This window comes from Mya arenaria, chromosome 4 (assembly GCF_026914265.1).
Source record: "Mya arenaria isolate MELC-2E11 chromosome 4, ASM2691426v1".
In the NCBI taxonomy this organism is placed as follows: Eukaryota; Metazoa; Mollusca; class Bivalvia; order Myida; family Myidae; genus Mya; species Mya arenaria.
Genome location: NC_069125.1, coordinates 54,474,445 through 54,535,392, shown reverse-complemented (window position 1 = coordinate 54,535,392; position 60,948 = coordinate 54,474,445). Strand labels below are relative to the sequence as shown.

Below are 60,948 nucleotides of genomic sequence, written 5' to 3'. Positions count from 1 at the left end.
GATTGGCATTTTATTCATTTATAGACAATGATGTTGCCATTTAACTTTCAAGTGTAGGTGGCATTTGAACCCTCAATCAGATATACCTACGGAATAAGTTTCAGGTTGAAACCTCCTATAGTTTACGAGATATGCCCCGGACAAAACCTAAGCAAGAAAATTAACAAATGGCAATAACTCTAAAAATATGGCAGCAAGAGTAACGGTTATTGTGCACTGCACTTGCCCTCAATGAGATCTATCTAGCTATGAAGTTTCAAGTTGATACCTCTTATATTCTTCAAGATATGCCCCTGACAAAACTTTAAGCATGAAAATTAACAAAGGGCAATAACTTTAAAACTAAGAAAGCAAGAGTTACTGTTATTGTGCACTGCACTTGCCCTCAATGAGATATATCTAGCTATGAAGTTTCAAGTTGATACCTCTTATATTCTTCAAGATATGCCCCGGACAAAACTTTAAGCATGAAAATTAACAAAGGGCAATAACTTTAAAACTAAGAAAGCAAGAGTTACTGTTATTGTGCACTGCACTTGCCCTCAATGAGATCTGTCTAGCTATGAAGTTTCAAGTTGATACCTCTTATATTCTTCAAGATATGCCCCGGACAAAACTTTAAGCATGAAAATTAACAAAGGGCAATAATTTTAAAACTAAGAAAGCAAGAGTTACTGTTATTGTGCACTGCACTTGCCCTCCATGAGATCTATCTACATATGAAGTTGATTACTCTTATATTCTACAAGATATGCCCCGGACAAAACTTTAAGCATGAAAAATAACAAAGGGCCAAACTCTAAAAATATGGAAGCAAGAGTAACAGTTCTTGTGCACTGCACTTGCCCTCAATTAGATCTATGTACATATGAAGTTTCAAGTTGATACCACTAATAGTTTAGGAGATATACCCCGGACAAGCGAAAATGGGACGCGGACGCTGCCGCCGCCGCCGACAAAAGTAACCCCTACATGTCGTCTTTTCAGGCGACACAAAAAGTGAACTGTATATTTGTTGCCTATTACTCATTTGTACATGCTCTGGATTGAAAATGATCACAAGAGCCATGCCAGTAGAGCATAGGCCCTCTTGGGCCTCTTGTTTGTAAATGCTGTCATGTGTTTTCAAGAATGAATTTGATTGGCAATTGTATACAATGTGATATCACGATAAAATTCTGATCTGATTTTAGTCTAGAATATATCGGTTTTCTGTCAATGTAACAGTTACAGAACTGATGGCAGTTGGTAATCATTATCTTTAATTGATGCTTTGAAATAGTCGCCCCCTTCATGCTTACCACATTTTCATCAGATACAGCACTGCTGAACAAAACCGCTGTCCTTTTTTACCACTGGTTGTAGCGAGTTCTAAGCAAACTACCCAATCATTACTTCCTAAGAATGGATATGAATCGAACAGCGAACAGAGCAAACTTGATTGAAATGTTGAATGTTTGGCTTGGAAAAACTGATTTAAGTAAGAAACCCGCCATGGGTATAGTATAGAAATTAAAATGACATAAAATGAGTAGTAGTTTTTTGTTTATTTTATATTTATATTTCTGTACATAAATAATTCAGAATAAATCTGACCTGGGATCACATCAAATTCTCTATCACTGCTTGACATGATAAAATTATACAATATGCAAGTAGAATTTTAACAACTAACAGCTCTTTGTACAATGCAAATGAAAACATTGTTGAGTTGATAAATTTAAAGTAAACAATTCAAATACATACATTGCACTTTCCCCTCAGTAAAAGTCAGACAATAAATACAAGATAATATTTATCAGATCAGAGTTCTGCAACACTTCTTTCTATAGGCAACAAAATGTGCACATTACATCGCAATCTACATAATTATATGGAGTTATTATTAGAATATAATTAAATTTTCCAAAAAGTCAACAATTACAGTCTTTTCTTGATGAGTTTTTCTAGTTTGCGTATCCTGCTAGATTCCGGTTCGGGAGTGGTGACCATTGTGCCTGATGACCCTGTCCTCTCCATGGACACCTGCCGACCTATTGCCATGGAGACTGGCAGGTGGGCACGGTAAAGCTCCAGTAGAGTGTTGATCTCACTTCTCTTCAGGCCCTGATGTATCAAAGTCATTGCTTTACATAACAATGAAACAATTATAACATCTCCTTTTAATAACAACTTCTAGGGATTTTAAGTTTTTGAAAATACAACTAGATTTCAGATCAAAATCACGTATTTTGCCTGTCAGGTGGGCCCAAATATTATTTTTTTTAAGGTCACATTGACCTTTTGACCCAAAACCAAAAGGGGTCATCTACTGACCATGGCAAATGTGCATATATATCTCAAGTTTAGATACTACATGAATTCACTCATTATAATTGATCTAAAACAAAAAAGATCAGTTATTCTTTTGGTAAAGGTCTCAATGACCGTTGACCGATTCACCTATTGTGGATGAAATAAATAGGGTCATCTACTGACCTTGACCAATGTACATACCAAATTTGAATTCTCTAAACCAAGTTGTTCAAAAGATATTGATCACAAATGAAGGTGCCCTAAGCTTTCTAGTAAATGTCACTTAATGTTGAGTGGACCTTTGACCCCTAAATCAATAGTGGTCATCTACTGACCATGACCAATGTGCATACAAAGTATGAAGACTTGCATCTTATTAGTGCAAAAAACCTTGATTGGATCGGAAATTTGATAATGATTTGGGGCCCTGCTGGACAAAGTAAAAACAATGTATCTTCCATACTTTGCTACACAAAATAGCAGTTAGATACTTTAATGTCAATTTTTAAGGGTAGCCAACTCAATGATTTACTGGTAATGCATGCAAGGTTTCAGCAAAAAGCATAGATACATGTATCTAACCCTTACTTCAATTAAGAAATACAATGAGGTAATGAAAAGAATCAGAGACAAACCTTCATTTCAAGTATTTTCTGGAACTCGCTGATGTCTGAGTCATTGAGGAGTCGGATGTAGTTATCTATGAAGGCTTTAGCTGGTTCATGATGGGACATCATTACCTGAGGAAGAAGAATTTTAGTGTACATGTACACATGGTTTATTATCACCTGTTTTATTGCCAGGAATGTTCCATAGCCTTCAAGACTTGAAACGAAGATAACTTCACTAATTCTTCACCAATTTAAATGAAACTTAGCGCAGTCTACGCGGCTTATGGAGCCCCGCCCTTGGTATTTTACCAGAGTTTGATTGAGCGTTTAGTTTCTTAAAACACTTGGACAAATCACAATACAGCCATCTGATGGAGCACTGTCAAAACATTTTTTCGAAACAGGGTTGTCAGTGTTTGATGAAATTAATCACCATATCAAACTTTGGTAATAAAATGAAGGCGGGGCTCTTTAAGCGGCATAGACTGCCCTTTGTTTTATTTAAAAGGTGAAGTAAAAGAAAAAATATCTTTGATTTAATTATCCATGTTTAGCAAAATGTTGCGTTCCTACATAGCATATATGAAGCAATTTATCATGTGGTATACACACACTGAACAACTATTGCCATTAAAATAGATAAAAAATATAAAATACATTAAAATGTATTAACCTTCAACAACATTTCTGCCTTTGTCATTCCTTTCTGCACAATTTTAGTGTAGCTGAAAAAGCAAAACAGTAGTTACATGATTAGCTTACCAGAAAACAGACATTTAATCAGCACTTCAAATATCAATATTAAGTTTTACTTTTTCCCAAAAGTCTGATAGGATAATTTAAACTTTAAAATACAGAACAGTATGTTTAGTGATAATTTAATTAAGAGAAGTTCTAGCAAACCTTGCTGGAGCCTTTCTGGATATAGATGAGCCGAGGGAAGGCAGGTCCAGTAGAACTGTCTTCAGGGAATGTGTGTCAAGAAGTAACTGCAGAGGAGGATACACGATCTTAACAACTACAGTATGTACACAAATATGTTGCAGAAAGAATAACAACACAAACACATTTGAATAAAAAGTTGGTCAATTATTCTCAGTAATCCAAGGGGAATTACTTCTCAGGAAACAGCCAATTTGATTTAACTTCCTTCGGATACTTAGAAGTTGCATACTGTATTCTTTTGTGAACAAATGTAGTGTTCAAAGATGATGACAAGGTTATACCCTTTTACATTTAAAAAACAGATAGGTATACACAAATTGCAAGAGGGAATGTAAATCACCATGGTTGGCAATTGATAAATTGGTTACCATTGGTTACATCTTAAAACATTTACAACAGAAACTGTCAAATGCTCTATTTGTGAAAGAAAGTTTATAATGATTACTGCACCCACCTGCTCAGCTGCAACAGCTGTCACCGACTTGCACTTGTACAAGCTACCAATGAACTTGGGAATAAACACACTGAAACAAGGACAGTATATAATACGTTTGGATACTATTTGAATGATGAGGTGCATTATTTGATTGACATGAACGGAAATTCAGAACATGATAATATGTCAATCAAATATTGCGTCTCATTATTTAGGAACTGAATGCATGAAAATGCACATGAATTCAAGTCATGGGTTTACCAGTTATTAAACAAGAGCCGTCGTAAGACAGCGCGTTCGACTACGCCGCTTTGACTTAGAATACAATAACGATGTAATAATACCAAGTTTGGTCTCTTTATATCAAACCTAACTAAAATTATTCGATACATAAGGTGACTTTGATGCTGCCCTCCCACCAGCCTGCCCAAACAATGACACAAGTCATTCAAATAACTTGATTTCCCATTATGAAAATGTGGTTAAGAATATACAAATATGCCTTTCAAAGGAAATAAAAAAAAATAAAAAAATCAAGGGCCATAATTTGTATTTAAGCTTAAAACAGAGTTATGTTTCTTGTTGTAAGATGGTCGTAAATAATTTTGAATTTTATTAAGTGCATTTAATGAACGGTATAGAAGTTTTTTTATTAAAATCCCAACTTGCCCTTAACATTTACTTGCCTAAAACTTTTTTGCCTAGAACAATTGTGTGAAGTATTAAGTCAATTGAATGAAGGGTATAGAAGTTATTAATAAATATCCAAACCAGCCCGAAAACTTTAACCTAAGTTCCATAGTCAATCAGGGGCCATAACTTGTATTTAGGATAATATGGAGTTATCTAACCTCATTATGTGATGGCCCTGAACATCTGTGTGAAGTATTAAGTCAATTGAATGAATGGTATTGGAGTTTTAAGTGAAAATCCCAACTTGCCCTAAAACTTTAACCTGCCCTAAAACTTTAACCTAAGTCAATCAGGGGCCATAACTTGTATTTAGGATAATATGGAGTTATGTAACCTCATTGTGTGATGGTCCTGAACAACTGTGTGAAGTATTAAGTCAATTGAACAAAAGATATAGAAGTTATTAATAAATATTCCAACTTGCCCTAAAACTTTAACCTAAGTTCCATAGTCAATCAGGCGCCATAATCTTTGTAAAGAATACTATGGAGTTATCGAACCTCATCATGTGATTGCCCTGAACAACTGCGTGAAGTATTAAGTCAATTGAATGTAGGGTATTGGACTTATAAGTGAAAATCCCAACTTGCCCTAAAACTTTAACCGGACGCCTACGCTGGGGTGAGTAGTATAGCCCACCTATTCTTCGAATAGTCGAGCTAAAAATTACCCTAAAAAGTAGAATTCTTAGAACACAGCTTCCCTAATACAACAGCTTATATAAGCTCAAGATGACATTTTAAAAATCACAAACATATAATTAATTAAACAAGAAAACCATGTTGAATACCCAGACTATATTTTCAAACTCACTTGGCAAACTTGACACAGAATTGTGTGAAGTATTTGCGCGAGGATGCAAGGTTGTCCCGGATGAGAGGCAGGGCTGCCTTCAAGTGGCCAGAGATGGCCGTCACATAACCACTCTGGTCCCCTACTGCCTCCACTGACGACCAGGACATCTGTAGGGCAAGTAATATGTAGCTTAAAATTTCCTCAGACTTATGATTGAACAGTCTTCATTAAAGGCTTTAAACACTGTACACACATTTACACTACAAGAACTCTGCAAGTGCTTGTCAACAGTCATGTTTTATCTAGATGATAAAGTGACTAAACAAATACTGAGTCACAGTGATGTGACTTGAAATGCATACTGTCATCATTAACAAGTGTACCATGTTTTATGCAAGTTTTTTTTTAATTCGGTAGGTTCCGAGTTATGGATAAAAAGAAGAAATAAGCATAATGCTGCGAGGGTTAGTATAACGGATATGTATCTTTGTTTACCCGGTTATTTTCTTAACACTGACCAGCTTTATAATATAATGCTCTTCAAAGAACAACAAATTTCTAGGATTTGAGTCATCATAAAATAATTTTAATTGGATTGTAATTTGTCCACTTACCTTGCACATGGCTGTAAGAGCCGGCTCACAAGCAGTCTCCAGGTCCTGAACCAGCAGGCCAATACAGTTGGAAATGACACTGAAAAAACATATACAGTATTTGTACACTTGCAACATATTGTCACACAACACTACACAAATGTAAATAGAGAAAACAGTCTAATCACTCTGAAATTCAGCATCACATACTTTAACAAGGCACAAGCTTTTGAATTATAAAATGTGACATTGTTACCAGATGAATCCAGTGTAGGTAACATTGACATTCAAACTAATTGTGAAGTATTGTGTCTCACCTGCATCAACTGACCATTGCAATTATAAAAACTTAAATCGAGGTTGTTTGGTGAGGTTTTTCAGTTAATGCATTGGATAATGTACAATTAGGGCTATTACAGTAAAACATATAACCATTAACCCACGTGAGGAAGGCAGTTATTTAAATAGTATATGGGTTGGTGTCTTTTTTTGACTTTGAATTTGCTTCTGTAGGGGATGGTATATTTGAAATGTGCCTTCCCCCAAGGTTATATGTTTCAATGGAATAGTCCTTTACTTACTAACAAAATATAATCTTATGATTGGTCTAATGATTATTAGATTGACAACTTGCAGCAAACGTCAATTGCTATTTTTTTAATACATTTGATATAATTTTTAATACCTAGTTAAATTCTATAAATTGTGATTAATTGATTTTAATACAGAGCTACAGATAAGGATCGTAATAGGCGTAAATACACTTTAAAAATTGCCCATTACGACATAAAATCAAACAGCTATTCGTACTGTTAGATAAGAAAAAGACAGAGCGTAACGTTCTTTCAAGTATTTTTGACCGTTTTTATGCTAGCCGTATTGACTAAGTATTATTTGACAATTTTTACGCTAGCCGTTTTGACTAAATGTTAAACCGGTTTGTTAATAGCGATTCACCATCAGGCCTGAGACCACAGTTATTTTTATTATATGTTTCATATAGACACTAATCTGGCTTTTCACTTTTAAACAGTCCCTATTGAAAAACAAGTAACTGGCTGCTGTAGAACAATCCAAGACACAAAATTTAATTACAAGAAAACAAAGGGTTGACCAATGCATTGTCTCACAAAATTGAGTAGTAATACATGACCCTGAGGTCAAGAAAGAATAAGGCTACACACAACCAATTAACAGGCAATGATTTTTTTCCAATTTTTACAATGAAAACTATCAGTTTTGGCAATACAGTGTCAAATTATGTTAAGCTCTATGCAAAAAGGCCACCTGTTTCTTCTCTTTCATTCAACTTTAATCAAATATTGATACTTGAACACAAGCACTCTTTTTTCTGTATTCACGTCCGGATCTTGGTCAATGGGGGCAGAGGTAAACGGAGGACAGATAACTGGTATTGAGCCATCCTTTGCAATGTGTGTAAATGTTAGGGGATGTTACCGCTGCTTAGCCTTTTATAATCCGTTCTCACTATTTTTGTTTTTCAATAATTTGTTTGATATTTACTTCTTTATGAGTTTTTATACTTTAGATAGGAGCTATGTTTATAATAATCACAATTAACCATTTTTCATTTATCAGAATTCAATTTTAGTAGGGATGCAAACGAATGGCAAAATTGATATTCAAATATTCGGTCATTCTTTTGATCGAATATTCGAATATTCGCTTACCGAAATACATATTTTGAAAGATGTAGTAAACTACTGTTATTATTCGCTTAAGTAATAGCCGGGGCAATTTGACCCCATTTGTCGTAGTGGTGGACCCCGATTTTCCCCAAATAAGCCTTTGAAATTCGCAATTTTCAGGAAGAAAAAAACAACATTATAAACAGACAAACAACACAATCGAATAATTTCAATTCCACTGGCTTTATATGTGTAAACAATGTGAAATTAGATGGATTCCTAGTCAAATAGCGCCTTGCGACAACGGAGGGTATTTCCGTAGGACAAGCAGCCTCGTTCTGAGATTGATCTTTAAATTGACTAAATATAACTATGGAAAACCCAAATCAACTCGGGAACTAGTAAAATAATAAAAACGAAAACATATCTGGATTTGACTCATCCAGTGTTCAACAATAGAGGAAATATATCCTAAAACGAAATAATATACATTTTCATTTTAAAGCGCGAACATTGTATCGAAACATGGAAAACAATTTAAAGCACATATATGTAACAACATTATTGTAGCAAATGGCATTCATATCATCACGGCGATTTGAGCTAAGTTGCCCAGCTTAATTTGCAGCCAAGACAAAACATTGGTGTTAAAGCCGATTCCTAGTCAGTTATTGTAATAAAAGTAAGGGGACTTTTTACAGTACCTGACGATATGTCCCTTAGTGACATATGACACGTGTTAAGTGTATTGTCATCACATTCACACCTCTGGCATTAGGGGCCAGTCGTTGTAAAAGCAAAACAGGCAAAAGGTTTTTAATTTTCATTATTGAGAATTAGTATCATTACTCTTTTTTCCGAATATTCGAATACCGATTTTGACATTCGAATACCAAACCTTTGATCGAATATTCGTTTGCATCCCTAAATTTTAGTATGTATTTTGGCTGGTTAAAATAAGCTAATTAAGCCTGGTATGCTTAAGAAGTTTCGAGAAATTGGGGCCAGGTCCCGTAATCTGCTGAGCAGCATTTAAATTTTGTGTAAGTTCTTATACATGTGCTATAAAAGTTAATTAAATAAAATAAGTCATTCATATTCGTATTTTAATGTACCAGTAAATCACCATTACACTTTAATGAATGACCCAAGGGTGTACGATACACTTTACCAGATTACAAAAGGGTGTAAAATACACTTTATGTAAAAAAAGTTATCTGTAGCTCCGTAATAGTTTTTAAAATCTCAACACTTGAATAAATCAGGCTTATTTTCTAAAATGTCACTACAGTTCACACTAGAGTGCCTACTTGTGGAAGATGTCTTGCTCAGTGTTGAGGTCTATCTTGGTTATTAGTTCCACATCAACCTTCTCCTTCAGTTTCTCCTCAAGTTGTTGTGCGGTCTCCATGCAGTACTCCGCCGTACACAGGATGCTGCAGATCCTACACTGTTCCTCCTCTGTTAACTTGGTGACCTCACCCTCCTTGAGGATAGACTGGATCAGGCCGGTGGCTGATGTCATGTTGCTACTCTGGGCTGACAACCTGGGATTATAAAACTACATGATAAAGTATACACTCTACCATATCTTTCTTGTATATCTTTTTCATATCATAAAAAAAAGGTTAAGACTATAACTATGTAATAACTATTTATTTTTTCTATACTATAACCAGTTGACAGCTATGTGGACTTCTGTAAATTTTGCATTAAGTTGACAAAGACAACATTCACTCACTTAGGCAAGTTATTGAGAAGGATACGGAGAGCGTACTCCTTCAGATATTTCTGGAATGTTCTACTGAGGTCAATCATCGGCTGCCCTGTACTCAGCTGGGAGCACTGAACCATGCATTTCTTGTAGCACACAAACAGGTCCGCGCTGCTTGGCAACACATTACTACCCTCCTCCGACTCGATCCTCGGAGTTCCATACTGGCGGAAATCCTCTAAGAAGCGTGTCAACAGATCAGCCAGGTTTCTGATGGGGACAAATCATTTTCATTCCGTCTTGTGATCATATCATTTTAATAATATGACAAACATAATGCAATAACCATAATATCTGCCAATTTATCACATTCATTGATTTCATAAATTGTATGTGAACATGCAGAGTAAACACATTATGTTAAACAATATGACTGATAAATCATGTTTTCACAATCAAATCTACTTTAACAAAGAATAATAAACAGCTGACAAGACATATGAAATCTAATACTTGTAACAGCAGAAATACAATAGTGTAAGAGTATAATAAATAACTAACCTATCCTGTGATTCAATATAGATGTCTAGATGAGCCTCAAAACACTTTGATATGATGCCAATGAATGGAGAAGACAATGCCTTGGTTGGTGTCTGAATTAGAGATAAGAAGAACACATATATTGACTTTTGATGGAATAAATTATGGTATCAGTAACTACAGTTTTCTTTACTTTGCAAATTATGGTATATACAAAAGCAATAGTAATTTATTTTGTAGCTTTATTTTACTCAATTATATTGCAAACTTCAAATATAAAAAAGTAGACTTTTAGACTAGAAGTACATTTTTGTAGATAAGATGTTGTGCCTGTTGATCCAAGTCTATCTCAAAGACTGATACATGATTTTACCTTTGAATCATCCGACTCCCCTGCTGACCCCGCGTCCTCTGCAAATGGGTTGTTCCCTTCAGGATACGTCTGCTCTTCAAAGGGGTTTCTTGCTGGAGCTGGCTTACTGGCTGCTGGCTTTGTCTGGAAAGACAGATAAATTGATTAATGTTCATATAATGTAAAAGCATGTCTCTAACTTTCTATAAAAAAGTCTGAAGAATCAGTGTATTTCACTCTCTGTTCATCTTCTTTATGTTATTTGAAATGATTTTTTTTTAATTGTACAAGACAGGTTCTGTCATAGATATTCATTCAATTTAATATAAATGTTAAACCTGGGCAGTTTGAATAGTAACTCCAGTAAATCTTTTTGATATAAGACTTTCAAAGTTTGTAGTCCTCTGAATGGCAAACAACAGAAGTTTAACATCAATCTCTGAACGTCTTTTCCCCATGATTTTGTGCAATTCCTTCCTGAAAAGTAACAAAGAACTGACATTGAATGAGGTTAGATAATGAAGACATGAAGGCCAAATCTTAGTATGAAACAAACAAAATTATCTAATGGCAATCTTTACATTCAAACATCACAATTATATCAGAAATTCAAGAGCCCATTTTTTTCTTCAACAAAGTAATCAATTTCTAAATAACTTTGTTCATTATTAAACCATCTTCACTCACCTGGTGATATCACAGAACTCTACACAAATCCTCTCGCTGACTTCCCAGTCGACAGGGAACAGGTGGCCAAACTTCTCCTCAAAGTCCACCAGCGTCCGCTTGATCCATGCATACCGGCGATCTATCTTGTCCAGCCATGCTACCTGTTGGGCAAGGAATATATATAAACATAACTTTCAAGCAGGAATAGCAGTACAAAACATTTACAGGTATCTGTAGATATAAATGCTTACACTTGCTTCATACTGATTTTTTAATCCTTATTTGTTTGAATGATAGATGCCATGGTTAAACAAATAAAGGGTATACTAATTAGTAATATAATAATAAAACTCTCAGATTTCATAAAAGTATAGTTCTTTATGTCAAATATTTTGTTACTCACATCCTGGTTTTCCCCAAACAGCACCAGGTACTCTGACAACTGGAGCCTGACAAACCAGGTGAGCAGGTCTCGTTTCACCTTCGGGTCGAGAATGTTCACAACAAAACATGCTTCCTTTAACTGCCTCTGGTTCCCGGGACCATACTGGATACATATTTATGAATATTCAATGTATACACTTACTATTGATGGGTATAAATAGAATTACAATGATTGTAAATTTATGATTACCAACAGTTTCAACCCTAATATGTTACTTATCAAATAAACACTATGGTAAATATTTGAAGTCAAATGTTATTCTAGGCAACAGTAGTAATGTACACATTATAAAAGAACAAAAACAAATAAAATTAAAACCATTTATTCATAATCAAGTATTTAAATATCTATTATGAATCACTGACAATGTTTCCAAGTATACATTACCTTAGCACCAGATCCCTGAAATGCCTCTTCAAAGTCGGTGATGATTTGTGTGCCGAGCTCGGCCTGCATCTGTTTGACCCTGTCGGCCAGTTCCCTGATCTGGGGTATGGCCATGTAAGGCTGAAAATGTTCCAACACATTCTGCACCCCCTGTAGCAGGTTGGCTACATCACCATACTGTCTCCGCCGTGATAGTGACCTGGGGAAAATAATATATTAACAATATGAATGACAATTTAAGATTAGCATTTCATCTGGATTTCAATGTCCTGACTGATGAGAATAAAAATGATTGAAATCCCAAATGGTATTCTTTCATTATTTTATGTTGTATTACTCAGTTTATCAATGATAACAACTGTCAATCAAACTTAACTTGAATCTGCTTGTTGTTTTCAAAAGTGACAATTAAAATATAAATTGTGTAAGTATGTTTCTTAGTATTGAGTGTAATTAGGGTATTTACGTGAGTGATTCCACTCCCCCAACAAGCATGTGTAAATGATTTAAGGTTGTGATGGAAGCAGTCAGGTGGCGCTTTGCGTGGTCCAGCTGTTTGATGTCTCTAGTAATCTCTTTTACCTGGATGTACAAAAGCAATTGATTATAAAATATATTTAACCAGTATCATGCATTCAGTTAAGAAAAGAGTTACTTAATTTATATGATATAAAAATTGTGTTCCTTGAAAATGAAATTTAATTCTTGTAAAGATTATGTAATTATAATGATAAAAAAGAAGATGAAAAAGTGATATTTAAAATCCCACCATTTCTTCAGATTTTTCTGCCTTGTCTTTGATGTCCTTGATTTTGGAGAAGAGGTCTTGTATTGCCCTCTGTGCCTCTTCCAGGGCCTCCCTACCATCCTCGCCAACATTGGTCTGGCCCCGCACAACACCTCGAATGTTATCATCCAAACGCCTGAAATGATTAATATCATGAAAGAGTCATATACAGCTACACAAAACTTCTTTTTTGTTGATCCCTTTTCAAATGTTTGAACTGGTACATACTCATTGCCAATATATAAATAATCTTTGATATAAACATCAGGGAGGACATATAGTCTGAAAAAAATATGTAGGTAAATACTGTTTGACATAACATAACATAAGAAAGGTTGTGAAACATGACGTGAATGTATAGCTACATGAACATGTAAAAGTGCAGTGGGGTCCTTGCAAAAATTCACTTTAAACTTGTATTTGTAAGCTCTCTGATATTTGCATGAATACTTTTATCTCCTGCTATCATGCATGTTATTCTAATTCTAAACATATATAATGCATGTCTACCTGGATGATGTAGTGAAAAAAAAATTCACACATACAAATAGTGTTTTGCAATAACTCTATTATCTGGAGCTTGGATTTCTTACCGTATCTTTAGTCGTATTTTTCCAACAACATCATCAATATTAGACAATGACTGTTCTGTAGGGAACAAAGTGTTGATGTAATCTACCGGGTTAAACTCAGGGCTGTCAATTGGATCATCACTTGGTAGAATCTGAAAAAGATGATCCATTTAGTTTTATACACCAACCCTGAAGGTGAAATTCAAGTACCCTTAATTACTGTGAATAGGGAATCAGACACCCTCCCCTACGATTGATTGATGGATGTAGTATATTGACAGTGGAAAATCGGGTAGGGTTAGCCTCAATAAGTGAGTACAAGTAAGCATAGTTAACTATTCTAAAATTTGGAAATTGTAAGATAAATTTGTATGTAGTATGATTCTGTATTAAAATAAAAATAAATGCATATTGTGAAGTGGCACCATTGTCCATTATTACCCGATGCCCTATCACTATTTTTCGACTGATTTACAAATAGTAATAAACATTACAATGTTTTGAACTGTTGACCGGTAAACAATTTAAACAGTAACCCGTGCGTGCGGCTACGTCATAGGTACGTCATGGGTTTTACCGAGATTCTAAAAATAAACTGCATATCATATAAACTCGTGAATTTCCGGTATTGGTTCAATCATCTTTATAATCAAGATCATTTATCGGACGTAAACAACTCAATATCAGACATAAACAAACAATGTCACTTCTGTATATTCACTCTACCAAAGTTTTTGTCTTTACTTGTTTGAACAAAAAAATAAATATAAAATCCTTAAAGCCTCGTGACAAATGCCCATGCAACAACTGTATACTGTCAATGTGTGAAGGTGTGAAAAACTCCCTCTGCCTTACTAAAGTATCATACTAATAGTACAAACTGTTGTGATGACAGTGTTGTTCGTTGCATTATACCACATGTTTGAAATACTTAGTTGAAGGTGTTGACATGTTGGGATGTGATGATGACAAATAATTTGAGGGGTTCGACATCGGGATGACAGAATGAATTTTTTATTATTTATGTCATACATCAAGCTAGCGTTCCAAACACAATTTATGGTAAGACTTAAGTAAATACAGACAGGACTTTTTTTGGTTTAAACTAATAGTGGTATGTAACCATAATCAGCTTGTTTTCCCTCATAACTGTCAAACTATAAAATAATTTCAACAATTTGCACTAAAAACAGAGAAATAAAATGGAGTATAGGCAAAGTAATTTTTTACTTCGTCTAAAACATTTTGAACTTCTTGGGGAAACGACAGCAATGCAGTTTCTTGAAATATCTCTTCGTCAAAATTGTCATCGTCTTCTAAGCCGGCCATTTTGTCGGCTTTAAAGTAATTTAAGGTCGTAAAATGAGCAAAAACATGTAGTGATATACAAATTAAATAATGACGATTTCTCAATATAAATATGTTATATTGTGAGCTGAAAAAACCTTCACATTAATACATGATAACTGCATGGCATTGTTCTTAATTACTATCAAATGCACATTCGATTTTAAGAACTAGTTTATTAAGCGGAAGCTGTCAAAGTGTGTTCTTCGTCCCTGCCATGTGGGTTTGTTTACAAATAAATTTACATTATTAGCACGTTTTGAAACATGGGGAAAAAGAAGTTGGGCTTCAATTGGAAAGCCAGAATTCAAAATGAAACTGTTGTTGATAAGTCATCGCAGGAAGAGGTAAGTTAATTTTGATTTATGTCAGTTGGATTAGTCAAAATTGAAGTGCATGAACACCTTAATTATTGTGGATGGAATAAGTAATTAAATCAACTTCATGCTGTTGCAATCGTTTTGCCAAAATCCTGACAACAAAATGATGGTTTGGATATTGATAGCTGTACCAATGTACAGTTCATCGCCAATGCTGCAGATACTGCAGGACCGTATTAGGCTGTGACTGAATGACTATACATTCCAGATTAAAGATATTACGACTTAGATTGAAAGACAATATGGCCTAAATTTAAAAATTATATGGGCCAGCACCCTGATTCAATAAAGATCGTACAGCTTGAGATCGTAACTTTCTATGCTTTTTTTGGCGTAAGCTTCGTTTCAATAAAAATATCATAAGGACATTAAATTTTATTGCGTAGATTCTGCTTGTTACTTATAAGTTGAACCCAAGCACTTTAAAGTAGTGTAAGGTTTACTACTAAAATATGTTATTGAAATGGGTCCGTGACTGGCAGACCATACGACAACAGAAATAAAAACCATTAAAATTGTCAGAGATACAGCCCAGTTCAGCGTACAATCTGGAATGGGTTGGCCTTATTATAAGTTATTGCAACATCTTATTGCAACATCAGGTATGGTTTAGTCTTGTTGAAGAATGAACATTTCAGATTTGTCATTGAATAAAACCTCAAAGCTTTGTTTTACTTATTACAGTACAAAATATATTGTTTCTTTGCAGATTCATGTTGAGATCGACCTGCAGAAAGAGAAAGGCTATGACGACAGCAATGCTCTTGTGCTACCATCAAAGAAGAGGGACTCCGCACATAAACATGTTCAAGAGAAGAAAATAAAACGCCTGACAAAAAAGGAAAGAAAAAAACTGGAAAAGGTTATTGAGACAAAAGAGAAGAAGGCAAAGGTTTGATATTTATATAATATGTTGAAAACAATAATTTGAAGTTTCTAAATAGAACTTGTTATTGTAACTGGGTATTTAATATTGAAAAGGCTAGCTATCTGTGTATTTTAATTCAGTCAACTTAAAAGACAACAGTATGTGTGTTTGTTTACAATGTCTATCACTGTCAGGTATAACTTTTGCCCCTTTGATCAAGGATCACACTCACAGCTTTCTCAATTATTTTAGTTTGACAATTTAGAGTAAAAGTGTGATTTATACATTGGTATTTTAAGATGTAATATTGATAATCCATTCAAGTATCAGTTTTAATAAATCATAGCTTCATACATGTTTCAAATCACCATATTCTAAACAACTTCGATGCTCTACATGCATACCATAATAGAAACTTGTGAGTAATATATTATTTCAGAGGGCAGATATTTTTGTGTCACTGGCTGCCCACCAGGCAAGTCAGGATGAGATGCGACAACTTATCAGCATATCAGAGGTCCAGTCCGGAAAGGTGAAAAGGCAAGTACTAAGAATTTATTATGTTTATAATAACATCTAAACTAAAATTTGAAGCATGTTAAATTTTGAGTTTAATGCATTATTATTCATGTAAATATTGTTGATTTTCAGAAAGCATGATGACACAGTTGACAAAGACGTCACTGTCAATTCGATAGCAGGCAGTAACAGAAAACGAAGAAGAAAACAACAAGAAATAGAGACTGAGAAAAGTGATGATGAGGAGTCCATTCACACCTCAGACATGTCGACAGATGAGGAAGATTCAGGAGTGGTATCAGAGGAAGAAATTGAGAAACCAGTTTCAGTGGAGGTTCAACAAAAAGAAGCAGAGACTGCAGTGTGTAAGATTGAAGACTGTCGTGAAGAAGTAGTTCCTGTAAATTTACAAGACAATGTAGTTGAGAGTGTAAAGTTGCAAGAGGAGACTGTAAATGAAAATGATAAAAGAGTGAAGCAAAGGACCTGTAGCAACCCATCAAAGACAAGAAAACATGTGAGAAGCACTTCATCTAATTGGGTGGTTAGTGATATTACAAAGAAGGAATATGATTCACAAAAAGTTGACAGTGATGTGAAAACAAATCAAACTGTTAGTAATCTCTCTTCTGAAGATGTGTCTTCTGAAAGTAGTAAAAAATCTTCCAATTCCTCAAAGATAGACCAACAAAAGAAAGAAGTGAAAGAACCAGCGAAGAGAGTTGTTAACATACCAGTTTACAGAGATGAAACTATACAGGTAAGGGTGTGATGACTTCTTTTTGCCTTTGATTCCAAGTAAATTCAAATATGCATGGCTGATTACCTACACATTCCCACACATGATGTAGGCATCTTCTAATGATGTGAGAACCTACAATTATCTTAAACTTTTCTTTCCCTTTTACTTTTTTGACAGTCCGTTTGATGCTTATATTGATACTGACATTGTTGCTTGTTGAGGACCCTTACAGGCTTTTTTATGTAACTTACTACATGTGCATGGTTTTGGCATTTTAATACTGACCAGGTCAGGTAATGGTCGATCTTGTCAACAATGTAGAGAAATATACACATAGATGTTACTTATATAGATGAAACTGTCTTTAACAAATTGTCGGTTCCAATGCTTCCCTTTGTCATCCCCTTGAATTACTTCCTGGACTTGGTTTGAGAAACTCACCATTTACAATTGTTTTAATTGATTCCATTGTTTTTTAAGTGTTTAAAATAAAAGAATGGCTTTGTTGATTGAAATGAATCTAATAATAATTATCAACTCTGGCATGATCATAGACAGGGCGTTTAAAGCTGCCTATCCTGGGAGAGGAGCAAGTGATCATGGAGGCGATCAGTGAGCACCCTGTTGTCATTATTTGTGGAGAGACGGGCAGTGGTAAGACCACCCAGGTTCCGCAGTTCCTGTATGAGGCGGGATACGCTCAGTGAGTAGATATGGAGGCTAACTGAAATATTTCTTTATATTTGGGAATTAGGACAGGCTCTGAAATTCTCATGTCATGATGTGTCTGTTTTCTGTGTTACTCTGTATTTAAGTAATTTTTATCTGTGGTTGACAATTCACTATATTGATTTCAAAGCTTAATCATAAATCATAATAGAATAATGTCTTTATATTCTACATATTTATTTCACAGCGGAGGAGGAATTATAGGAGTTACAGAGCCAAGGAGAGTGGCAGCAGTCAGCATGTCTAATCGAGTTGCCATGGAAATGTCATTGTCAAAGAGGTAGATAATAGTAACCAAACAATTACCATTTCTTTCAAAGGTAGCTATAAATATGCTGGTCACATATTCAATCAATCATATACTTATAAAATGTAACTCCTGCAAGACTTTTGGCTTAAGAAAAAATTGTGTACTTTTTAATTTTAGGCAATTTTAATTGGTCAGTATAAATGATCTTTATCCAACATGCAAAAGCTACAATCACTTGTTGTCTTGTTTTTGTGCAGAGAAGTTTCGTACCAGATTCGGTATGAAGGAAATGTTACGGACAACACTAAAATCAAGTTCATGACTGATGGCGTCTTGCTCAAGGAAGTTCAAAAGGTAAACCATTCTGAAGTAACCCATTGAAACACTGTTTTATCAGCATCTTAGTGTTTTGATTTGTTGAAATGCTGTTTGTGCACACTACATGTCAGTGATTATTTAGCCCAATAGTTATGGAAGGGTGCTGCACTTTTATGCTAGCACTCCTCTGCCCTCACGGAGACCAGCATGGGCACCCTTCTGTTTTCAGAAATTAATGTGTGAAAATTTCTCTTGTTATGACAAAACTTAAAATATAGTGATTATAGATAAATACAAACTTTACATACTGGCAATTAGAACCTAATATTACTTCAAATAAACAACAGGACTAACATTTTTTGTCAAGTTCAAAACAATTACAGCCTGATAAAATGTGCCCTTTTCACCCTGTCGATATTTTTGTCCTTTTTGAAAAAGAAATGGTTATATTGGTATTGTTTTAGTTTATCCAGAAAGGAAGACATACCTGATGTCATAATTATAGGATGGGCGACTACGTAATTGTATTCACACAGCTGGCTACATTTGTGTTGCTTCTATGAGTTTTGGCGCTCAAATTGAAACATAACTTTATGAAAAGTGGCTTTGGACCAAAAATTCTGTGATCAAAAAAACTTTATTGTACACAACTTCATATTGTCAACTATGCATTTATATATATAAATGATCATAGTCTGTAATGTCTTGCTTACACAGGATTTCCTGCTGACCAAATACTCAGCGATCATCATAGACGAGGCCCATGAGCGTAGCGTGTACACGGACATACTTATAGGACTCCTCTCCAGGATTGTGCCTCTTAGGACTAAGGTAAAATTTTGATAAATGTTATATCACTTGGTTTTTACTTATTACAGAGGAAAATAAAATATTTTCTACATATTTTTTTGTGTGAATCTTCCTCTGTCATACATTATCATTATTTGGACTTTTTATTTGTGATGTGAATGATATTTTTGGCTCAGTATAAAGTTTGATGTAAGAAGGCTAGGTTTGAGTGACAGTGTATCTAAAACTTTGAAATGTAGTCTTAAGCCTATTTGTAGATGGTAGTAAATTGTTATATAGATGTAATTATATAGATGTAATCAATAGAATGACAAGATTTATAGTTTTAATTATATTGTTGTGTATTTATTTAGCGAGGTAATCCACTGAAGCTCATTATTATGTCTGCAACATTGCGAGTTGAGGACTTCACTGAAAACAAGCGGCTGTTCAGGGTCACTCCGCCAGTCATAAAGGTAGGCTCTTTGTTATTCTGGTGTTATTTGGGATGTTTGTGGTGGTCACTGTACTTTTCATTAAATTTGTATCATCTGAGAACATTTAAATACAGTTAAACTGCGGTCTTTCGAACAAGCAGTCGTTCGAGAACCGGCGGTCCTTCGAGGCTGGATCTTAGTCCTAAACATTTTTCTTTCTATTTTTTATATAAAATATACCTACGATGCATCGAAACCTAAATATGTCGAGGAGTCGATCAATTTGGTCGGTCCCAAGTACACAAATCATGCACATAACCTTAAGGCTCCTTCGAGGTCATAATTTCACACTTTTTCCCGAACGTGTGTTCCAAATTAAACAATCACTTGGTGTTATAATGTCGCAAGTTGTAAAAATTGCAATGACAGTTGAAAGGCAATTTGATAAGGTGTGAAAAAAGTTTATCACTCTTTATGCATGACCGATAGTGGTTAATGACGAGAAGTTAATTGTGACAAATGTAAATGAGTAATAAAATTATGAATAAACACTACCATATCGATCCAAAATCGGAATCTCGAAAAAGAATTCCTTCACTTTGCTTTGCGATATATAAAACATGTTTGAAATTTGACCCCCTATGTCACACTTTGGCTGCATTTTTTTTGAAAACACCCATATATGGCAATTTTGTAAAAATAAACATTTCTGTTTATTCATTTATTGATATTTCTTTTACATTTTACACTTAGTATACAATTTGCACAACGCAACACATAATCAGTGTCTTTGTAAACAGTCTGTTTGAAGACTTCAAACTTAGAATACACTGAAAGATATTTCATAACAGACTGGAAAATTGAAAATCGGGTTGTTCGAAACATCGGTTCCCTCGAGGTTTTGGCTCGGTCCCCGGCGTTGTACTATATTATCCCAGTGTTGACAAATGTTTAGTTGATCTTGAATACATTTTGCCAGTTTTAAAAAAGACAGAGAAAAAAAGTTCTGGAATATACAATTTCAAATTTAGTAAATGCAGTCAGGACTATTCCATTTGTAAATAGGGCATTATAAAGAAATGTGTCGGGGGAGGTTCCTGTTCATGTTTTTGCTTCTTAAACAGTAAGTTGAATAAAAAAAATTAAGGGGGGTGGTCCAATTTGTAAGTGCCTTTCTTGGGTTAGATGTATACTTAAGTGATTTAGTCCTCCAATTTCTTTTCGTTCTCTGTATTGCCTAATTATTTGATTTCATTTGTAGGTGGATGCCAGGCAGTTTCCTGTCACAGTTCATTACAATAAAAGAACACCATTGGAAGATTACCTGGGGGAAACATTCAGAAAAGTAAGAACTCTTGTTTATTTTGTCAATTTGTTTCAAATATGAGATAAGAGTGCTGTCAGTGTTTTTAGAATAAAAATAAGGACATAATAAGGACATAAACCAATAGTTTGCATCTGATTTAAAAAATGAAGTTAACTACATTACGCAAGTAGTTTACAAAAATAGTTTATCATTCATGTACATGTATCATTCATAGCATACTGGAAATGTTTGCAAGTTGACATCTATTTATGCAAGTACTCTATCTTTCCATACACTGGTATGATATCATGTGTGTTTCAGACATGTAAGATCCACCGTATGTTGCCAGAGGGTGGTATTCTAGTGTTTGTCACGGGACAACAGGAGGTTCACACTCTTTGTCGTAAACTCAAGGCTGCATTCCCCATGTACGACAGCACCGGGCAACCACGTGAGTTAACATGACCATTCTACATGTGAAGATAGAAAGATATACATGTAGATTCAAGAATTATTACCTATATTTGACTATCACATTTCACACTGTCACAATTAACTGTTGAAAAACATGTGTAAGCATTCATATGGTCACAGTGGCAGACCAGATATTTTCTAGATACTTTATATATGCTTTTTTGTAAATGAATCCTGCTTGGACATCAATTGAAATCTATGATTGTATTCAATGATATTGACTGACATGTTTTTGTTACAGTATCTGACAACCAGTCTTCAGGCAGAAGGAAACATACAAAGAAGGAAACACAAGAAGAGGCCAGGAAGCTGCCAAACATAAGTCTTGACAGGTAATATTAACTCAGCATTGTTTTGGTTTGGGTAATACCATAATAAACTTCAGTAGTTCTGAACTTTTGCCTGCTAAGGTCATCCACAAAAAAATGATTGCAGCTGTCAGATTCACCATAAATGACAAGGCTGACTCACATAGAATAGTCTGGATTGGGCCAATGAAAGTAAATAAACTTCTCAAGATGGAAATAAATACTTAATATGATCTAGTGAACTAAATAACATCTTTGTTTCAGCTACTCTGTGTCTGCTATTGATGATGAGGAGCAGCAGGACCAGGTTATGGATGACCTTGATGATACAGATGACCGTGGTATCCATGACAACACAGATGATGTCAGTTACCAGGACAACACAGATGACCTTGACCCTGATGACCCGGGGCACACAGAGGGAAGCAGTCAACCTGTATATGTGCTACCACTGTACTCCCTCCTGCCAACAGACAAACAGGCAAAGGTGTGGTCAAAGCAATTTTTTATAATTTGTTTCTTACAACAAAAGAAACCATGCTGTAAGAATACAAAGAAGATGTAATACAAAGTTTTATTACTATTACTATTATTATTTTCCATCCTGTTTGCAGGTGTTTGGCCCTGTACCGGATGGTTGCAGGCTGTGTGTTGTAGCCACTAATGTAGCAGAGACCTCACTCACCATCCCTGGCATTAAATATGTCGTCGACACTGGAAAGGTGACTACTCACTTGAAAAATTACTGTATTAGCTACATATAAAGTTTGATGTAAAGTGCCAGTAAAAATTCATCAGATAATCTTAGTATAAAATATGTATTGCATTATAATAGCATATTGTACCTTGCACCATGCCTTCACATTCAAATTTTATCCATAGAAAGTTTTTTTTAATGTTTTCAGATGAAGACCAAGTTCTATGACAAGGTGACAGGAGTATCCACATTCAGGGTGACGTGGACGTCTAAGGCATCAGCAGACCAGCGGGCAGGGCGGGCCGGCAGAGTCGGGCCTGGACATTGTTATAGGTAACCTTTTATTTAGTTTACTTGTGTTATTTGTACATACAGCTTTAAATTCAAATGCGAGTTGTGACAGATTGATCAATAATAATGCATAACTTACTACTACATAAACCTTATTGGGCACATGATGATTTTGATTTTCTTTTCAAATTTTGGATTTTAGTGGTTGAAAATAGGTCCAAAACTAAAATCAATGATCAGAAATAATCAGACAAACCATTTCAAATGATGATCAACTATATAACTGTGTTTTTTTATCTAAGCTTTAAATAAGTTGTTCAAATTTATTACAAACTGCAGTTTAGTTTTGAAATAACTTCATTTTAAGCTTTTTTTTAAGTAAATATCATATAAAATACTAAGAATAAAACCAATGTTCTTCTTTACATTTCTATTTTTTAGAGAGTATAGCCACATGGTGATAATCAATTGCATAGAATTGATTATTGGCATCCCCTATTCTAAATTATTGACTTTTGACAATTCCTCAATCATTGGTTTATCCCTAAAGAATATTGTCTGATAACAGAAGTATAGCTAGTATTAATTTAGGTAGATAAGATTTCCTTGGCAGTTCCTTAACCTAATTATCTATCCACATTTCAGATTATACTCATCAGCAGTGTTAAATGATGAGTTTGAGAAATTCTCCCCTGCGGAGATTACACGACGACCAGTGGATGACCTTGTGCTGCAGATGAAGGTGATACATGTAACTTCTACATGTAACAGTTTGTCTTTTTCAAATTGTCTGTCCCAGTGCTACCCTTCATCGTTTGCTTGACTTGGTCAAGGGAACTCACCATTTAAAAATAATTAATTGTTTCATTAATATATATATATATACCATAGTATGTCTTTCCATTATAGTTTAAACTAGAAAAATGGCATGTTTGAAATGAAAACTTATAATTTATACCTAAATGGTATATGTTACAGGATATGAACATTGAGAAGATAGTCAACTTTCCATACCCAACACAGCCTGACATGGAGCAGATAAGGGTATGTTAACAACTTAATCTGCTGTGTTAAATAACATTTGAAGTATTTTAACCACAACAAGCAGAATTGGTTCTTATTGTATTCTTTAATATGATCCGTTTTTATCGTCACATCTAATATGATATTCATACTAAAGAGGAAATGTAAATTACGCTTAAACAAAACATGGACCTTTAAAACATGTCACACAATGGTTGCCGCAGTTCTATATTAAGTCACAGGAACTATGACGTTTGATTTCTCGATTACGTCAAATTTAAGACCTCTTTCTGCATGCCTTGGTCCATGTCAACCAGTTAGAACTGTTATAGTCATAGAAACCAATCCTTCTGTAATGTTACATATACGAACACTAATGTTTATATTTTCAATGTCTCTGCCTTTGATTTCAGGCTGCAGAAAATCTTCTTATCAGTCTGGGAGCCTTGACCCAGCCCCAGCAGCCTAAATCATTTAAAGATTCCAAAAAGGGTAGGTCACATGTGATTACTGTTTGTATTGATCTTATTTTTTGTTGTTCAGATTTTGTTGTCTTTATTTAAAGGCACTTCATAACACAGTTGATGAATGCTGATATGAAATCTTCATATGTAAATGCTTGACTTAACCTTATAAATTTCTTTAGTAATGAAACCATTGGAAAATCCCTTACATATTGCTGTTATTCTTTTCTATGTTTTAATTATTTTGTAATGTAGAGGCCACCACAACAATAACACCATTGGGTCGAGCCATGGCATGTTTCCCCGTTTCTCCCCGCTATGCAAAGATGTTGTCCCTGGGTCACCAACATGGTCTCCTGCCCTACGTTGTTGCCATTGTGGCCGCACTCTCCGTGCAAGAACTCTTTGTAGAGGTCTACAGTAACCCTGATGTGGACAACGAGGTAATAGTTAGTATCACTGAAAATTGCAGCTAGGAATCATTAAAAAAAACAAACACCCTATTTGAGATTGGAAACATTATATGTAAATATAGCTATGGTTGCCTGCCTATGGCCTATGGAACCTTGCAAAAATGAAAACGTCACTTTTTCCTCAACATAAATCTTTTTTGTTGACCGTCACCACATACAGTACAATTTTGCTGCAAATGTCTCTTAAAGCTTGATATTTGTTTCTTCAACTTTTCAGGTGTTCAAGGACAGGCTGCTGCATTTGACAAATGTGAAGCGGAGATGGGCCGCTGTGGTGAGTAACTGATTTCACACCGAATGCTTTTAAAGGTCTTGGACATGAACATTGTAGAATGGTTAATTTGTCAGAGTTTAATATTGTGATTTAACATAAAGCAATCCGGTCGTGATTGTTTTGAACCTAGGTAAATATTCAGTTACTGATGGACAGCTGGAATGAAATTGAGGTGTTGCAATTAATAAGCCTCGTGAAATTTGACAAAACAAGCAATCCAAAAAAACAGATTAAAACAATCTGCAGATTTCCTTTGGCTTTCCTTTGCTGTTGTTTATCAAGCGTTTTTTATTAGAAATCAAACGTACAAAAATCCTAATTGATTTTGCAAAGAACATGGTGTGCTGTTGTTAATGTTAATTGTCAACACATTGCAGGGAGACTCACTATTACTGGGTGACTTGATGGTGCTTCTGAAGGCGGTAGGCTCATGTGAGTTTGAGGGCTGCACCCCAGCATTCTGTGACAAGTACGGGATACGTATCAAGGCCATGAGAGAAGTCCGCAAACTACGGGTGCAGCTTACCAACTCTGGTTAGTTTGCTTGGGGTTATAATTTAGAAATTCATATTAGAATTCATTTTTTAAAAACAGGGATTTAATGGGAAAGTTTCTATCATTTTTTCCTGCCTATCTGGCTCATAGTGATTAAAATACATTGTATGTTTTCATAAAAATACGAAATCAAATGTTGTACCTGAAAAGTACATGACTTTCTATGTAGTGAAGGACATCAATCTGTCAGGTGTTAATAAAAAATGTTATCAAGCAAACCATGTAACATTCTATATACCTACAGCTTGTAACAGTAAAGTTATACCATAGTTCTAGTAATTGTATCTTGACAACTAGCAAATTGCTGTCTGTTGCCTGTGAAGCCTATGTATGTATGTATGTATGTATGTATGTATGTATTTCTTTAGACCTTGCGGTCAAGGATAACCCGTAAAAGTGCAAGCACTTATTTCCAACGGGGTCCTTTGTTTTTGCTGAAGGGACAGCATGCTGAAGAGACAGTGGTGGGATACAAGGAAGTCCGGGTGCGATACCCTAGCTCTTTTTCGAAGACACCCCATGGTTCTTTTACGTGCTCAGTGTAAAGCACCGATACACGGGGTACAACTTTCCTGGGTGTAACCAGTACTGAGTACACCACTTTTCCAAGCACTACCCTTTAAATGCCGAGCGCCAGGCAAGGGAGCTACCTGTACCAACTACTTGTACCAACTTTTAACATCTTTTGGTATGAAGCGGCCAGGGATCGAACCCACGACCTCCCGCTCTGTAGGCGGACGCTTTAACCACTAGGCCACGGAGACGGTTAAATGCATGGCAGACATATAGGGATTACGAATTCTCTTGTCCAGCGTTGCCTTCTCAAAGTTTTGTTTTCTGACCAATAACTTTTGAAACTTGTTGAAGCATCTTCAAACACAATTATGCACAGTGGTCATGGTAGGTGGATAATCGGTCAAGGTCATGGTGTTATTAACTTCACCTTTACTTACTTACTTGTGTGTTCCCGACAGGCTAAAGATCTGATTCTCATAATTCTAGCTACAACAGAGTGATGACTTGTCTGATGGTTATTATAAAACATAACTAACTTATGATTATAATATATAATATCCAATTATAATTAACATGTATTATGCTTCTCTCCTCAGTTAACCTGGCAATCCCAGATGCTGATGTGTGTGTGGACCCAAAGATGTCACCACCAGATGAAATGCAGGCCAGGTTACTGCGCCAGATTGTCCTTGCTGGGATGGGTGACCATGTTGCTAGGTAATACATAATACTGTAATACGTTTCATGCATGCAAAATAGGTAATTGCAGTGGCTACTTCCCTTCCTGTACATTAATCACTCCTGTCATGTGTATCACATGCCGATGATCAAAATCACGTGATCACGTTCAAAATACACATAATTACTCAACTTCTTTTTTTATTAAATTGTGTTTTTTTTACATTTTTTTACTCTTAGCTATTGGATTGCAGGAAAATGATTGCACTGCCCTCGACCAGTCCAGATGCTAAGAAACTAAAGAATGCTTACCAGGTTTGACCTTGTGTTTATAACAATTTACTGCAGTAGTGATCAGATAAAACTTTTCTTTATCGGGTAATGTCTTTAAAGAGATAATGCATATAGCCTACTTGATATCCTTAGTTTGCATCATCTTAAAAAAGACATTGAACACATGAAAAGGTTAACATGAACAAGGAAGAAGTCCTATAAATTACTTCTGTCTACAGTCTCTGATAGTGTAAAGTTGACAGTAACCCTGTAGCTTGATTCATGAGATAATATGTAGTATTGATGAGTTTTTCCTGTTTATTTGCTTGCCCGTTATCCTGTATCTATATTTATCACCAGGTTCCTGACCTGGAGGAGCCTGTGTTTATCCACCCGACGTCGGTGCTGTACAAACAGAGACCAGAGTGGTTGGTCTTTCAACACATGGAGGAAACATCCAAACTATACATGAAAGGTAACACTATGACTATGACTTAAATAATTGTTGAGTTATGACCCTTTTGACTTAAACATATAAGGTTAGCTCGAGCGACAGTTTGTGCTGCTCTTTTTTTTAACAGAATACAACGCCTTATTCTATAATCTTTGAATGAAATAATAGTTTGGAGAGAGTTATTAAATGATTATTTATTGCTTTTATTTACCATGACTATAGCAAAGTTTCTTTATTTTTTCTTATTTCATTTAGGCCTTACTGCAATAGAGCCAGAATGGCTGCCTGTGTTCTGTCCTAGTCATGTGACCCTCTCCAAGCCCCTAGAGGACCCACCCCCCAGATACAACCCCCACAAAGGACAGGTGAGTCGAAGCGTCATTTACATTTTGGTGTTAATAATGAGGGCCCCACAAAAGTTACGGGTTCCCTGTAGTAATCATCCTGTCTGTTCCTCCGTCCGTCCACATTTTTTTATGTTTTTTGGTTATAATATATTGAAATATCAAAATAATACTTTATAAATTTCCTCATAGTAACAAAGCTCTTATTATCATGGCCTTTCTTAATACAATGTATTGGCTAGTGGGATTACTCGAAATTCTCATGCACGGTCCGCTTACAACCGTTAGAAGACACTTTTTCAATATCTCTGCTGGGGGTATAGTTGTATAATGATATTAATGGAGACTCAGTTCATTATATAGTATGTGCTACTTGTTCAAACAATTGGAACAAGATGTGAATGAAAACCTAGAAAGGATTGCTTATTCTTCACATAATGCATATTTCCTGTATATTTGAAACATGAACAGCTTATCATAAGTGTATGGTCTCTTGCAGGTGCTGTGCACCATGACGGGCACGTTTGGTAACCGGGCGTGGTCTCTGCCTGCAGTGGAGATGGAATACCCAATGGGGTTGGAAAAGATGCGCTGGTTTGCCCGGGCTCTGCTGGTTGGGGAGGTTGTCTCAGGCCTTGGGAAATATACTCCCCATCTCCTTTCCCAGCCTGCCACAATGGTCAAATCATGGGCTAAGTATGAATCGTTGAATTGTCCTGTTTGCTATTTTTAGTGATTATTTTTAGACAAAAAGCTTGTCTTCATAATTTCATTTTGATTTTAATTCTAAATATGACATTAGCTGTTATAATCCTGCTTCTAGTTGTATTAATTATGAACAGACAACTGCTTTGTGTGATAGAAAAACATACTACTATAAATGTGTATAAATTACAGGTTACAGCCAAGGACGGAGAGCCTGTTAAAATGCCTGGTGGCAGAAAGGGTGGACTCCAAGGACACGCTGCTGGCAGTATGGAACAAACAACCAACCTGTAAGCACCTGTTGTAGGAATAGTCAATAGTTTGTCTATAAACAAACATGTACTAACACATTAAATTGGCTTATCAGAAACTCTTCAATTTATTTTCTTATCTCAATTATGAAAAATTACCAAATTAAATCATCTTGTTTGTTTTATTTTTGAAGTTGCATATCAGAGATTCATTTTTTTTATAGAATGTAGATATTTCAGAAGTTTTACTGTTTATATTTCAGATCTGTTTTCTGCCATAAAAGAGTGGTTGCCTGAGTCGTTACACACAGAGCTGTCCCTGAAATGGCCTCCTCTCGTGACTTAGTATTACTTACTTGGATGTAATTTGTACAAATAAATTTTTAATTATTTTATCTTTTTGCTTGCCCCCAAAAGATGGGATATAGCAGTAGCATCATCCTAAAATCATTTTTTTTTAGTTCTTGCCATAAATTTGTCATGCATAGAATAAATTTAAAATATCTAGGCAAAAAAGTTTACCACATGAAGACTACATGTATGTGTCAGAGCAAGATCACAGGTTCCTATCTTAAAGGTCAAATTCACACTAAAAGGTTTATAATTGTTATTAATTAATTGAACTAAGCACAAATGTTCACTACTTGAAGTCAGGGCATGATCGAGATTCCTACCTCAAAGGTCAAGAGCACGCCTAACGGTTATTCATTGTTATATGCAATTACATTAGATTTTGTGTCAGAGCTTTAACTTTCTCATCCATGGGACAAATTAAAAATAATAACGCACAACTGTGGTCACATGTAGTGCTCAAGCTCCAGGTTTCTACCTCAAAGGTCAAGGTCACACTGAAAGGTTATTTGGTGAAATTATGCAATCACTGTACCAGGCTGTACTTTCTAATCATATGCCACAAATATGCATCACATGGTTAATGCGTCTGGTGCAAGGCCCAGTGAGGTTACTACCTCAAAGGTCAAGGTCACAGTGAAACTAGAGGTTATTAATAGAAAACCTGCAATTACATTACATATTTATGGACATGTCTGGGCTGTAACTTTCTCATCCGTGGGACATATTTAGAATAATAAGGTACAAATGTTCATCATATGAACATGGGTTTGTCGCGCACAAGACCCATGATTGTGGGGTTGAAAACCATTTGACATTGAATACACCCATTTGACATTGAATATCGTTCACCTACAAAAGTTGAGGTCACTCAAAATGGCTCGCTCGTGTTTTTGACCATATTTGTTCACGGTAATGCATCTGAAAACACTTCTATTAATTTAAGTTTACTCTTTGATACCGAAATTGCAAAAAAACAAACAATTAAAACAAAATAGCTGGTTGAAGTGGAGCGAACCCATGCTGGTTCTGTCAGGAAAACAATATAGAAAACTGACAACAAAACTGCTCACTTATGAGGACTCTTACAAAACTGCTCACTTATGAGGACTCTTACAAAACTGCTCACTTATGAGGACTCTTACAAAACTGCTCACTTATGAGGACTCTTACAAAACTGCTCACTTATAAGGACTCTTACAAAACTGCCCATTTATGAGGACTCTTACAAAATTGCTCACTTATGAGGACTCTTACAAAACTGGGGAATGACTCGTTCAATTAAATAAGCGGTCTTATATCTGAAACTTCGATTTTTGGCCTTACAATATAAATATTTATTCGTAAGGTCATTGATTAGATGGCTCCAATAGCCATCTAGTATGCTTGACATACATGCAGGTTAGGTTACGAAACACGACGTATATGTGGAGCAACTCGTACTCGTACACGTAAAACTGTTGCTGTTTTCTTTTAAGTTAAAACAATGTTGTTTTGGCTGTCCAACTTATGTGCAGTGTTGCTGGTTCCGGACTACAGAAAGTATGCATCTTGCCCAGGCACGTAACTGACTTGACGCTAATACGCAGTTGTGTAATGAAATGTTGACAGGGCAAAGTTTTTGTCATACCAAACCCCGCGAATTTGAAATAAAAACACGGAAGGGGGATAGGGGTTGAATGGGTAAATATGTTGTCAGTCATTGATCTGCGTAAACCCAAATTGGCCCTAGTTACGCGCCTGTTGTCTATGCAATAATACAGCCGCTGTTGAGGAATAGAAATTACGGGGAAAATCTTCATACAGAATATCCTTATCAATTTATTTGTCAAACTCTTATGCTTATATCCAGTTCACCCTTTTTATACTCGTCAGCTAGGTGATTTCCGTTGGGTTGTCCGTGAGGACTAAAGGTACACCAACATGTAAGCTCATATTTTGTAGCATGACGACAACACTTCGTACAACACCCTTAATATTATATTCTGTCTAGAAGCTGCATCAAGAGAGGTCATTTTTACATCATGTACACCACTGTTGTGCCAATAACGTGTAAATAACGTTACGGAAAACATATTTTCTTTAAGGACTACATTGTGACCTTGCTAAGTGAGTGTCTCCTGCACTCATGTAAGTGCTGGACGGCCATCTGTTTGTCAATACGAAACAGCACCCAACAACAATGGAAGTAGCGTTGCAGAGGAATAACCAAATACTAGTAGCCAGACAACCATACAAACATACATGTTCATCTGGAAAGTTAAAGTTTATTTCCATTAATGTTGTTCTAAGGGCATGTCATGCAATTCTTGCGAAATAGCCCCTCCCCGCGCTAATTGCTACTACGAACTTTATGAGTTTTGTTATTCCTATTTCATTAAGTGACCAATCACCTCTTTTTGGATACCATACCTAGAACCGAGAACAAGTAAACAAGGTATTAAATCTGTTTCGATGATAATGATGATGATGATGATGATGATGATGTTGTTGTTGGTGATGGTGATGATGATGATGATGATGATGATGATGATGATGATGTTGATGATGATGATGATGATGATGATGATGATGATGATGATGATGATGATGATGATGATGATGATGATGATGATGATGATGATGATGGATGATGATGATGATGATGATGATGTTGTTGTTGGTGATGGTGATGATGATGATGATGATGATGATGATGATGATGATGATGATGATGATGATGATGATGATGATGATGGATGATGATGATGTTGTTGATGGTGATTATGATGATAATGATGATGATGATGGTGCGCGCTCCTACCTCGGGTCGATCGGACGTTGACGAACGTTCGCAAAAGTACAGGTCAATTCGATAAATAAATTCAGAGCCTTTGTAAAAAAAAATAAAAATGGCAGGAATTTAAAAACAGATATTACATTAACGAGACTATTAACAAGGTAAATATTTTAATTGGAAAGAATGTTATGTTTAATTGCTCCCATGTTGTTGAACAAGATTCCAAATTCATGTTATTAACCTATGTCGCCTTAAAACTGTTAAAACTTAAAACGAAGGCCACGTGCATTTGTCATTTGTATGAAAATCTGTCGACAATCTCACAAAATCAGGGCATTTTCATTAAAAAAAATCTGTGTACTACTTAACCTTTCTATTAGTGGAAAATTTGAGAGTAAAAGTAAACTGGAAGGAAAAGGCTGCTTGGTTAAGAGCTTGAACCCAAGACTGCCGGAACATTAATTTGATTAAAATGGCACTTTACTGACTGAGCTAACCATGAGGCCTGTTTTACTCCCACAAAATACACTTTTCCTCTATGAACATATATGGTGCATCCAGGCACTCCTGCCTTTATTTATTACCCAGACAAGCACAGTAAACATGGGAGGAAATGTGTGCCCTGTGTGGGCTTCAAATCCATGACAACCTGAACATTAGCTCGACACTCAACTGACTAAGCTTCATGGGCAGCTGGCTTTACCCACAGGTATTAAAGTGACTTATATCTTAAAATTAAAAAATACGGTTTTAGTGTTGGGGTTTTGTTCTTGGTCAAGCCAGTGTGCGTCTAGTTGCTTGTAGATTAAATCACTTCAGAAAATTACTTAAAATCTATTTGGCTAAGAATCTAGTCTAATGGGGCAAGTTTTCAAGTTGGTCAATAAGATGGGGCTAGACAAATTAGCCGTCCCTAGTGGGGCATGTCCATCGCATTTTAATATTGTTTTGCCTTTCAGAAGTACTTGCAGAACTGTTCCATAAGAACACAAATGTTAACATTAAGTTAATAACATAAACAAAAGATAACAAGATACAAGAACCTATTTTTCTAAAGTCGGTTAATTATGATGACAAGAAACAAACATTTCCCTGCTGTACAGCCGATCCACATGCGCTTCATTCAGCTAGTTGACATATACCACTGTAAAATGGTTAGGTCTTTCAAGAGTATAAAGTAAGGATTATAATAGTATACATTCTAAACAGCAAAGTAGTCTAGCTGAGTAGCATTATGAACAAGGGAATTACATCATGGTATAGTACTGTGTAGTTAAATTAAAACAACACCTCAATATGAATACATAACATGATCAGGTCAACATGAACGAGAGAACACGACTGGTCAACATGAGCCAAAGAAAACAACACTTCAACATGAACACTTAACATGATCAGGTCAACATGAACGAGAGATTACGACTGGTCAACATGAGCCAAAGAAAACAACACTTAAACATGAACACTTAACATGTGCAGGTCAACATGAACCAGAACACAACTGCATGAACTCCGTATTCAAATGAAGTACCGTAAGTAAATAACTATGGTTTAAAGGTTCGTGATTTAATGCAGCTTATTTCAATGATTTTTTTTATAGTAAAGTCTTAGTAGAAAGCATAAGACAGAATAGGGTATATATTTTAATTCTATGTAAAGAATTACACACAAAGTTGCACTTTAAAAACACCAAGAGCTTTAGGCCAAAGAAAAATGATGGCGCAGTTCTAGTTACCCAACTGATAGTTACCCTTTATTTAAGTCTTGATCCTAATTGTTTTTAGCTCGACTATTTGAAGAATAGGTGGGCTATACTACTCGCCCCAGCGTCGGCGTCCGGTTAAAGTTTTAGGGCAAGTTGGGATTTTCACTTATAAGTCCAATGCCCTACATTCAATTGCCTTAATACTTCACGCAGTTGTTCAGGGCCATCACATGATGAGGTTAGATAACTCCATATTATTCTTTACACAGATTATGGCCCCTGATTGACTATGGAACTTAGGTTAACGTTTAAGGGCAAGTTAGAATATATATTAATAACTTCTATATCCTTTGTTCAATTGACTTAATACTTCACACAGTTGTTCAGGACCATCACACAATGAGGTTACATAACTCCATAATATCCTAAACAGGGCTTCTAAAAACCGGCAATTTGCCGGTCTGGACTGATTTTGATCAAGCCAGACCGATTTCAGTTTCAAAAAGTGTAAAAAAAATCGGTCCGAAATGTTCTCATTTTTTTTATAATTTCAGTCCAAAACAACTGGGCTAGTAAAAGTTGCAGAAATTATAATACACAAATATTCATGGTCATTTACACATTTAAAACTACCCCCAATAGGTCACAAAAGTGTCTTAGTTACCACGTGACTAATGCGACCAGCTGCTTTTTCCGCTACACTGATCACTCTATAGCCTATCTGTTAATTAGCAGACGCTTGCAATCGGTCCAATCACGTGTATTGGTAGGTCGCAGAAGACTCAATTAAACAAACTATGTGTTAATTGTGTGCTTGCAGCTATCCTGGTTAAGTGTTAAAATTGGTCCATATTTTCACATGGCAACATGAATATGCAATGTCGTCGTCGATCATTACATATGATATATCCGTTTGTTGATTACCAAACTGTTAAATTTAAATTGATCTTTTAAATTGCATATGTCAATGTTAATCCGAACCTAGTCATATATAGGATATCGACAGCGACACGCTTGATTAACAACATAGTCTGATAGCTGAGTGCGCCGCTTATGTCATTTTAATTCGCAGTAATGAAAAAATCGTTGTCGATATCACACTTTAAATATAGCTTGATGCCCCGATTATAAATCTAGATATATATATTATTATTCAAGAGTATCAGTTGAATGTTGACCCACTGTAGATGCATAAAGCAAATAAATCATAATACTTTTTCACTTTTTCATGTTTTTGTCGTCTGACCGCTTCCCGACAGCCACAATTATTTATCATCGCAGTTGTTCTTATTAGAAACGCCGCAGAACTCGATGAGAATCTCATTTGAATTAAGCTTGTATCAATGACTATCTGATTCGGCTATGGGGTTCTAGAACCCTCTTAGGAATTGTGACATCACGAAAAAATATTGACAGAAAAGATGTTGAGAAAATGTGTGACATTTCCACGTAATCAGACTTTTGAACAGGTCTTCCTTTTTTTCGGGGGGGGGGGGGGGGGGGGGGGGGGGTTGTCGCCGGGTCCGGACCGATTGAGGTTCCAAAATTTTAGAAGCCCTGATCCTAAATACAAGTTATGGCCCCTGATTGACTTAGGTTAAAGTTTAAGGGCAGGTTAAAGTTTTAGGGCAAGTTGGGATTTTCACTTAGAACTCCAATACCGTTCATTCAATTGACTTTATACTTCACACTGATGTTCATAGCCATCACATAATGAGGTTAGATAACTCCATATTATCTTTTATACAAATTATGGCCCCTGATTGACTATAGAACTTAGGTTAAAGTTTTAGGGCAGGTTGGGATATTGTTTAATAACTTCTATACCCTTCATTCAATTGACTTCACACAATTGTTCATGACCATCACCCAATGAGGTTACATAACTCCATATCCTTAATACAAGTTATGGCCCCTGATTAACTAAGGTTAAGGCTTTAGGCAAGTAAAAGTTAAGGGCAAGTTGGGATTTTAATAAAAGAAACTTCTATACTCAGGGTTCCCGCTGGGGATCGCCATTGTCGCCAGTTGCGACAAAATCGCAAAAGTGGCGACAACTTTTCAAATTTGGCGAATTAATGGCGACAACGATTTTTTTCTAAAATATTTTCTTAAAATGACGTAAGTGGTACCCATGCGGCCTGCATGATAATCAATTCTGTCTCTGTCATAAATCAAGCACATCTGCTGTGCGACAACAAAAATTAATCCGATAATTAGGGTAAGCAGTCACGGCCCAGTCAACACCTCGCTAATTATTGCAGAATTTTATTGCTTTCACGGATAAACAAAGACATACTTTAACTGTTATGTCTCTTATTAGCAAACAAGGTTAATATTTAGCTCAACATCTTTGTTGTTGCGTAATTATCGTGTTAGTTTTAAAAATGCAAATCATGGAATTTTATGTTGTCGGAATGTCACGTGATATGCAAATTTCGTAAAATAGATTTGCTTTCAGTTTTGTCGCAATTTGTAATTGCTATAAATGCAGCATTCTAAGGGTTCAAAAAGATTAACAGAAACATTGGGTATGCTTACAAATAGTTAGAATTAAACCCCATTTGAGAAGGCTTCTAATAAGTTGGCTGGAGTTAAGAGTAGGTAGACAAATTTCTATTAGGAAAGTTATGGCACTTGTTTGACAATGTTTATTTCTTTGAGTTTCCGTTTATTTTAAATTTATCTCATAATTTCTTAATTGTATTCTTTAATGCTATGTCGACACTACTGTATGCAGGCATTAGACTGAAATCAACATATTGATTTTTTGCAATATTCTCATATTTTTTTATTTATATACTAGTCCATATACAGCACAATGTATTTTGTCAATAGAATAACAATTTGTGCGATTGATACCTCTAAGGTGAAAGATACACTTAGTGTTTATTCACAATGGAATGCTGAATATAAGGACATAAGAATGTAGGTTGTCAAGTATGGGTGGTATTTTTTATGTTCAGAGGCAATTTAAAATAACTTGCCATATGTATTTGTTTGATCTTTAACTTTTCATGTACTGACCTTGTTCATAGGTCAGTGTCACATTCGGGGGCATTCGTCACATACTGTGACAGCTCTTGTTTTAATTTCCTTTGAAAGGCATATTTTTATATTCTTAACCACATTTTCATAATGGGAAATCAAGTTATTTGAATGACTTGCGTCATTGTTTGGGCGGGTTGGTGGGAGGGCAGCATCAAAGCCACCTTATGTATCGAATAATTTTAGTTAGGTTTGTCATAAGGAGACCAAACTTGGTATTATTACATCGTTATTGTATTCTAAGTCAAAGTGGCGTAGTCGAGCGCGCTGTCTTACGACGGCTCTTGTTTTGCTGTGGTATTGATATTTGTACAGTTTACCAGTACTTGTATTTTGTTAATTTCTTGGCAATATTTCAGACTGTGTATGTTTCACAAAAAGTACAACTAAAAACCGGAAAGAGAATTTTAATACAAATAATAAACAAATTATAGTATGAACATTTAACAATGACACCACTCTAAAACTGTATTGCATCAGAAAACCAATAAGAAGTCTTGTTCTTAATTTATTATTTAATTACAGTCTTCTCATAGTTCTGATAGACCCAACCATGGTGACAGATAACCAGCATGACAGATAACCAGCATGACAGATAACCATGGTGACAGATAACCTCAACATAATGTGTTGACCAGATCAACATGAACATGGAAACAACATGAAGCCTCCCTGAGTACAGGACTCTGGTCCATGTGAAATGTTACCGGAGTCATCAAACAATAGTAAGTAAAGTCACGCAATCATTTAGTGGTAAAGTTTGCTTTTCAGGTATCCAAGAAATGGATAATAAGAAAATGAGGTAGAAATGTATGAACATTTGTAAGCACTTGGAACAAAAATTGTTCAAAATCAAACCAATCATTGATAAATTACTTCTGTATAAACATAAAACAGCATACTATTTTGCATCATGTTTATTCATTTGTTAACATTAAAATGCAGCTTGTTATTTTTTAACTTAACTAAGTTGAAACAATTTTATGAAGGTTTGATTTTGAGTGCATTATCGAAAATTGTTAGAAATGGCTTGAATGCTAATTCATGATTATCAATTATGATTATGGACGGATTTCATTTCCTAATTACTACAAAGGATCATCACTTTCAACATCATTTGTTTGATACGTTAGTTGATAAGAGTTGTAATGTGTGACAATTTTATTGAAAAATGTACATCCCAAAAAGGGAGAGCGTTTTTATAATTTTCTATATTGTCTGGACAACGGCAACATGACACATATTATATTGAAAGGAAACTGAAAAAAATAATCTTGTTTTCATCTATTATTAAATTACAGCTTTCAAAAGGATAGAACCAATGATGGCGTCATATAACCTCAACATGATTTAGTCAACATGAACATGGGAAGAACATGAACCCTCCCTGAGTACAGAACACTCGTCAACATGAACTGTTGCCTGACTCATCAATCAATAGTAAGTCAATATCAGACTTTTTTAAATGAGTTGAAAGTAGGTGATTAAGTGATGTAAAGTTTGTTAAACAGTTTCCCTTAAAATGCACAACAAGAAAATGAGGTAGAAACTATTCAATTATGCTCCAGTCAAACATGCTCATTCCCCCCCCCCCCCGACCTATATGTGGTATGAATATTTAATAAGTCCTTTATAATCATAAGTGTAATAAAGGCATATAATCACTAGGCAAAATGCATGTATATCTCTTTCCTGTTAGTTACATGCAAACAACCAACAATAATATAAATATTTATTTCAAAGTATTTCTCACTTTGACTTAATAGAATACATAAATAATTACAAATTGAACAAGCAAAGAATCACTCCTGAAATATAATTATGATGATTGACCTAAGATTAGCTGATCCCTTCCATTATAACAAACACATATTTAATGCAACCAGCAACTAAAAATCTCTATAAACTGTTTTATAGTCCCTGGTAACAAAATTGTAAGAAAGGGGGGTTGGTGGTATATTTTATTTTCAACTTGTCCATCCATCTGTCTGTAGTCTCAATTTTATGCTCTGTTTCATCTCCAAAACTCATGGCCCGATCTGGATGAATCTTTACAGAAGTGATTTATATCAATCCTTATGGTGCATGCCATCAGCAAGGTTAACTCAGACTCTGTTTGCAGAGTTATGGCCCCTTCTATGTTTGTGAACTATAATGTGCACATAGAGACTCTTGTGAAGCATTTTATCTCAAAAACCTCTAGCGAATTTGGATGAAACTTCACTGTGGTGCATGATGTCTACAGGGTTTGTCCTGACTATTTTTTACATTTTTTTTTCATTTACAATAGGGTGTAGTCATATTCGAACTCCTGGTCAGATCTGAATGAAACGTCACAAGAGTGGTTAATATCAAGCCTAGTAGAGCTTTCAATCTTTAGTACTTGCTCTGAATATTTTTTTCACAGCTTAATTGGCCTTTATTTTCCTCTTCAATAATGTAGTGTACATAAAGAGTCATGTGTGCGCCTCAGGCACAATCTGAATGAAACTTCAGAGGACATGATATTTCTGCTAACAACAATTCACTCAATCATTGATATGACCAAAAGGCCCTTGATTTCTGCCTACGTAAGTACTCTGTCCTTCCTGATATAACCACACAGAAGCTATGTCTGTGAACAATAATGTCTTTTTTCTAAGCACTGACATCCAATGTCAGCATTCAGCAATTTACTCTATACTTTCAGATAAAACCACATACACCATTTGTCTGCCAACAGCTGACACACATACTCACACAAACACACACATGCACACACAACCACACACATGCACCCACTGCATGCGCATACTGTGTTCATTCAGATATAACCACAGGCACCTGATGCCATTCTTTATTATTTAAGTTCAGACATCCAATGTCTGCCAACACCAAATTACTGTTTTCTTTTTTATATAACCTTGGACATCTGATGTCTGCCAACAACAATGTACTCTGTGCTTCCAAATGTCTGCCAATACCAAATCACTCTTCTTACTAATATAACCTCAAACAAGTAATGTCTGCTAACAACAATGTTCTCCCAATAACAATATACTCTGTTTTTTTCGAAATGAAACCTCAGACATCTGATGCCTACCAACACCAAATTACTTCATTTTTCATGAAACAACATCAGACATTTGATACCTGCCAACACCAAATTTGTTTATTCTTCCTGATATAACCTCAGACTTCTCATGTCTACCAACACTAAATATCTCTGTTCTTCCTGATATAACTTAATACAGAAATTTACTCCGCTCTTCCAAAAATATCCTCAGGCATCTACTCTGTTCTTCCAGAAAAAACCTTAGCTGTTTTTCCTGATATTAACTCAGATGTAGGCAAACAGCAATTTACTCTCTTCTCCCAGATATAACCTCATACATGTGGTGTCTGCCAACAACAAAGTAATCTACTCTTTCTGATATTGCCTCTTACATCTGAAGTCTACCAACAACAATTTTTCTCTGTTCAAATATACATATACATCTGATGACTGCGAACACCAAATACTCTTTTCTTCCTGATACAACATCAGACTCATATTGTCTGCAAACACCAAATTACTCTATTATTCCTGATTTAACCTCAAACAACAGATGTTTGCCAACAGCAACTTACTATTTTCTTTCATTTATAACCCGAGACATCTGATGTCTGGCCAAACAAAATTACTCAAATTATCAGTCTATAACATCAGACATTTGATGTTGTCCAACAACAATTTACTCTATGCTTCCAGATGTCTTCCCACACCAAATTACTCTACTCTTCCTTATATAATCTCAGACATCTGATTTCTGCAGACAGCAATTTCAATCTTGCTTCCAGATGTCTTTGAGTACCAAATTTCTCTTCGTCCTAATATAGCCTCTGACATAAATGTCTGCCAACACCTGTTAACTCTATTCCCCCTGATAAAACCTAAGACATCTGATGTCTGCCAACAACAATTTACTCTGTTCTTCCAGATGTCTGTTAAAACCAAATTACTATTCTGCCTGATATAACCTCAGACACATGAGGTCTGCCACCAACAGGTTGCTCTGTTCTGTCTTACTTTACCATTTGATATCTGCCAATACCAAATTTCTTTATCCTTCCTGATTTAACATCAGACATTTGATGTCAGCCAACACCAATTTACTCTTTTCCTTATATAACCTAAGGCAACTTATATATGCAATATCAATTAACAATAATTTACTCTTTGCTTCCAGATGTCTTCCAACTCCAAATTTCTTTTTTCTTCTTGATTAAACTTCAGACTTCTGATGTCTGGCAACACCTAATTATTCTAATTATATTTCTATAACCTTAGAAATTTGATGTCTTCCAACAGCTATTTACTCTGTGCTTCCAGATGTCTTCCAAAACCAAATGTTTCTATTCTTCTGGATTAAACTTAAAACATCTGATGTCTGCCAACACCTATTTACTCTAATTATCTTTCTAAAATCTCAGACATTTGATGTCTGCCTACAACAATTTACTCTGTGCTTCCAGATGTCTTCGAACACCAAACTTCTTTTTTTCTTTTGGAATAAACGTCAGACTTCTGATGTCTGCCAACACCTTTTTACTCTAATTATCTTTCTAAAATCTCAGACATTTGATGTCTACCTACAACAATTTACTCTGTGCCTCCAGATGTCTTTGAACACCAAATTTCTTTTTTTCTTTTGGAATAAGCTTCAGACTTCTGATGTCTGTCACCACAAAAAAATCTAATTTTCATTCTATAACCTCAGACATTTGATGTCTGCCAACAACAATTTACTATGTGCTTCCAGATGTCTTCCAACACCAAGTCTCTCTCTTTTTTCAATTGAACTTCAGATGTCTAAAGTCTGCCAACACTTAATTACTCTAATTATCTGTCTATTATGTCAGACATTTGATGTGTGCCAACAACAATTTACTCTGTGCTTCCAGATGTCTTCCAAAACCAAATTACTCTACTCTTCCTTATATAATCTGATGAAATCTGATGTCTGCAGACAACAATTTAAATCCTGCTTCGAGATGTCTTTGAATACCAAATTTCACTTTGTCCTGATTCAACATCAGACATCTGATGTCTGCCAACAACATTTTATTCTGTTCATCCAGATATCTGTTAAAACCAAATTACTATTCTGCCTGATATAACCTCAGACACATGAGGTCTGCCACCAACAGGTTGCTCTGTTCTGTCTAATTTTACCATTTGATATCTGCCAACACCTAATTTCTCTATCCTTCCTGATTTAACATCAGACATTTGATGTCAGCCAACACCAAATTACGCTAATATTTCTTCTATAACCTAAGACATATGATGTCTGCCAACAACAATTAACTCTGTGCTTCCAGATGACTTCAAATACCAAACTACTCTTTTTCCTGATTTAACTTCAGACATCTGACGTCAGCCAACACCAAATTTCTCTTCTTTTCCTTATATAACCTAAGGCAACAATTAACTCTTTGCTTACAGATGTCTTTCAACTCCAAATTTCTCTTTTCTTCCAACACCAAATGTCTTTTTTTCTTCTGGATTAAACTTCAGACTTCTGATGTCTGCCACCACAAAAAACTCTAATTTTCCTTCTATAACCTCAGACATTTGATGTGTGCCAACAACAATTTACTATGTGCTTCCATATGTCTTCCAAAACCAAAATACTCTACTCTTTCTTATATAATCTCAAAAATCTGATGTCTGCAGACAACAGCTTCAATCCTGCTTCGAGATGTCTTTGAATACCAAATTTCTCTTTGTCCTGATTAAACCTCTGACATCTGATATCTGCGAACAACATTTTATTATGTTCTTCCAGATGTCTGTTAAAACCAAATTACTATTCTGCCTGAAATAACCTCAGACACATGAGGTCTGCCACCAACAGATTGCTCTGTTCTGTCTTATTTTTTCCATTTGATATCTGCCAACACCAATTTTCTCTATCCTTTCTGATTTAACATCAGACATTTGATGTCAGCCAACACCAAATTACGCTAATATTTCTTCTATAACCTAAGACAGATGTTGTCAGCCAACAACAATTAACTCAGTGCTTCCAGATGACTTCCAATACCAAACTACTCTCTTTCCTGATTTAACTTCAGACATCTGACGTCAGCCAACACCATATTTCTCTTCTTTTCCTTATATAACCTAAGGCAACTTATATATGCCAAGATCAATTTACAACGGTTAACTCTTTGCTTCCAGATGTCTTTCAACTCCAAATTTCTCTTTTCTTCTTGATTAAACTTCAGACTTCTGATGTCTGGCAACACCTTATTACTCTAATTATTCTTCTGTAACCTTAGACATTTGATGTCTTCCAACAGCTATTTACTCTGTGCTTCCAGATGTCTTCCAAAACCAAATTTTTCTATTTTTCTGGATTAAACTCCAGAAATCTGATGTCTGCCAACACCAGTTTACTCTAATTATCCTTCTAAAATCTCAGATGTTTGATTTCTGTCTACAACAACTTACTTTGTGCTTCCAGATGTCTTCGAACACCAGTTTTCTGTTTTTCCTCTGGATTAAACTTCACGACTTCTGATGTCTTCCAACACAAAAATGACTCTAAATTTCCTTCTATAACCGCAGACATTTGATGTCTGCCAACAACAATTTACTCTGTGCTTCCAGATGTCTTCCAACACCAAGTCTCTCCCTTTTTTTCAATTAAACTTCATATGTCTGATGTCTGCCAACACTAAATTACTCTAATTATCTGTCTATTATGTCAGACACTTGATGTGTGCCAACAACAATTTACTCTGTGCTTCCAGATGTCTTCATTAACCAAATTACTCTACTCTTCCTCATTATAATCTCAGAAATCTAATGTCTGCAGACAACAATTTTAATCTTGCTTCGAGATGTCTTTGAATACCAAATTTCTCTTTGTCCTGATTAAACCTCTGACATCTGATGTCTGCCAACAACATTTTATTCTGTTCTTCCTGATATCTGTTAAAGCCAAATTACTATTCTGCCTGATATAACCTCAGACACATGAGGTCTGCCACCAACAGGTTGCTCTGTTCTGTCTAATTTTACCATTTGATATCTGCTTACACCAAACTTCTTTATCCTTCCTGATTAAACATCGGACATTTCATGTTAGCCAAAGCCAAATTAGTCTAATCATTCTTCTATAACCTAAGACATTTTTATGTCTGCCAGCAACAATTAACTCTGTGCTCCCAGATGTCTGTTAATAGCAAATTACTTTTCTGCCTGATATAACCTCAGACATTTGCCAACAACTCGATCCTTCCAGATGTCTTCCAATACCACATTACTCTTTTTCTTGATGTAACTTCAGACATCTGATGTAAGCCTACACCATATTTCTCTATTTGTTCTGTTTTCTTGTATAACCTCAAACATTTGATTTCTGCCAACATCAATTATCTCTGTTCTTCAAGATGTCTTCCAACACCAATTTTCTCTATTCTTCCTGTTTTAACTTTAGCCTTTTGAAGTGTGCAAACGCCAATTTATTCTAATTATCCTTCTATTAACTCAGACATTTGATATCTGTTAACAACAATTATCTCTGTGCTTCCAGATGTCTTCCAACATCAATTTTCTCTTTTCTTCCTGATTTAACTTTAGCCTTTTGATGTGTGCCAACAACTAATTGTCCTTCTATTACCTCAGACATTTGATATCTGCCAACAACAATTTACCCTGTCTTTCCAGATGTCTTTCAACACCAAATTACATTATTTTTCATTTTTCAAACTCGTGACATGACATCAGAGACAACAATTTAAATCTTGATTCCAGATGTCTTTTAAAACCAAATTTTTCTTCTTTCTGATATAACCTCAGACATTTAATGTTTACCAATACCAAAAACCTCTATTCTTGATTAAACCTCAGATATCTGCTGTCTGCCAACAATAAACTACTCTGTTCTTCCAGATGTCTTTTAATACCAAAATACTCTTCTGACTGTTATAACCTCAGACATCTGTTGCCTACCAACAACAGATTGCTCTGTACTGTATGATTTTACCATTTGATATCTGCCAAAACCAAATTTCTCTATTCTTCCTGATTTAACTTCAAACTGCTGATGTATCCTAATACCAAATTACTCTAATTTTCCTTCTATAATCTCAGATGTTTGATGTATGCCAACAACAATTATCTCTGTGCTTCCAGATGTCTTCAAATACCACATATTCTTCTGCCGGATTTACCTTCAGACATCTGATATCTGCCAACACCAAATTTCTCTCAATTTCCTTATATAACTTATAACAGGCAGCTTATGTCTTCCAACGAAAAGTTAGTCTGTGCTTCCAGATGTCTCCCAAATACCAAATTACTCTTTTTACTGAATTGACCTCGGACGTCTAATGTATGCTAACAATAATAGTTTCTGTTCTCCCTGATATATTCTCGGACATCTGTAGGCTGCCAATAACAGTTTACTCTGTTTTTCAAGATAACACCTCACACATCTGATGTCTGACAACAACAGTTTACTCTGTCCTTCCAGATTCAGCCTTAGACATCTGATGTCTGCCAACAACAATCTACTATGTTCTTCTATGGTTAAACTCAGACATCTCATGTCTGCCAACAACAAATTACTCTGTTCTTCCAGATTTAACCTCAGACATCTAAAGTCTACCAACATCAAATAACTCAATTCTGCCTCTGATATAATCTAAGACATCTGATGTATTTCAACACCAATGTATCCTGTTTTTCAAGACGTAAGCTGAGTACCTGTTGTATTGCAACACCAAATTACTATTTTCTTTCTTATGGAACCTCAATTATCTTTTATCTGCAGACACCAAATTACCCTATTTTTTCTTCTATAACCACAGACATTTAATGTCTGCCAACAACAATTTACTCTATGCTTCCAGATGTTTGTAAATACCATATTACTCTTCCTCCTGATTTTACACCATGCATCTAATGTCAGCTAACGCCAAATAACTCTCTTCTTCCTGATATCTGCCAACACCAAATTGCTCTATTCTTCCAGATATAACTCACACTTTTAATGTCTGTAAACAACATGTCTGTCAATACCAATTTACTCAGTTCCTCAAGATATAACCACAGGCACTTGGTGTCTGCCAAGACTTAATTACTTTATTCCGTATTATATAAACTTAGACATATGATGTCTGCCAACAACATTTTTGTCTTTTCTTTACTGACATCTCGCAGACATCTTGTTTCCTTTGTTCTCCCAGATACATTTTCTCAGACATCTTATGTTTGCCAACTACCATTTACTTTGTTATTCCTGATATAACCACATGCATCTAATCTGTGCCAACAACAATATAAGCTGTTCTTCAAGATATAACCCTAGGCATCTAATGTCCACCATTTGTATTTTTTCTTGTCATTTGTGACAGGATCTCTTCTAGCATTATATGCACAGTTCCTCTTGATATAGCTATAGACACCCTATATATTCCAACAAATGTTTAAATTGTCCATCCAGCTTCTTGATTCATCTAATGTTTGCCAGCAGCCTTCATCTCCAATTCTTCCCAGTTGAAATTTCAGTCATGTGCTTTAAAATATTCCATTTTACTCAATTCAAGTAAATTGAGAGTGGCAGGCTATTGCCCAGCCCAAACATTAGTGTGGTGATGTTGAATGGTGCATGCATGAACATTATAACTACCAGTACATGCAATGGTTCGAGCTCTAAATGTGTTACTGTACTATCCCCTCCATTTTTGTAAGATTTTTTTTATTTCAATTTATTCACTTCTTATGTTTCGTCTATGTATTTCATAAAACTTAGTTATTTGGGTAAACACTTGATTTATAAAGAGCAATACAATTATTTTTTTCTAAAGATTTAAACACAATTCAATTGTTTAGCTTCTCCCCCGTTTGGTACTTGTGTATTTTAATTACTTTAAGAACAATAAGCTTATTTGAATTTAAGCATGAATTGTATTCATAGACATATACATGTAAAACAATTTGTTGTATAATTCAACTGTCAGCATTAATTGTTCTATGTATATATGAATGCAATAAGCAGAAATGCGTCTTATTTTAAATTTTAGAACTGCATCAAATATTTTATTCATTAAAAGAAGCGTACCAGGTAAACTACCTTAAAATACCATGAAACTTAAAATAAATCATATTGTGGGTGCTGTCATTCTATTTTTCGTCACAGGAAACTATGATGCCACATTTCCTGATAACGTCAAATTTATAGTAAGACCTGTTTCTGCTTGTCAGGGCTCATGTTAACTTGCGCTTTAGGTTATTACATGAATACTTGGGTATTGACTTAATTCAAGAAAAGACCAACACAAAAATTGTATTAGATTTTTTTTTGTGGTCTTAGTTTGTTCTTTTGCATCTTTTTTGTTGATAGCCTTGGTTTATGTATTGAGTTATTTTTTGACCATTTTGTTGTGGAAAATGACTTTTGTGGAAAAAGAGGCTGGACACATCAATACAGCTTGCCGCCCAGCTGGCAGTAGGCCTGCTTGGATTCAAGCTTCTGGATCATCCATCTTGCAGTCTCGATTTAGTCCCAATGGATTTTCATGTGTTTCCAGAGGAAAAGGGATGTTTATGTGGTGAAAGGTTTACAAAGGCAATGGATTTACAGAAAGCATCGTCAGATTGTTCGTATATATGATAGCTGTTCGTATATATGATAGCTGCTCGTATATATGATAGTGTGTTATTTAATCGTATACATACTGCGTTACCGGATGAATACATACTGCGTTACTGGATGAATATCATATTGATGATCTTGTGCTCTTGGAGGTGTTTATTATCCATTGTTTTAATATAATGTTGAATGTTAATATAGTTTATATTTTGTACATTTTAATTGTGAAACGTAACATGTTTTTGAAATAAGTGTTTTGTTTATCTCAAAATTAAATGTTTAAAAATATTGTTATTCAACACACTTCTTTATCAACACTTGTATATTATTAAGTGACTTTGAACCACCTTGTTGTGAATAACAATATTTTGCTGACAACCACGACTTGTTTTTCTGAAACACTATGTTACCTAAGTTAGTTTTTACCTCCTTGCTGGCAGTCATGATCTGTGTTTTGAGTGATTTTTATGTCTCCCCAATTCATGGGGAGACATTTTGTTTTTGCCCTCACCGTCAGTCAGTTCTTTAGTCAGTTCATTAGTCAGTCCATCAGTCAGTCCATACGTCACACTTTGTTTCTGCTCAATAACTTGAGAAGGCTTAGACCCAAGAACTTTATACTTGGTATGCAGGATGGTCATGATCAGTAGATGACCTCTAAATCAGAAGGTCAAAAGTCAAGGTCACGGTGACCTTCAGGTAAAAAAACAGTTTACGCTCAATAACTGAAGATCCAATGGGTCCAGGAACTTTATACATTGAGCAAGTTGGTCATGACTAGTTGATGACCTTTATTGAGATCAGTAGGTCAAAGGTTAAGGGCAAGACTTCTGTTCAATAACAAAGGAATTCTTGCACTCAGGAACTTGACACTTGGTATGCCAGTTGGTCATGACTAGTAGATGACCCTATTGATTTGAGATCATTCGGTTAAAGGTCAAGGTCATGATAAATAAGCCAAACTTTAAGATCACTATTGGTATGTCTGCAGTCCAAGAGTACAAATATATGTCCATCATTAATTATTTCTCAGCTAGGATCACACAATAGGGGAGACAAGTGCTTTTAAAAAAAAACATTATCTAGTTAAAATTGCATTAGTTAGTTTTTCCTTTTTTTGCCAGCATCCATTATCTGTGAATTAAATGTTTTTTCACCAATTTTTTGTAACCTAATTCTTTTTTGCAGGCAGTCATGGTCTATGTATTAGGTGATTTTAACCATTGCCATGCTTCCTTAGTTCTTTGACAAGTGTATTAGGTGAATTTATACTTTTGTCATGTTACCTTAGTTAGTTTTTAAATCTTTGCAGGCAGCCATGATCTTTGTATTAACTGATTTCAAACTATTGTCATGTTACCTTAGTTAGTTTTTACCTCTTTGCTTGCAACTTTGATCTGTGTATTATGGTGATTTTTTCTTATTGTCATGTTACATTTGTTAATTTTTACCTTACAATGATCATTGTATTGAGTGATTTTGAGCTATTGTTGTGTTACCTTATTAAGTATTTACCTCTTTGCTGGCAGCTATGATCTGTGTATGTTTTCATTTTTTAACCATTGTTTAATGTTACCTAATTTTGTTTTGGCTCTTTTTGAGGCAGCCATGGTCGATGTTACTTAGTTTTTACCTCCTTGTTGGAAACTATGATATGTGTATGAAGTGATTTTTAACCATTGTCATGTTACCATGGTATTTTTTTACCTTTTTGCTGGCAGTCGTTATCCTAGTATTTAGTGATTTTTAACCATTTTTATGATACCTTTGGTTTTACCTCTTTGCTGGCAGTCGTTATCCTAGTATTAAGTGATTTTTAATCATTGTCATGTTACCTTTGTTAGTTTTTAACTTCTTGCTGGCAGTCCTGATCTATGTTTTAAGTATTTTTTTAACCATTGTCATCTTACATGGTTAGTTTATGGCTCTTTTTGCTGAAGTAATGATCTATGTATTGAGTGATTTTAAACCATTGTTTGATTTGGTCTCTTTTTTCTGGTAGCCATGATCTATGCATTTAGTGACTTTTAAACCATTGTGTTAATACTTTTGTTCTTTTTGCTTTATTTTTCTCGCATCAATGATTTATGTATTGAGTGATTGTTGAACTACGTTGATATAACCTTTGTTTGTCAATGTCCCTTTTTTGTAGCCATTACCAATGTATTAAGTGATTTTTTATAACCATTATGTAGTTAAATCAACTTGTTATTGGGCTCTTTTTGTTGGTAGCCATGGTCTGTGTATCTTTTATTGTGTATACATTTTGCTGGTATTCATGTATTAAGTGAGTTTTGTGACATCTTGTTGTTACATTATTTTATTTCTGTTTCTTTTGCTGGCAGCAATGGTGTATGTTTTAGGTGATTTTTAAAATCCCTTTTGTTGTGAATTTTTGGATCTTTCTGTTGGTAGCTAAGATATTTGAAAGATGAAGTTATTTGGAACCACAATGTTGATACCCTAGTTTGTTTAGTGGTCATTGTGGGTCGTGCTGATCTTTGTATTAATTGTCTATAAATAAGGTGAATTGGAACTATTTTGTTGTTTTGGTAGTTGATGGGCTATGTATTAGTTGACTTTGAACCATATGGTTGCTACCTTAATTTGTACTTTAGGCGTTTTTGCTGGTAGCAATGATCTGTGTATTATGTGATTTTTGGACTTTTTTGTGTTCTATGTATTAAGGGGTGTTTGAACTATTTTGTTGTTACTTATTAAAGGTGTTTTTTGCTCTTTTTTTGTTGGCAGCAAATGGTGTATGTATTAAGTGACTTTTAAAAATCTTTTGTTTATTTATTTCCATGTTGGTAACATGTATGTATTGATTTAAAACCATTATTTTTATACTTTAGTTGTATAAGTTGCCTTTGATTGATTTTGTTTCATCTTAGTTTTTTAACTCTTTTTACTATGTATTAAGTGACGTTTTATTATGCCCCCCTTCGAAGAAGAGGGGTATATTGCTTTGCACAGGCATGTCGGTCGGTCGGTCGGTCGGTTGGTCGGTCGGTCGGTCGGTCGGTAGACCAAAGCTTGTCCGAGTGATAACTCAACAATTCCTAGACGTATGGTCATCAAACTTCACATGAAGGTTGGGCCTGACCAGTAGATGACCCCGGGGTCATCGGTTCAAAGGTCAAGGTCACAGTGACCTTTAATGGTAAAATAATTTTAAAGCTTGTCCGAGTGATAACTCAACAATGCCTGCACCCATGGCCCTCAAACTTGACATGGAGGTTGGGCCTGACCAGTAGATGACCCCTATTGTTTTTGGGAGTCATCAGGCCAAAGGTCAAGGTCACAGTGACCTTGAATGGTAAAAGGTTGTCCGAGTGATAACGTGACAATGCCTGCACCCATGGCCCTCAAACTTGACTTGGAGGTTGGGCCTGACCAGTAGCTGACCCCTATTGTTTTTTTGGGCTCAATGGGTCAAAGGTCAAGGTCACAGTGACCTTGAATGGTAAACGGTTGTTCGAGTGATAACTTAACAATGCCTGCACCCATGGCCCTCAAACTTGACTTGGAGGTTGGGCCTGACCAGTAGATGACCCCTATTGTTTTTGGGGGTCATTGGGCCAAAGGTCAAGGTCACAGTGACCTTGAATGGTAAAAGGTTGTCCGATTGATAACTCAACAATGCCTGCACCCATGGCCCTCAAACTTGACTTGGAGAATTGGCCTGACCAGGAGATGACCCCTATGGTTTTTGGGGGTCATCTGGCCAAAGGTCATGGTCACAGTGACCTGGAATGGCAAAATGTTGTCCGAGTGATAACTCGACAATGCCTGCACCCATGGCCCTCAAACTTGACTTGGAGGTTGGGCCTGGCCAGAAGATGGTCCCTATTGATTTAGGGGGTCATTGGGCCAAAGGTCAAAGGTCAAGGTCACAGTGACCTGGAATGGTAAAAGGTTATCCGAGTGATAACTTGACAATGGCTGCACCCATGGCCCTCAAACTTGATTTGGAGGTTGAGCCTGGCCAGAAGATTGTCCCTATTAATTTTAGGGGTCATTGGGCCAAAGGTCAAGGTCACAGTGACCTTGAATGATAAAAGGTTGTCCAAGTGATAACTCAACAATGCCTGCACCCATGGCCCTCAAACTTGACATGGAGGTTGGGCCTGACCAGTAGATGACCCCTATTGATTTTAGGGGTCAAAGGTCAAGAACACAGTGACCTTGAAAACAAACTCGACAATTCTTGGACCTATGGTCATCAAACTTGACATGAAGGTTGGACCTGCCAAGTAGATGACCCCTATCGACTTTGGGGGTCATCAGGCCAAGGTCAATGTCACAGTAACCTTTAATGCAAAAAAAGTTAACAAATCTTCCCCCAATGATATCTCGACAATGCCTGAACCTATGATCATTAAACTTGACATGGATGTTAAGCCTGACCAGTAGATCACCCTTATTGATTTTAGGATTCATAGAGCCAAAGGTCATGGTCACAGTGATCTTGAATGGTAAAAGGTTGTCCGAGTGATAACTCAACAATGCCTGAACCCATGGCCTTCAAACTTGACTTGGAGTTGCATCTGACTTGTAGATGACCCCTTATGATTTAAGGGGTCATCGGGTCAAAGGTCAAGGTCACAGTGACCTTGAACGAAAAAAACTTGTCTGTGTGATAACTTGACAATGCCTGCACCCATGGCCCTCAAACTTGACATTTAGGTTTCTGGTGACCAGCTAATGACTCTGGATTTTGAGTTCATAGAGTCAAAGGTCATGACGGTCATAACACACTTTATCCTCACACTTTAATGGTCATAATCTTAAAACAGCAACAAATCAGCTGTCATTTCGGTCCATGCATATTTCATTCAATTGTCCATATAATCCTGACAACATGGCGCTCAGGGGGGGCATAATGTTTGACTAACATCTCTTGTTATATTGTTGTTTCATTAAAATATGCTCAATTTTGTTGGCCATGATCTATGTTATAAGTAGCTTTGAACCATTTTTGTGATACCTGAGGTTGTTAAGGCTCTTTGCTCTGCAACCATGATCAATGTATTAAGTGATTTTGAACCATCTTTTTGTTAGCTTTGCTATTGCTGACAACTGTTGAGCTTCATGTATTATCAATGTCTAAAGTGAGTTTTCATCTTTTTTCTGTTTACCTGCTTAATTTATGTTTCTTTTTCTTCGCATTCTTAATGCATTTATAAAGTGCTTTTTAAAACCATTATGTTGCTTGATATCTGAAGATTGTTTTTTTGCTATTTGTTGGTAGTCATTGTCTATTTATTAACTGATGTTAAACCATATTGTATTTGCCTAAATTTGCTTTATTTAATATTTCTGGTAACCATGTTCTATGTTAAGCAACTTTGAAATATTTAAGTGTTGCTTTGTTTTGACCCTTTTTGCTTGCATTTTGGTAAATGTTTTATGAGAATTTTGAACAATTTTGTTATTATTTTAGTTTGGATTTTGCTCTTTTTCCACATAGCCATGATTTATGTATTAAGTTATTTTGAATCATTTTGATGTTACCTTAGTTTTTTGGCTTGTTTCTATCGCCATATACTATGCATATAGATAATTTTGGATAGACTGGTTTTTAACTTAGTTTGCTTTTGGCTTTTGTTGATATACTAGTAATAAATGCTTTTTGACCATTTTCTTGTTACACTTGTTTCTGTTTGGCTCTTCTTGTTTGCAATAATGGTAACCATGATTCGTGTATTAAGTGAACCATTTTGTTGAAACCTGAGTTTGTTTTGGCTCTTTTGTTTGTAGCCATGATTCCTGTATTAAGTGGTTTTGAACCAGTTTGTGGTAACCTTAGTGTATTTTGGCTCTTTTGTTTGTAGCCATGATTCATGAATTTAGTGACTTTGAACCAGTTTGTTGTAACCTTAGTTTGTTTTGGCTCTTTTGTTTGTAGCCATGATTCATGTATTGAGTGTTTTTGAACCAGTTTGTTGTAACCTTAGTGTATTTTGGCTCTTTTGTTTGTAGCCATGATTCATGTATTGAGTGACTTTGAACCAGTTTGTTGTAGCCTTAGTTTATTTTGGCTCTTTTGTTTGTAGCCATGATTCATGTATTAAGTGTTTTGAACCAGTTTGTTGTAACCTTAGTGTATTTTCACTCTTTTGTTTGTAGCCATGATTCCTGTATTAAGTGGTTTTGAACCAGTTTGTTGTAACCTTAGTTTGTTTTGGCTCTTTTGTTTGTAGCCATGATTCATGTATTAAGTGTTTTGAACCAGTTTGTTGTAACCTTAGTTTATTTTGGCTCTTTTGTTTGTAGTCATGATTCCTGTATTAAGTGGTTTTGAACCAGTTTGTTGTAACCTTAGTTTATTTTGGCTCTTTTGTTTGTAGCCATGATTCATGTATTAAGTGTTTTGAACCAGTTTGTTGTAACCTTAGTTTATTTTGGCTCTTTTGTTTGTAGTCATGATTCCTGTATTAAGTGGTTTTGAACCAGTTTGTTGTAACCTTAGTTTATTTTGGCTCTTTTGTTTGTAGCCATGATTCATGTATTAAGTGTTTTTGAACCAGTTTGTTGTAACCTTAGTGTATTTTGGGTCTTTTGTTTGTAGTCATGATTCATGAATTTAGAGACTTTGAACCAGTTTGTTGTAACCTTAGTTTGTTTTGGCTCTTTTGTTTGTAGCCATGAGTCATGTATTAAGTGACTTTGAACCAGTTTGTTGTTATCTTTGTTTGTTTTGATTCGTTTGTTTGTAGCCATGATTCATTTATTAAGTGAGTTTGAACCAGTTAGTTGTAACCTTAGTTTGTTTTGGCTCTTTTTTGTAGCCATGATTTATGCATTTAGTGACTTTGAAACAGTTTGTTGTTATCTTTGTTTGTTTTGGCTCTTTTGTTTGCAGCCATGATTCATGTACTAAGTGACTTTGAACCATTTTGTTGTAACCTTAGTTTGTTTTGACTCTTTTGTTTGTAGCCATGATTCATGTATTAAGTGGTTTTGAACCAGTTTGATGTAACCTTAATGTATTTTGGCTCTTTTGTTTGTAGCCATGATTCATGTATAAAAAGACTTTGAAACAGTTTGTTGTTATCTTTGTTTGTTTTGGCTCTTTTGTTTGTAGCCATGATTCATTTATTAAGTGACTTTGAACCAGTTAGTTGTAACCTTAGTTTGTTTTGGCTCTTTTTTGTAGCCATGATTTATGCATTTAGTGACTTTGAAACAGTTTGTTGTTATCTTTGTTTTGATTCATTTGTTTGTAGCCACGATTCATGTATTAAGTGACTTTGAACCAGTTAGTTGTAACCTTAGTTTGTTTTGGCTCGTTTTTTGTAGCCATGATTTATGCATTTAGTGACTTTGAAACAGTTTGTTGTTATCTTTGTTTGTGTTGGCTCTTTTGTTTGTAGCCATGATTCATGTATTAAGTGACTTTGAACCAATTTGTTGTTACCTTAGATTTTTTGGCTCTTTTGTTTGTAGCCATGATTCATGTATTAAGTGGTTTTGAACCAGTTTGTTGTAACCTTAGTGTATTTTGGCTCTTTTGTTTGCAGCCATGATTCATGTGTTAAGTGGTTTTGAGCCAGTTTGTTGTAACCTTAGTTTATTTTGGCTTTTTTGTTTGCAGCCATGATTCATGTATTAAGTGGTTTTAAACCAGTTTGTTGTAACCTTAGTTTGTTTTGGCTCTTTTGTTTGTAGCCATGATTCATGTATTGAGTGTTTTGAACCAGTTTGTTGTAACCTTGGTGTATTTTGGCTCTTTTGTTTGTAGCCATGATTCATGTATTAAGTGGTTTTCAACCAGTTTGTTGTAACCTTAGTTTATTTTGGCTTTTTTGTTTGTAGCCATGATTCATGTATTGAGTGACTTTGAATCAGTTTGTTGTAACCTTAATTTATTATGGCTCTTGTTTGTAGCCATGATTCATATATTAAGATGGCTTTCAACCATTTTTTTGTTATGTTTGTTTGTTTTGGCCGTTTTTTTTGTAGCCATGATTCATGTTTTAAGTGACTTTGAATCAGATTGTTGTAACCTTAGTGTATTTTGGCTCTTTTGTTTGCAGCCATGAGTCATGTATTAAGTGTTTTGAACCAGTTTGTTGTAACCTTAGTGTATTTTGGCTCTTTTGTTTGCAGCCATGAGTCATGTATTAAGTGGTTTTGAACCAGTTTGTTGTAACCTTAGTGTATTTTGGCTCTTTTGTTTGTAGCCATGATTCATGTATTGAGTGTTTTGAACCAGTTTGTTGTTACCTTAGTTTATTTTGGCTCTTTTGTTTGTAGCCATGAGTCATGTATTAAGTGGTTTTGAACCAGTTTGTTGTAACCTTAGTGTATTTTGGCTCTTTTGTTTGCAGCCATGAGTCATGTATTAAGTGGTTTTGAACCAGTTTGTTGTTACCTTAGTTTATTTTGGCTCTTTTGTTTGCAGCCATGAGTCATGTATTAAGTGGTTTTAAACCAGTTTGTTGTTACCTTAGTTTATTTTGGCTCTTTTGTTTGTAGCCATGAGTCATGTATTAAGTGGTTTTGACCAGTTTGTTGTTACTTTAGTTTATTTTGGCTCTTTTGTTTGTAGCCATGAGTCATGTATTAAGTGGTTTTGACCAGTTTGTTGTTACCTTAGTTTATTTTGGCTCTTTTGTTTGTAGCCATGAGTCATGTATTAAGTGGTTTTGACCAGTTTGTTGTTACTTTAGTTTATTTTGGCTCTTTTGTTTGCAGCCATGAGTCATGTATTAAGTGGTTTTGACCAGTTTGTTGTTATCTTTATTTGTTTTGGTTCTTTTGTTTGACGCCATGATTCATGTATTAAGTGGTTTTGACCAGTTTGTTGTTACCTTAGTGTATTTTGGCTCTTTTGTTTGCAGCCATGAGTCATGTATTAAGTGGTTTTGAACCAGTTTGTTGTTACCTTAGTTTGTTTTGGCTCTTTTGTTTGTAGCCATGAATTATGTATTAAGTGGTTTTGACCAGTTTGTTGTTATCTTTATTTGTTTTGGTTCTTTTGTTTGACGCCATGATTCGTGTATTAAGATGGCTTTCAACCAGTTTGTTGTTATCTTTATTTGTTTTGGTTCTTTTGTTTGTAGTCATGATTCGTGTATTAAGATGGCTTTCAACCAGTTTGTTGTTATCTTTATTTGTTTTGGTTCTTTTGTTTGTAGCCATGATTCGTGTATTAAGATGGCTTTCAACCAGTTTGTTGTTATCTTTGTTTGTTTTGGCTCTTTTGTATGAAGCCTTGATTGGTGCATTAAATGACTGCTTTGGCTCTTATTGTTTGAATCCATGATTTGTTTCTTAAGTGGTTTGGAACCAGTTAGTTGTTACCTAAGTTTGTTTTGGCTCTTTGTGTTTGTAGCCATGATTTGTGTATTAAGTGTATTTGGACCAATTTGTTGTTACTTTTGTTTGTTTTTGTTATTACTTTAGTTTGATTTGGCTTTTTTTGTAGCCATGATTCTTGTATAAGTGACTTTGAACCATTTAGTTGTTACCATTTTTGGCTTTTTTGTTGTTAGCCATGATTTTATGTTTTAAGTGACTTTGAACCATTTGATTGTTTCCTTAGTTTGTTTTGGCTAATTTTGTTGGTATCCTTGACACATGTATTAAGTGACTTTGAAACATTTTGTTGTTATCTTAGTCTGATTTGTATTTTGCTTGAAGCCATTGGATATGTGTAAGGTGATTCATTTTACCAGTTTATTGTTACCAAAGTTTGTATTTTACTCTTTGCTTGCATCCATGGTCTATGTACTGAATATTTTTAAACCAATGTTTTCTGACTTTTGTTTGTGTTTCGCTGTTTTGCTCACAGCCATGGTTTATGTATTAAGTTATTTTGTTTGTTATACTAGTTTTTGTTTTTATTTTGTGTTTGTCTGTTTTTTCTTGTAGTCATACCTTGGTTTATTTTTTTCTCTTCTTGTTTCCATCAGTGTTAAATGTATTAAGCAACCTTTAACCATTTTGTTGTTACTTTCAGTTTTAAGTTTTTGGGGGAACTTGTTTTTAGAATGTACGAAATGTGTTTATGAGCTTGAACTATTTTGCTGTTACCCTAGTTCGGTTTTTGCCCTTCTTGTTTGTAGTCCTGGCCTTTGTATTAGGTGAGTTTGAACCATTTTAAGGTCCTTTACCCCATATTCAAGCATTTTGTTAATCCTAAGTGCAATGTTGTTGTTTTTTAAGCAATTCTCTATTTTTATTTCAACAAAAAACACTAAAACTCAGTCTTTTCTTATATAAACACAGACTCCCATGGTGTCCTTAACTCTATTCTTCAAGATATATCTGCATACATCATCCATGTCTGCATATAATACATCACTCTCTCCTTCAAGATATATCTTGAGTTATCATCTTTGTCTGCATGTTACACATACCTCTGTCCTTTACTATATTATAAGCTACAGGCACTTATGTCTGTCGACAAGACCATCAAAACACTCTGTTCATCAAGATTAAACCACAGGCACCAACAGGCAAACTCTGTCCATCTAGTTATAAACACAGGTACCCATGTCTGCCTATAAACTTTAACTGTAGACATCCATTTCTGCCAACAAGAATGCTGAATACTCTGGCCTTCAAGATAAAACCCTAGACAACCTGTTTCTTAAGACTCACAGCAATTTACTTTTTTCCAGATATAACCATAGGCACCCAATTGTTGCTGTCATTTTATATATATAACAACAAACATTTTTATACCCCCCAAAACAAAGTTTGGGGGGGGGGGGGGTATACTGGAATCGGGTTGTCCGTCTGTCCGTCTGTCCGTCCGTTTTTTTTTGTCCGGGATTCATCTTTGTCGTTATTCAACAAATCTTTTTCAAACTTTCAAATATTAATGACCATGATGTAAACCTGTGCCTCCGTGGATTTGGTCAGAGTCGCATGATCCTGAGTGGAGTTGTGGCCCCTTAATGAGTTAAATTGGGCAAAATTAGCTTTGTCCAGGATTCTTCTTTGAAGCTATTGAGCAAATCTTTTTCAAACTTTCAAATATTAATGGCCATGATGTAAACCTTTGCCTCCATGAATTTGGTGGGAGTCACATGATCCTGAGTGGAGTTGTGGCCCCTTAATGAGTTAAATTGGGTAAAATTAGTTTTGTTCGTCCTACTCCTTCGTCATTTTTGAATGAATCTTTTTCAAACTTTTAGCCATGGTGAGAACATTTGCCCCTGTGATTGTGGTTGGAATCACATGATCATGTCTCCAATTATGGCCCCTGAATAAGTTAAAATAGGCAAAAATTATACAGCTTTGTCTAGCCTAATCCTTGGTCATTTTTTCTCATTCTTTCTATAAATCTTTTTCAAACTTTCAGATGTCAATGACCATGATATGAACTGTTGAATATGTGATTTGGTGCACCTGTATTAATCAGAATGTTTGCATGGCCTTAAAAAGACCTTTAATTGATTTTGTCCTTAAAAAGACCATCAAAAGTCCTGAAGTTAGGTGCATACAGGCCTTAAATTCATAACTAAGGCCAGGGCAAACAACCTAGACAGGGAAGGGTTGGGGGGTATTCGTTAGCCTTTGGCTTACAGTTCTAGTTTTATCTGTCATTATATATTCACATGAACTTGATGCCCGCAAAGAGCATTTTTTCTTTCTTTCCCGAGACAATGGATGCACATTTAAACCAGTTTGCCCTCTTTTTTAGCAGATATAACCACAGAAATGCTATGTCTGCGAACATAAATTGACTTTGTCCTTCCTATAGCATACATCTGATGCCAGTCAACACCATTTTAGTGTGTTCTTCCAAATAAAACCACTTATATATCTGCCAAGAACAATTTTCTCTGTCCTTCGGGATGTAACCACATTCACATGGTGCCCACATCCAGCAATTTATATACGTTACCCTTCCTAATATAACCACAGGCACTCGGGTCTTTTTACTGTTATTTTTCTGTCCTTCCGGATATAACAGCAACCCATGCTTCTGTCAACAACAATTTACTCTATAGCATATAAAACCAGGCACGTGATGCACACCAAAGAAGTTTTAAATGGCTTTCCCTATAAAACCACAGACATGCTAACCTTCAGCAATTTATTCTGTCCTTAAAGATTTTACCACAAGCTCCTGGGCCCATGATAATGAACAGTCTCAAGTTTGACTCAGACAAGCAGATTTATGAAGGAGCAAACGATAATCTTTGTCCCATTTCTTTTACAAAAGAATGTGTTAATGATAGTAAAATATTCAAGTAGTTATATAATTCAGCAACATTCACCATCAATGCTTTGTGAGAAGGAAATTTAAAATGATTTTTTTACCTTTAATAATTGCAAAGAATGCATATGTATCATTCTGCTGGGTTAAAAAATGACAAAAGGTTAAGAGAAGTCATTTGATTATTTATACATATGAGACATAATGGGACTGTAAGCATTATACTTCTAACTCATTATTGTGTTGTGTATTTTATGGATTTCATATAATGTGAAAGAATAGTTCGTAAAACATTTAAGCCGTTTTAAACCTAAACTATCAGTCTGATGTTATCAATAATTGAGCTGTTTGTTTCATATTTTCATGTCCTTTCAACACATGAGGACCCATACCAGTCAGTTTCCAGTTTTCTACATCATTTCTTGAAGAAGACAGAAACCAGCTGCCAATGAATGTCTACATAGATCAGAAGCTAGCATCTGCACATCTACATAGACATTCAAATTATCCCCTACATCTCTACATAGACCAGCATCCAGAAACTAGTTGTCTCCTACATCTCTATATAGACCAGCATTTAGAACCCAGCTGTCTCCTACATCTCTTCATAGACAGCATCCAGAACCCAGTTGTCCCCTACATCTCGATATGGACCAGCTTAGAAACCAGCTGTCTCCTACATCTCTTCATAGACAGCATCCAAAACCCAGTTGTCCCCTACATCTCTATATAGACCAGCATTTAGAAACCAGCTGTCTCCTACATCTCTTCATAGACAGCATCCAAAACCCACTTGTCCCCTACATCTCTATATAGACCAGCATTTAGAAACCAGCTGTCTCCTACATCTCTTCATAGACAGCATCCAAAACCCAGTTGTCCCCTACATCTCTATATAGACTAACATTTAGAAACCAGCTGTCCCCTTCATCTCTTCATAGACCAGCATCCAGAACCAAGTTGTCCCCTACATCTCTTCATAGACCAGCATTTATAACCCAGCTGTCTCCACATCTCTATATAGACTGGGATTTAGAACCCATTTGTCCTTTACATCTCGATATGGACCAGCATTTCGAACCAAGTTGTCCCCTACATCTCTTCATAGTCCAGCATTTAGAACCCAGTTGTCCCAAACATCTCTATATAGACTGGCATTTTGAACCCATTTGTTCTTTACATCTCTATATAGACCAGCATTTTTGAACCAACATGTCCCCAACATCTCTTCATAGACCAGCATTTCGAATCCAGTTGCCCCATTCATTTCTTTATAGACCAACATTTTGAGTTCCGTTGTCCCATTTA

General features: G+C 35.4%; 2 protein-coding genes across 2 annotated transcripts; one reads left to right on the top strand and one right to left on the bottom strand.

Moving 5' to 3' along the window:
- Positions 1–1,528: 1,528 nt before the first annotated feature.
- On the bottom strand, positions 1,529–14,846 carry LOC128231756 (vacuolar protein sorting-associated protein 53 homolog). The gene is made up of 19 exons (XM_052944935.1): positions 14,714–14,846; positions 13,505–13,635; positions 12,894–13,047; positions 12,591–12,706; positions 12,125–12,323; positions 11,696–11,839; positions 11,311–11,453; positions 10,962–11,100; positions 10,645–10,767; positions 10,293–10,384; positions 9,759–10,001; positions 9,328–9,564; positions 6,390–6,468; positions 5,794–5,942; positions 4,306–4,375; positions 3,810–3,895; positions 3,580–3,631; positions 2,931–3,035; positions 1,529–2,106 (listed from the first exon to the last, which is right to left on the bottom strand). Exons 1-19 carry the CDS (start codon positions 14,810–14,812, stop codon positions 1,921–1,923), a joined length of 2,547 nt encoding a protein of 848 aa, XP_052800895.1. The 5' UTR covers positions 14,813–14,846; the 3' UTR covers positions 1,529–1,920.
- Positions 14,847–14,869: 23 nt separating this feature from the next.
- LOC128231755 (probable ATP-dependent RNA helicase DHX37) lies at positions 14,870–29,340 on the top strand. Its single transcript, XM_052944934.1, has 28 exons — positions 14,870–15,177; positions 15,920–16,102; positions 16,518–16,618; positions 16,730–17,357; positions 17,894–18,042; positions 18,256–18,348; positions 18,576–18,672; positions 19,354–19,467; positions 19,800–19,901; positions 21,124–21,207; positions 21,490–21,619; positions 21,884–21,974; positions 22,215–22,437; positions 22,565–22,672; positions 22,856–22,980; positions 23,584–23,680; positions 23,917–23,982; positions 24,375–24,453; positions 24,681–24,868; positions 25,116–25,172; positions 25,550–25,706; positions 26,840–26,960; positions 27,176–27,236; positions 27,555–27,669; positions 27,904–28,013; positions 28,492–28,688; positions 28,890–28,987; positions 29,212–29,340. The coding sequence occupies exons 1-28, from the start codon at positions 15,097–15,099 to the stop codon at positions 29,292–29,294; spliced, it is 3,738 nt and encodes a 1,245-aa protein (XP_052800894.1). The 5' UTR covers positions 14,870–15,096; the 3' UTR covers positions 29,295–29,340.
- The last annotated feature ends 31,608 nt before the right edge of the window (positions 29,341–60,948 follow it).

Coding starts and splice junctions, on each gene's coding strand:
- LOC128231755 (XM_052944934.1), top strand. CDS start 15,097: ATGGGGAAAAAGAAGTTGGGCTTCAATTGGAAAGCCAGAATTCAAAAT. Junction 16,103..16,517: donor CAAAAGAGAAGAAGGCAAAG/GTTTGATATTTA, acceptor ATATTATTTCAG/AGGGCAGATATTTTTGTGTC. Junction 22,438..22,564: donor CAACAGACAAACAGGCAAAG/GTGTGGTCAAAG, acceptor TCCTGTTTGCAG/GTGTTTGGCCCTGTACCGGA.
- LOC128231756 (XM_052944935.1), bottom strand. CDS start 14,812: ATGGCCGGCTTAGAAGACGATGACAATTTTGACGAAGAGATATTTCAA. Junction 10,002..10,292: donor TATATTGAATCACAGGATAG/GTTAGTTATTTA, acceptor TGTCCCCATCAG/AAACCTGGCTGATCTGTTGA. Junction 3,896..4,305: donor CAGCTGTTGCAGCTGAGCAG/GTGGGTGCAGTA, acceptor CCTCCTCTGCAG/TTACTTCTTGACACACATTC.